This window comes from Hesperophylax consimilis, chromosome 20, assembly GCF_061612785.1.
Source record: "Hesperophylax consimilis isolate HC1 chromosome 20, BYU_Hcon_1.0, whole genome shotgun sequence".
Lineage (NCBI taxonomy): Eukaryota > Metazoa > Arthropoda > Insecta > Trichoptera > Limnephilidae > Hesperophylax > Hesperophylax consimilis.
The window spans coordinates 411,242-483,330 of NC_142855.1; the positions used below are offsets into that span (position 1 = coordinate 411,242).

At 35.0% G+C, this 72,089-nt stretch overlaps 3 protein-coding genes across 3 annotated transcripts; 1 reads left to right on the forward strand and 2 right to left on the reverse strand.

The window, feature by feature from the left end:
- The first annotated feature begins 28,624 nt into the window (after positions 1 to 28,624).
- On the forward strand, positions 28,625 to 31,659 carry LOC149413863 (uncharacterized). The gene is made up of 3 exons (XM_089643987.1): positions 28,625 to 29,162; positions 29,842 to 29,988; positions 30,098 to 31,659. The coding sequence occupies exons 1-3, from the start codon at positions 29,015 to 29,017 to the stop codon at positions 30,799 to 30,801; spliced, it is 999 nt and encodes a 332-aa protein (XP_089500113.1). The 5' UTR covers positions 28,625 to 29,014; the 3' UTR covers positions 30,802 to 31,659.
- A 174-nt stretch (positions 31,660 to 31,833) lies between these two features.
- On the reverse strand, positions 31,834 to 48,512 carry LOC149413864 (uncharacterized). The gene is made up of 5 exons (XM_089643895.1): positions 48,409 to 48,512; positions 47,636 to 47,793; positions 43,670 to 43,822; positions 43,367 to 43,561; positions 31,834 to 31,850 (listed from the first exon to the last, which is right to left on the reverse strand). The coding sequence occupies exons 2-5, from the start codon at positions 47,787 to 47,789 to the stop codon at positions 31,834 to 31,836; spliced, it is 519 nt and encodes a 172-aa protein (XP_089500021.1). The 5' UTR covers positions 47,790 to 47,793; positions 48,409 to 48,512.
- A 9,279-nt stretch (positions 48,513 to 57,791) lies between these two features.
- LOC149413865 (uncharacterized) lies at positions 57,792 to 63,825 on the reverse strand. Its single transcript, XM_089644065.1, has 4 exons — positions 63,741 to 63,825; positions 62,945 to 63,113; positions 58,757 to 58,909; positions 57,792 to 58,652 (listed from the first exon to the last, which is right to left on the reverse strand). Exons 1-4 carry the CDS (start codon positions 63,744 to 63,746, stop codon positions 57,955 to 57,957), a joined length of 1,026 nt encoding a protein of 341 aa, XP_089500191.1. The 5' UTR covers positions 63,747 to 63,825; the 3' UTR covers positions 57,792 to 57,954.
- Positions 63,826 to 72,089: the final 8,264 nt, after the last annotated feature.

The window sequence follows — 72,089 nt, forward strand, 5'->3', positions numbered from 1 at the left end:
AGTATATTATATGTTTCTAAGAATGATACCAATCTCGACATAGCTAATCTCTCTATTACTTTTGAAAGAGTTTTGAGTAAGAATATAGGTCTGTAATTATTAACATCTAGACGATCTCCATATTTAAAAAGGGGAATTACTTTAGCTTTCTTACAATGAGAAGGGAACATCCCACTCTCGAAGCTAATACAGTGTTTTCCAATAAGAGGTGTTATTTTGAATAGCCCGCTATTTCGGTAGATGTTACTTTTGAAGCTGTCATTTTTTGACATTTGACAAGTAGAAACAACGCCATTAATAAAATGGAACGATACACGCTTCAACAACGCATTGAACTTATTAAAATTCACTTGAGTGAATCAAATGCAAATCATTTTGAGTGATGAGGCCCATTTCCACCTCGGTGGCTTCGTCAACACGCAAAATCGTCGCATCTGAGGCTCGAAAAACCCAAGATTTATTGTTAAAAAGCCTCTTTACACTCAACGTGTGACTGTTTGGTGCGGTTTATGGTCCGGCGGAGTCATTGGACCTTACTTTTTTGAAAATGAGGCTGGAGCAACAGAATGGACAACAGTGAATGGACTGCGCTACTGAAAAAAATAATGATGTTTTATGGCCGGAATCGGATGGTATTAATCTGGACAACGTTTACTTTCAACAAGACGGCGCTACGTGCCACACAAGCAACGAAACCATTGATATTTTACGATTAAATATCAAAATTACACCTCTTATTGGAAAACTCCTGTATTTACAAGGTGAGATATGAGACAAGCTAATTCGGATACATGCATTTTATACACCATAACACTTAAAGAATCAATACCGCACGAGAAATACATTTTTAAATCATTTATCACATTTGTGACTTCAGAAATGCTAGTTGGTTTAAAATAAAAATTGTCCCCTGTAACGTGAAGTTCAGATTTAAAATCATTCACCAGACACATCTCAATAGTTTTATTAGCACTGCACAAATTACTAGCGAAGCTTGGACCAATGTCACTGAAGAAGTAATTTATATGATTAGTAATTATATTTGGACTCTCTTCTATTGAAGTAATAATACTATTAATTTTCAATTTTTAAGGTAGTTTGTTTCTTTAGTTGTTTAGTGACTAGATCTGAATAGCCAGGAACTTTCCAACCCTCCTTTTCCCTATTTCTAAAAATGTGGACTGCATACATTAGGAATATAAATGAAATTTCTTCTGAAGACACTTCAATGAAATAAAATGTTCCGTAACGCCGATCGCTTTTGACAGGCTGTGTACTAACCAATCGTATCGTCAGAATTTGAACTGTATAGTTTAAATTTCGCACATGTCAGCTGGATCCACGGAGGCCGTGGGCCGAGCTGTCGCACAAAAACCGTTCGTCCCGTCATAACAACATTGCCGGTTCCTTATCGAAATAATTATCTTACGTATTTTTTATCGCAATTTAATCTAAAATAACGAGTGCTACCAACCACGCTAAACGTTCCAGTGCTGACAGATGATGCTCACTATGCAGATTTCACCATCTCCTCCCGGTAAGTTGATTGTGAATTAACGTTATGCATTGTGTTCTCGCATCGCCTGTCACAAGCTATATAATTAATTTATACTTTATCTGTGTGGAATAGCCCTGTAAAGGGTGGCTATTCCAACCCCTGTTCGTTTTTCGAACATTTTTGGTGCCGAAACCAGGGAACTTTAAGATTATAATCTATCTATGCCAAAACGGATAATGCTGTGGAATGTTTCTTAAATATTGAATAATAATCAATTCGAACAGTAATTAGGTAGGTACCTAGCGCTTGAGTATTTACGACCTACCGCGCATATAATTATAATAGATTAAATTATTATTATTTATTTTCGTTTCGTTTTTGGGTACGTTTCCAATCGTGTTTATTCAACATGGCCCCAGCAATTCAAATATTGCGCCGGAAACGGACATTAGCGAATAATAGATTACTCAAGACACATGAAATAGCAAAAAGCGCTTTGCACGATGCAACTAAGTGCAACTTACTGTTAGCGCATTATACTACTCTGGAAAAGATAGTTCTTGAATTTGAAACGTCTCACGCGGAAATATTAGCTTTAGATGACACAAACGAAATTGATGAGGATAAAATTCGCGAAACCTTTGACGAGATGTATTATCAAATTGTCGAAATTTACCAGGAGTTAACCAGCCAGCCTCTCGATTGTAAGACCGCGAATGCGTGCACAAACGTTAAATTACCAAAAATAAACATTCCAATATTTTCTGGAAATGTCAAGCAATAGCCCGAATTTTACGACATGTTAAACGCTCTGATTCATGAAAACAAATCTTTATCCAACATCGAACGCATGCAGTATTTGTTCTCATGTTTATCTGGAGAAGCTTTAGGGTTAATTCGGACATTTCCAGTACAAGGAGCTCACTACGTTGAAGCATATCAAAGATTAATCGCGCGCTATCGTAACGCGCGTGAACTCGCATTTACGTGTTGGCGGGAAATGCTAAATTTAAATTTTCCGCCCAACGATCCTTTTGAATTCCGTCGCGTGTTCGATGTATTTAATGAGGATTTAACAATTTTAAAAGAATTGGATCTCCCAACAGATAATTGGGACTTCGTGCTTTGTTATTTAATTCTGTCGAAATTAGATTCACCTACAAGATGCGCATTCGAACAACTTCAGTCTCCTACCAAGCTGCCTTCATATTTGAAACTCAAAGAGTTTCTTTATAACAAATGCGAAGCTCTTGTACGAGACTTACATTTTTCAACTCGCGATAGCAGTACTATTGACAAACCTCTTGCACGGAACTTTAATCAGGCTGCCAAAAAACTCACTTCAGCGCTTCTTTGCGATCTTAAGAAAGGACAGCCTAAAACAAATAGGTCCTCGAACTCCACCACTTATCTGAAATGCTCCTGTTGCGGGGAAGACCACTCCATTTCCAAGTGCAAGGTGTTTGCACTCAAGTCAGTTCAGGATCGCGTACAGTTTGTTCAATCACACCGTTGGTGTTTCAATTGTCTTCATTCTTCTCATTATCTTAAAGATTGTAAATCTTTGTTTGCATGTCAAAAATGTCAGCAAAAACATCATACTTTGCTTCATCGAGACGAAAACGCTTCTTTGGAAGATCAGCATCAACACTCCACGACGTCTACGGACCAGGAGACGTCTTCCGACTCTAAAATTCAGGTCCTCACCAACTTAGGAGACAAGTCCATAGTACTATTGTCAACAGCCAATGTTGGCATTCGCGATTCATCCGGCCGTTTCCAAACCTTTCGCGCATTGATCGATTCGGGCAGTCAAGCTCACTTCATCACCGATCGTGCTGCGGAGCTCGTAGGCATCCCTCGTCAAGCCAGTTCTCAGAGAGTTAGCGGCTTAGGCCAATCTTCCGCAACCACGTCGGGAGTCATTCAATTAGAGATCGGTGTTAAGGGACGGGTTCTCTTCAACATCAAGGCACTTACGCTGCCTAGTATCTGCGGCAACATGCCAACTGTTCGTCTAGATAAGTCATCGTGGCATCAGTTGAGAAACTTGCCTCTTGCCGATCCTGACTGTCACAAACCGGGACCGATTGATGTTCTTCTGGGTGCTGAGGTTTTCTCTTCTCTTCTGAGACCTGGTAATGTGAATGGTGGTCCACGTCAGCCATCAGCTTTCAATTCTGCATTTGGTTGGCTTCTTCTAGGTTCAGTTAGTTCGAACACTGCTCACGAAACGAAATCTTTCATCGTTACTAACGAGGACCGGCTTCACGAAGAGGTCCAGCAACTGTGGGAGTTAGACACCGTTCCCCAATCTTCACACCTTACTCCTGAGGAACAACTTTGTGAACAAATGTACTGCACTGATCACTCACGGGACGGATCTTCGGGAAGATACATCGTATCCTTGCCTTTCCGAGAAAGGGGAAGGGATATCTCTTTCCCAGGGTCGCGTGAGATCGCTTTACGCAGATTCCATTCACTCGAGCGCAAACTCATAGCAAATCCAACCTTACGTGAACAACATTCTGCTTTCATGACTGATTATTTACACAGTGGTCACATGACTCGTGTTCCTGGAAAAGATTTGCACAAGGGAAAGTATCACACACCTCATCATTGCATTCTTCGTCCAGGCAGCGCTAGCACTTACCTAAGAATGGTTTTTGACGCCTCAGCGACGGATGTGAACGGATCCTCGTTAAATGATACCTTGCTTATCGGTCCAAAGCTTCAAAAGAACCTGCTGGAGCTTTTGCTAAAATTCCGTATACTATCGGTAGTGTTTACGGCTGATGTACGACAAATGTATCGCCAAATATTGGTTCAAGAACCAGATCGTGCTTTCCAAAGAATATTTTGGCGTTTTCATTCGTCGGAACCCATCCAAGAGTACCAACTAAATACTGTAACCTATGGTGTCTCCTCCGCCCCATTTTTAGCCTGTCGTACTGTCAAACAGTTGACCAAATATGAAGGTTATGATTTACCGCTAGCGCGTCGTGTGCTAACTTCGGATATTTACATAGATGACATCGTCACCGGTTGTAACAGCTTGGAACAAGCTCAACAAACGAAAACCGAAGTTATCGAGCTGTTCAAACGAGGTCAATTCGAATTGCGGAAGTGGGCTAGTAACAAACCAGAATTCCTCGCCGATCTGCCTCCGGAATACTGCCTCAATTACTTGCGAATCATGGATGTTGACGATAAAGTCCAAATATATTTGGTTTGCGCCAAGTCTCGAGTCGCCCCCACAAAAAAGATTTCATTGCCTCGCCTTGAACTGTGTGCGGCAGTTCTTCTAGCAGATCTATTAAAATTCGTCAAAGATTTATACGTACCATTGCTTCCGATCTCCAATACCTTTGCGTGGTCGGATTCAACCATCGTGCTCGCCTGGTTACGTTCTCTTTCGTGTCGCTGGAAGACTTTCGTGGCTAACCGTGTCAGTTACATTCAAGATGCCCTCGAAGGGACTTCCTGGCATCACGTGTCATCTGGAGATAATCCAGCGGATGTCGCTTATTGTGGTCAATCCTCAGCCGATCTGATCGATCACACGTTATGGTGGGCGGGGCCTTCGTGGCTGATCCAGTCATCCGATTCTTGGCCGTTGTTCGATGGCAATTTCGACGAAATTGAACTTCACTCTGAGGAACGAGTTCGATCTTTATTTGTCCAACAGGACGAAAATCTGGTGGACCTATTACTAGTTAAATTTTCTTCGATTCGGAAGATCCAACGCATTCTCGGTTACTGTCTTAGATTCATCTACAACCTACAGAATAAAGAATCTCGTCGTTTGTATCTTCCATTAAACCGTGCCGAAATTCACACTTCACTTTTGACAGTAGTTAAACGCACTCAACATGTACATTTTAATGATGATATCACGCGCTTGAAAGAGGGCAACCTTATGTCGAAACAAATGCGGAAGCTTAATCCCTTCATTGACGACCACGGTGTGCTCAGGGTGGGTGGCAGGTTATCTCGATCCGGGCTCGAATTCGAGTATAAACATCCTGCCCTACTTCCTCGCGAATCTAAGCTTACTTCTCTTGTGATAGACGCTCTACATCGAGGACATTGTCACTCAGGCCCCGACGGCGTTGTTCGTATCTCTATGGTTCGTACATCGAATGGTTCTCTTCTCACGAGACCATTAACCAAATTATGTCCATTGCCTAGTCAATGTGACTAATCATCTTCGCTTCCGCGGCGCATTCTTTCTTATCATTTTCATTATTATTATTAATATATATATTTTTTCTTTTCTTTTTCTTCTCTTTTTCACTGTTTCTTCGTTCACGCAACGTTCCACAGCATTGCCCGTTTCGTTTTCTAAATTTTCTTTAAAATACACGTTGTTGTATTTTGGTGGGCGGAATGTTCCGTAACGCCGATCGCTTTTGACAGGCTGTGTACTAACCAATCGTATCGTCAGAATTTGAACTGTATAGTTTAAATTTCGCACATGTCAGCTGGATCCACGGAGGCCGTGGGCCGAGCTGTCGCACAAAAACCGTTCGTCCCGTCATAACAACATTGCCGGTTCCTTATCGAAATAATTATCTTACGTATTTTTTATCGCAATTTAATCTAAAATAACGAGTGCTACCAACCACGCTAAACGTTCCAGTGCTGACAGATGATGCTCACTATGCAGATTTCACCATCTCCTCCCGGTAAGTTGATTGTGAATTAACGTTATGCATTGTGTTCTCGCATCGCCTGTCACAAGCTATATAATTAATTTATACTTTATCTGTGTGGAATAGCCCTGTAAAGGGTGGCTATTCCAACCCCTGTTCGTTTTTCGAACATAAAATGTTATTGATTTCTTCGAAACAATTCCTTTTTACTTGTTTTGGTTTTAGCTGAAACCAATTTTACTTTGTTTCTTTTCGCTATTATGCACTTTTCTAAATACTCAGGATTTCTAATAGGCATGCAGCGATTGTGTCGAGGATCAATTAATTCGGGTAGCATGCAAAAATTGTAAAAGCGTTTCTTGACATTATCAAGCTCGAAGTCATATTGGGTACGTAATTAGTGTCGCCAGTATCCCGTTTGCAAAAGTATGCCCGTTCCTTGCATAGTGAGTGGTCTCCAAATACATGTTTTGGACCATTCAATATATCCAAATAAAACTGTTTTATTTTTCCTAATTCAAAGTCTTCCGGTACGTTATTGCACAACGTACAGCCGTTCTCAGGCGTAAAATACGGCTTGACACAATCTTCCTCAATGCTAAGGGATACTTCTAACGGTGATTTAAGTTTTTTGCAATAATTTCGAAGTAAGTGATTTCGGCATTCGATCTTTTCGACTGAAACATTTTTATACGATGTGCTTCTTTTATTTTATTGTAAGTGCTGGAATATTTTATATACTTTTATATTTTAAAAACATCAAATTGTTTATTACTATATTTATTAGAAACCCGAAAAAAAGTTAACAATAAATTAATTCTTAATAATATGAAATTGTTTATTACCTAGAAACCCGAAAAAATGTTAACAATATATTAATTCTTAATAATATTAAATTGTTTATTACCTAGAAACCCAAAAAAATGTTAACAATAAATTGATTCTTAATAATACTATTTGACACTACACAGCTTCGACGGAAACGCACAGATGAAACATAAAAAAAGGCGACACACTATTATAGTCCCTACGCGCAACGCATAGAGTGGAATATTGTTGAAACGTCTCATGGAAGTGTAATAATTAGGCGGAATTTCGAACTTTGAAAAAATATTGACACGACGGACCGTAGAAAGCGTGCATTCACGGCCACCTCATAGAGCCGAATGAGTAGGAGAATTCTTCGATGTTCATTATATAGTATTTAACGAAAATAAATTGTTAGTAAAAACATATATCTCGACAGAAAAATGTATTTATGATAGCCTAGCGTGGCTACATTATCGATATTTTGACGATTAATAACTTAGATTGTCGTTTGAATCTGACAATTCATGATTCTTCATACAACGATTGAGATCGCTAGTAAGGAAGGCCCTTAAGACAAGATTTTTTTTTATGCATAGCACAAAGGGTAACAATTATTTTACAAGCAATAATTATTCGCCTGAAACACTCATCCACATTGAAAAATCTCCTAATAAAAGATACATGACGCCAACGGGACCGGTCCGGTCGACAGCTCTGACCACTGAGCTATGGCGGCTTATCTCTTATCCGCGAAATAATTCAATATATACTAGTGTTTCATTCAACAATTACTGCTTGTTACATTTTTTCACCTGAAAACAACCAACTTTATTTTATATGAGAAAGGCATTGTAAGTGCTAACTCTCTCACTACATGGCGTCGAGACAAATTGTCTACATTTTTAGGTGAAATCCTTTTTTTTTTTTTTAACATTATTTGTGGCTTTCACCCTTCAAGGGTGTTCTTGGCCATCATTTAAAATTATTGAGAAATGAAAGGTGAATTTAAATATTAATTTTATTTAAATGGGCAAATTTCAAAATTATAATGAAAATTGGAGTCGAGTTCAGACATAGAAGAGATGAGATGTTGAATGGAGGGGAGGCAATTTTAGATAAGGCTTGATAGAAGAGAGGATATTTGTTTAGAGAGGGACAACCAAAAAATATGTGATCTAAAGTTCCCACTTCTAGACCACAGAATGTACAATCTGAGGAGTCAACGACGTGAATTTTAAAAAGATGGGAAGGAACGGACCAATGTCCGATCCTCATTCGAATGAGTGAGGAAATTTCTTTTTTGGAAAAAATGAGGGAATTGCTGAAACCACGGTTTTGATGGAATAGTCCTTTGTATTGAGGCATAGCAGGCTCCCTTGGATTGACTAGCAATGTGCCAATACTCTGTCCAAACATTGCGGGATCTATCTTTGATGATGGAAAAATGTCAGATAGGGGAATGTGGTTTACGAGGGTAACAACAGGGTTGGACGCTCCTTGTTTTGCCAAGGCATCCTCAATATCATTACCCATGATACCAACATGTCCAGGAATCCAAATCAGAGTTACAGTTTTACCAGAGCTTTGAATGGATGCTATCATCTCTCGAATAAGGCATACAAAGTGATCATCAGGATGAAGAAGAGGACTGGATTTAAGTTTTTGGAGGGAACTGAGAGAGTCAGAGAGAACGAGGGAATGTTCGAAATTATTTTTGATTATATATTTGAGAGATTCTATTATTGCAATGCACTCGGCTGAAAATATAGAAAATTGATTTGAAATTGAATGAAATATTCTGTCATTAGTATTTTTGTGGTAAACGTTAATACCTATACCACAGTTAGGAGAGTCGGGAGATTTGGATCCATCAGTAAATAAAAGAGAAAAGTTGGGCCATTTAGATGAAATAATATCATTGAAAATATTATTGACAGTTCGGGCCGGGAGATTGGAATGACTTTTAAGGATTCCGATCCCTTCAAATATTGTTGGGGATAGGGTGACGTGACTATATTTTAATTTGTATAAGGGAAGTAGATCATTTTGGATGATGTGAAGCTCTGAGAGAGACTTAAAATTTTTACAGATGTCAGGAAGAGGTTTAGTTGAAGCTCTGATTGTAGATGAATGGGTTGAGTCAATGAACAACGAGACGCTGGGGATAACCTGATGACATTTAGAATTTAAACATTTAAGAACAAATTTGTCAGCAAATAGTTGACGCCTTAAATAAAGAGGAGGATCGGAACATTCTACTTGAAGGGAATTGATGGGTGACGATTGCATCGCTCCAGTTATAATTCGCAAAGATTTAGATTGAATTTTGTCTAATTTATCAAGTAAATTTTTTGAGGCAGTACTTAAAAGTGGGCAGGCATAATCGAGATGGCTTCGAATAAGTGCGTTGTAAAGCAACTTAATGCAAGTAGGGTGAGCTCCCCACCAAACGCCAGATAATGATCTGATGATATTTAAATTTTTTCACATTTAGTAACTAAATTATTAATATGGGAAGACCATTTAAGTTTCCTATCAAATGTTACTCCCAAAAATTTTACTTCAGAAGCGTTGGGGATTGGAAAATTTTTAAATAAAATTTGAACGGGGGGGTTTTTATGGCGGTTTGAGAAGGTGACACACTGAGTCTTTTGGATTGAAAGTTCAAAACCATTTAAGGTGAGCCATGTGCAAAGGGCATTCATGGCTTCGTTAAGATATTTGACGGCGAGAGGGATGATTTTGGATGATAAGAAGAAAGCTATGTCATCTGCGAACTCAATAACTTTTACTTGTGGGGGAATAGTGACATGCATATCATATGTGTATATATTATACAGTAAGGGGGACAATACATCGCCTTGTGGTAAACCCTTCCAAACAGACCTACTTTGAGGAGAAATATCTAGAAGTTCAATGAAAATTTTTCTATCTAGAAATAGATTAATAATAGATTGGACAAACATGGGGGGGAGGCCAAGGCCTAGAAGTTTTTTTTCAGGATTGGGATGGAAACATGTCAAAGGCGCCTTCTATATCTATAAAGACGGCAAGACAAACTTCCTGTTTAGAAATTGATAAATTAATATCAGTGCTGATGATGGCAAGGTTATCTTGAGTGGATTTTTTTTCCTAAATCCAAATTGAGATGGAGAGAGAAGCTGTTTACTCTCGACAAAAAATTCTAATCGGTTTTTAATTAATTTTTCATAAAGTTTACTGAGGGTGGATGAAAGAGCGATTGGCCTGTAGTTGGATCCAGAATTTGGTGATTTGTTTGTTTTTAAAATAGGGATGATTATTTGACAACTCCAGTCATCAGGCATTATACCAGTCTGGAAGATTTTGTTTAAGATGCTTAAGAAGTGGTTTAGAACATTATCATTACTATTTTTGATTATGCTGTAAGGTATACCATCTCTGCCTGGAGATGAGTCCTTGACTATTGATAAACAATTTTTAAGCTCAATTAAGGTGAATGAAGAGTCTAGCCAATGATTAGACATAGGAGTATTATAGATCGGCGTTATTTCATCTAAGTTAGGTACAGAAGGGGGGGCAATTTTGTCCAAGAATTCATCTATCCATTTAGAATGAGACGCTCGAGGAGATGGTGAACTGAAGGAGGATCGAAATCTTCGGATCATAGTCCAAAATTCCGAAATTGGAGTGTTCGGAGATACTGAACTGCAGAAGTTGTACCACCCAGATCTTTTTTTTGACCTCAATACCCTTTTGGCATTGGATTCAGCGTTTTTGTATATAAGATAGTTCTCCATAGTCATATTGTAACGATAGGAAAGAGATTTAGCTTTCCGAGTTCTTACTACTTTGGAACATTCCTCATCCCACCAGGGATGGAGTTGAGTTGGAGGGAGTTTTTTTAAAAGAGATTTAGTTTTAGGGGGAGGATTTGATTTATTTATTGCAGTTATGAGCATTGATTTGAAGTTATTATAGTCATCTTTGACAGAAAATATATTGGTGTCGGGTAAATTTAGTAGGAACTTGTCCATATGAGAGTTAAATTCATCCCGTTTGGTGTGTTTCGTTTTAATCTTTGTCGAAATATGAGACTTGTCCGATTGGAAAGAAGTTTGATAAGTAATGGTGATCGGGAAATGATCACTGGAGCAAGGGTCGGGGGACACCACCCACGAGGAGAGAGAGGCCAGACTAGTATAACATATCGAGAGATCCACTGCACTGGGGTTTGTGCTGGGGCGTGAGATCTTAGTAGGAGATCCGTCATTCAAAAGGAAAAGGTTGGATTGATCTAGGAAATCCATCACACTTTGACCATCTCGGTCGGAGAAAGCAGAACCCCAGGCGGGGGAATGGGCATTAATCGCCTAATATAAAGAAAGGAGGGCTTAGTTGACTTACAATTTGCAACCAAATTTGTTTATTGAAGTGGGCTGTTGGGGGAAGATAGACTGAAATAAAGGATGTGTCCTTTATTTTAGCTGCAACCATTTGGAAGTCAGCATTGGGGGGTTTGATATTATTTATTGGGGAAAATGATATGGATTTCTTAATAAAAAGGGCAGCACCGCCGCCCGAACCTTCCGGGCGGTCGTCGCGGAGACAGGAATACCCTCCCACATTAAAGTGGGTGGATGGAGTAAACCAAGTCTCCGAGATAGCAGCCAAAGAAATAAAGTTGGAATTTAATTGGTTAAGGAGATCAGATTTGTTAGAAATAGCACTTCGGCTAGTATTTTGAAGTATTGGCCACTGAAGTATTTTGACATCTTGAAGAGTCATTTTGAATAAATGATTTTAATGTGGAAATAATAGTAGCAGCGTTGGACGGTAGATTAGTTTGAGAAGAAATAAGGTCAATTAGAAGCATAATGAGAGTTTGGATAAATGAAGAATTGGGAGAGTTTTTCAGAAAGTTTTAGAGAGTTCATTGAGGACGGATTATAATTATTTGCACACCCATTTGTGGCATTTGAAAGAGGTGAACCATTGGGATTTAAGAGCAGTGAGTTGTGTTGTTGCTGATCGTATCCAGGAACCGGTTTAGAGATAGCGTTTTTGTATGTGAATTTAGTTTAACGAGAAGAAGTTGTTGTAGAAGAGGGAAGAGGGTTGGATGAGGAGTTGCTGGATAAAGCCTCAGCAAATGATTTTTTGACAGGCGGGAATAGTTTAGAAGCCTGCAGAAAAGACAAGTTCTGAGAGGCCATAGAAATTTTAATATTTTTTTGGCGAGATTGTTCTGGGCAAGAAGTGTTGATAGCTGTATGTGAGCCTGAGCAGTTAAAACATTTGGGTGAGGAGGAAGAAGGACATTGGTCAGCTGCGTGGTTTTCTCCACATTTAAAACATCTGGGTTGAGATCTGCATGCAGCTTTGGTATGACCAAAACGGCAGCAATTGAAACATTGAGTGGTGGGATAAGTATATATTTCAACTGGTAATGAGTTGAAGAATAAATATATATGGGAGGGAAGAGATTGACCTTCAAAGGTGATAACTACAGATTGGGAGGGCTTCCAGGAAATTATACCCTCTAAGGAGTCCTTGTAATTTAGCCTCCTGGCTTTTATGGGATTGCCAATGTGTTGGGGGGTTGAAAGTGAAGACAGAATTTCTTCGATGGACAGATCGGTCGAGATACCTCTGACCAGGCCCATGCGAGTGACATTGAAAGTAGGGATATATGCCTTGAACTTTGAATTAGATAAAATGAAGATATTTTTGATGAAACTGTTGGCAGCTGACCCTGAGAGGAATTCGACGGAGATTCGGAAGCGACCCTCGGCTTTTACACCTCCAGGCTTGAATGAAAGGTTCTTGCTATTTGATATGAATTTGCCAAATTCAAGAGGGTGGATGGTTTTTCCTTGCTCAGTTTTTTGGCCGTATACTATGAATGGGCCACGGGAATGAGGAGAATAAAAGTTTGTTGGAGGAAGTTGAGAAAGTGCTGGTGGGGACTGTGAAGTCGAAGGAGAGTCAAGTTTTATTGGGGAAGAAGGAGTAAATTTCCTTTTTTTGGTAGAAGTCAAAATGACAGAATCACTGTCAGAAATTTCTCCATTTTCCCCGTCTGGGGGGTCTGGAGAGAGATCTGGGGGCTTTGTGGGGAATCCAGGAGGAAAATCTTCCTCCATTATTCACAACAGTAAACAACTACAATAATAGTATGGAAAATGACAGACGTAAAAAAAGTTTATAAATATCTGGAAATCAGCAGCGAAAAGTGACTCCTGGATGATCAGGAGGGAGAAGAAACCTCAAGGCACAACACACTACACTTTTTTTTGCCAGAAAACAAAAAAGAATGGTAAAAAATTAATTTTAGATGGAGCAAAACAAAACAACGGATGACAGCCAAATGTTATTGTTGCAATGGAGGTGAAATACTTGAACTTGTCAAATATTAATTATTATTTTTTAACCATTTAAGGGGAGTACCTTTATTCCTACCTGAAGGAGTTTCTTCAAAAGTATGCGGTTAGAGACAGTATCAAAGGCTTTGGCTAGATCCAAGAAAACAGCAAGGGTTTATCAAGGTTATCAGAGACTACTTTTGTAAAATTTGCAATTGCATCTGCGGCACTACGACCTTTGCGGAAGCCATATTGATTTCCTGACAGAATGTCATTGTCTTCAAGAAATTTGTATAGCCTTCGTTTTACCGTTTTTTCAATTATTTTTGATATCTGACTCAGCAAGGATATTGGTCTATAGTTATTCAATGATGATCTATCCCCTGATTTATAGATAGGAATAATTGTTGAGTGTTTTAAAGAATTTGGGAAGAGGCCAGTTTGAAAGATAGATTAATTACATGTTCAAGGGGCTTAGTGATGATTGGTTTGAGGTGTTTGATCAATTTAGTGGATATATTGTCGATTCCAGTTGAATGTGTGTTTTTGAGTGATGAAATAATTACAGTGATTTCTTGTTCTGTGGTAGGAGTGAGATTAAATGGATCATAACAAAGATTATCAATCAATATATTATTTGCAAATTTATATTCTGTCTTTCCGTTTTTTCCGTTCGGACTGTGGAGAAGAATTTATTGAAATGATTTGTGATTTTTTATGAATGATTTGTTGTATCTAGTGTTTGGTCTGCAGCGGTTATTTTATTTATAAGTGCGGTAGTTTTGTTGGTATAGCAAATCTCTTTGACAATATTCCAGATTTGTTTATTGTCATTGGCAGCTTCCTTGATCTGTTTCCTATAATATTCGTCTCTAGCTCTGCAGATTATTTTTTTACAAGCATTTCTGTATCGTTTGTAAGATATGAGAGATTCGTGATTATTGGGGTTGTTTTTACAAAATTTGTGAAGTTTATTACGCTTGTGAATACAGTGTAGGATGCCATTTGTTATCCAAGGCTTAAGTTTAATTTTGCGACTAATTTGTTTGTCGTTAGTGTTGGATGTGGAACTTTTCAAATGTTTATGTATGGTGTCGATAAGAAATTCGCACGCGATGTTTGGGTCGGTGAGTTTATAGAAATTGGACCAGTTTTCCTTGGAAACCAGTTTTAATAGAGTGTCATAGCAAATTTTCTTCGTCGGTATTTTCGATGCAGGTAATTTTTCAATAACTTGTGAAAGGGAGGTGATGATAATATGGACTCCTTGCACGTGTTTTCAGCATCTGCCGATGTTTTTTTCATGTTTTCAGCAATTAAATTACAATTATTATCACTAATGATGTAAAATATAATAAACATAAGCGATTAGCTATGAATATTCATATTTTTCCGATATTAAATCGCTTATTTTGAGATGTGTATTGACTACACAGCACCGGAACGTGTGGACTTTTTTAGCACAGGTTTTAGGAAAGGTTGAAATCACCCACCAGTCTCCCCTTAGTATTTCGTATCTGATGTCCCTTCATTTTTATAAAAGTTCATAGACTGGAGTGACTTCAGTATATGATTTATCCTGTCCCCAGAAGATAATCCAGAAAAGTAATATAAACCATTTATCTTTACTTAAGTTAAAAGAAGTTATACATTTCACTTTCTTAACATAAGTACATATGACATTAAATCAGTAGTTTTCTAATATTTTTCTAATAACTTAACACTAAAAAGTTTTTTTAAAATACATTTATACTCTCCGTTTTGAGTTTATCTGGAAGGAGATTGTATATTTGTACACCCTCGTGGCCAATGCCTCTTTTGCCACTTTCAGTCCTTACAGCATGTGTGTACAATTTGTTATGTTGCCTAGTATAATGTTCGTGTACTTGTGACGTTTGTTTAAATGTTGTGTTTGTGTGTATAAGTCAATTTTGGATTTTGTAGATTAGGAGGCATATGTTGTATTCGTACAATTTTCTTATTTTCAAAAGTTTCATTTCCTGATACAGTTTTTTTGTGGGAGTGTCCGGGTTATAATTGAAGAGTTTTTTAATAACTTTGTTCTGTATTGTTTGTAAATCATTTAGGTATGTAATGTATGTGTTTCCCCATATTTCTATTAAATAATTTAGATGGGACTAGATTAAACTAAAGTATAAGCCCCTCTTTACCTCTGTTGGTAGGAGATGGGCAATTCTACCAAATACACCAATTAGTGGGATGATTTTTGCTTTTAATTTTTCTACGTGTTGTTTAAATGTCAGATGTTTATCAATATGTAAGCCAAGGTATTTTTCGCTGTCTAGAATAAGCAAGTCCCTTTCTTCTATTTGTAAAGGTTTATGCGACGGTATTATTAACAGCACAAAGCACTCTTTTTATGGTGAATAGTCTTATACAAAAAATAATAATCTTACATTAAAGCAGCACTTTATTAAATTAAATTTTCAATTAGACAAATGTAATTATTATTTGTTTTTATTATTATTTATTAAAGGAAAAATTACATATAAGTAATAAGGTTTACTAATATAATGAAAATATTTAATACTACTCTTCCAGAGAAGCATTAGCTTGTGGTTGGAAGAGGAGTGTACATAATATTATTGAACTTACATTATGTATTTTACGCTGAATGAGAGAAGTATAAAAAAATAGATATAATGTATATATATTTAAACATGATGTAATTAGTTTCTGGAATAAAGACAGTTATTATTATTTGTAATAATATTTATACACTATATTTGAAGAAGTTGCTTCTTAAGTAAAATATTTATTATTCGTTTTTTGATAATTAATCTTTAAAATATATTTTTTTAAATGCTCAAAGCTTTGCTTTTGTCGTTTATGATTCTAATTTACTCAGGGAGTTGATTAAAAAATGTTCTTCCTTGGTATGAATAGTAATTTTGTGCAAAGGAAGTGTTTAATTTTGGACATAAGTTTAAGTACAATTATATTTCTCCCTTATTCCATTTTTATAGAAATTATTAGGGGAAACAGTTTAAAAAGCGAAAAAAATATAGCAGGAACATAGAAACAAAGACACAACTAGGGGAGTTGTTATTTATACTTAAACATTTGACTGAAGATAATATCAACAACTCTACAAAATATATGAAACACAAACAGAATATAAAAAGGTAGCAAGTGGAATTCAAACCTGGCTCGTCTCTGTTCTTACCGGGATTATATTATCACATACTTAATTATAATGATTACAATTCACATTTTTAGGAAAAAACTTATAATATTACATAAATAAAAAATGTTTTAATAATAAAAGTATAATATAACTCGGTTAGCAATATAACCTCGAATCGTACAAGCAAATTATTCGACCCTTGTCATTTAAAACAAACTACAATAAATTGTAATTGATAAGCCAAAAGTTTTCGGAACAAAAGTAATAATATTAAAATGGTAACAATAAAGAAAAATCAAATACAATTACGACAATGTTTTCAAACTACTTAAGTCTAATGAAGTATCATTGATTATTATAACTATGAATTTTCACCACCACTTCATTAAGCCAAATCGAAATCAGAACAAAGTCTTTGCTTTATACCTAATACTTATAGCTTTGTTTGAGAGCTGTGGGGAACACGCTTTAAGTTATAGACAAATTGACTATGTTTGTTAGAGGTCAATAAATTCTTTACAGGGATATTTTACTGCACTGGACGTGATTTAAGATCGCATCCGAAGATACATTTGAGTTTAGAGAAGTAAATGTGGTTTTAAATTGATAAACTGTAAATTGTTTAAACTCAAACTTCTTTCATTGCTCAGGAGGTCCATCGATTAGTATTGCTTCATCACATTGCTTAGCTTGCTTTACTATATAGGATCACATATTTTTGAGAAAAAAAAACATTGAAGTATTAAAGATTTTTTTAAGGTCATTGTTTATACACAGTTGGTCAATTGATGAAACTACAGCAGATAGAGAACTGGTTAACTAAATAATTATTCGCCAAATTTTTCGTGAATTTTGTAAACACAATTCATCGATTTTTTTCTCATAGCATGTTTCGTTTGTATCTGTAATAACTTTATGCAAATGTTTCCATATATTTAATACTTTCTTAAGACGAGTATATCGTATGGATTTCTTAACATAACAACAATCCGTGTGATCCATGGATTAAGGTGAACAATTTTATGTGTGATTTTCTTTACAATTTTTATGGAATTCGAAAAAACGTTATGCAGGATGAGATCTATGATATAATGCCAAGATTCATTTCTTTAGTGCCTACCGGCAGTTTTTTCCAATTGGTATATTGTAGATGATGTTTAGTGGCATTCCAGTTCCAGTGGCGACCTCAGATCTAAGATTCATAATCGCTAGTTTTGAGCAAGGATTTCTGTGATGAGTCCGAATGTGTCTTATTATGGTACACTTTAGTGAAGATAAAAACTTACACACTAAACGAAAATGATTTTTCTCTACTGTGCGTCAGCATATGTATATTCATATTTCCCTTAACAGAACATGTGTAGTTGCAGTCGGAACATGAAAAAGGTTTTTTATCCCTGTGAGTCAGCATATGTCTCGTTAAATGTGCCTTTAGAGAACATGAATAACGGCAGTCGGAACATGAATAAGGTTTTACTCCACTGTGAGTCAGCATGTGTCTCATTAAACTTTCCTTTCGTGAACATGAAAATTCACAATCGAAACATGAAAATGGTTTTTCTCCACTGTGAGTCAGCATGTGTCTGGCCAATATTCCCTTTTGAAAACATGAATAGTTGCAGTCCGAACATGAAAAAGGTTTTTTTCTACTGTGAATCATCATGTGTATCATCAAAGATCTCTTTTGAGAACAAGAATAAATGCAGTCGGAGCATGAAAAAGGTTTTTCTCCACCGTGAGTCAGCATGTGTCTAGCCAAACTTTCCTTTCGCGAACATGAATAGTTACAGTCGAAACAAGAAAAGGGTTTTTGTGAACTATGAGTCAGCATGTGTTGCGTCAAATTACTCTTTACAGAACTTGAATAATTACAGTCAGAGCATGAAAAAGGTTTTTCTCCACTGTGCCTCATTATGTGTCTCATAAAATCTCCCCTTCGAGAAGATGTATAACGGCAGTCGGAACATGAAAAAGATTTTTGTCCACTGTGAGTCTGCATGTGTTTCAAATATTTCTTTTGAGAACATGTATAACCGCAGTCGGGACATGAAATTGTGTTTTCTCTACTGTGAGTCAGCATATGTCTTTTCAAATTTCCCTTTAGAGAACAAGAAAAGTTGCAGTCGGAACATGAAAAGGGTTTTACTCCACCGTGCGTCAGCATGTGCGTCGTCAAATGCGACTTTTGTGAACATATATAAATACAGAAGGAACATGAAAAAGGTTTTTCTCTACTGTGAATCATCATGTGTCTCGCCAAACGTCCCTTTTGAAAACATGAATAGTTGCAGTCGGAACATGAAAAAGGTGTTCTTCTAGTATGGGTGCGCCAGTGAAGTTGTCCTGGTTCCTCCTTGTTGGAAACTGTTTCCACGTTAATGCTACCTGTAAAACACCACAGCAAAATGTATATAAAATAGATTCCTAAATTTTACGCCCGTAGGGGTTTTATATAAAAAAAGGTAGAATAATTTTAACTTGGGATTTAATTTTGAACACGACAAAGAAATAAAAAATAAAAATTACAAGAGAGAAAAATATACACATAGTTCGGGTTGAATCTTGCAATCATACATAAAGATAGCTGCCAGTAAAAATGTGCGGATCGAAAAACGAAGACCATGTTGGTAGATCTTATTCGAAGTATGATACTGTTAAATATGAGGTAGGGTCCAATTAGCTCAGTTGGTAGAGCGGTACCCCGGCAAGGCAAGGGTTCTGGGGTCGACCGTGACCGTTTCATTTTCTGTTTCAGATGTTCTTTTAGGAATGGCTAATTTTGTCGTCAATAATTAAATATCACAATTTGATGTTTTACTAATAAGGTTAATTGAAAAAATATAACAAAATCTTTGTCTACATCACTTAATTTATACAAAAACAATCAACATTTTTCGTGGGCGATGTCCTCTTCTACAGGAGTTAACAAATAATACTGTAATAATAAATGCAAAGATAGATTTGTGAGTAAAGTGAAAAGATTGCTATAGTTTGGCAGTTTCCTGTAAAGATACATTTAGGTAAATATCAAAGTCACTCATGTAAGCAGCATAATGTCGTGTCTGCCCAGGAATTCAAAGCAGACATGGATTCCGAACATAAATAATGTAGGTACAGTAAGACGGGACGTTATGAACAAGTATATTATGTCCTGTCTGCGCAATATTTCATAACGCACAAGAATTCCGAACAACAGAATTTAACAACCTATATAATATCATAAATAATTTGCAACGCAACTTACTGGCTGTCGGAGCACTCTCCGCATTCTGCGAAAATTCCTTTTTTACGTCTGGGAGGTCGAAATCCATATCCGTATGCGCCATTTCACCTCCATTGTCTTCCCGGGGCACTGGTTCCGTCTTGATGGATACATTCTCTGGATTAAGTTGATCCATGGCTCTGTTGTGCACAAAACATATATCTGAAACTTACTAAAAGAGAACATGGTTTTAACGGAACTCCAATTTGTATGAGCTATGAATATTGTTCTTAGGTTTTAATATTTTGGCAAGCGATGGAGTCTACTGTAAAAATATTTTCAAATCAGGATATACTAGTGACATTGAAAATAAGACGATTGAAATCGGTTGAGAGAATCGTCGTCAATCGTCGGAATATAGTAATCTAACCCTCTCTTCCACTATATCGCTATATTATTTTTTTAATTTTTTTAATTACATTACATAAGATACATGTAGATAGCAAAAATGATAACATAATAATATTGCAATAACTGCATAAGTATATTAAAAATAAGTACAAGTGTTATTATGAATTGTAGGTCGATATTAGTTCTAAGCCAGGCAGATTGCCCGTTCTAAGGAAAAAATATAAAACGGTATAACTGCTTATTGCACCATGAACCTGGAATTTTTTAGAATTAATGACAATTTCAATCAATGCCTTCGTAACACAATTCTTAAAAAGGAGACGTCAAATTGACAGTTCAAACGTTCCTCAAACATAACGTCAAAAGTTAACTTAGGTCGCACCCAACGTTTTGAACCGCCGACTGAATTATTATTATTCCGACAACGGTGTATGGCTACCTTTACACTTGTAAGTTTTTTCCTGTAAGTTGCTCACGTAAGCGACTTACGACAAATTTACCAATGTAAACGACACCATAAGTCACTTACCGTAATTTATACCAAGTTACGGAAGTTTTTTTTACGTAAGTTTTTGACAGGTCTAATCGCTCACGCGGGAATTTACAGCTCTCTCACAGCTTATCAAAACAGATTGATAAGTTGAGACGCTTACAGTAAGTTTTGACGTCACTGTCGGGATGGTAAAACAGAAATCTGCAACACTGACAGGTCTTTCTGCCGTTGCTCCTCGGGACTTGTTTATTTGTCGCCATGAACAGCTTTATGAAATAATACACTGCAATAATCTATGGAGACTAACATAACATTATTTATCATTAACACAATGTCATCTTTAAAAAATGCCTGCGTAAATGTGTGATAATGATTCTAGTATTCGACTTCACGAACTGACGGATCAGCTATCAAACTTCACAACAAATTAATATCTCCAATGAATGCATACAAAAATGCAATACAAGAATACATAGAAAACATTACCTGACGCCAAAAATTAGTAAGATTCAATATTAGTAATTTTTATGCCTCTGCCTATGAACATTTAAGCAACCAACTAACCATCACGCCGTTTCCCCGCAGGGGTAGGCTGAGAGGACGGACCGCCAAACAACTCGGTCTTGGCACACACTTCTTGCCTCATTCACATTCATACATCGTCTAATACATAGGTACTCTTCTATTATTCTGACTCTTGACATGGCCCGACTCGAGTATCTGATTCACTTGGTCGTGCCATGTCTTCCTCGGGCGTCCCCGACTTCTGCTACCATTCACATTTGCATCGTATATTCTCCTTACACTCCTTTCTTTGCTCATTCGCTCTACATGCCCAAACCATCTAAGCGTCCCTTTCTTGATCTTACTCATTACGCTTACATCAGCCTTGTACTCTTTGCTGATCTCCGCATTTCTCACACGATCGTACATGGTGTTACACACATACGCCTCAGGAATCTCATTAATTTTTCAGCTGGTGAAATAGCATTCCGAAAACGAGTATCATTCTTTTTAATTAGCGGTCCAACCATTTCCAATATGTATTAGAAGTCAGTTTCTCTAATTTGGATAAAATTAAAGAATTTTCGTTGTTCCTCAATTATTAATTCTGCCGTTAAACGAACGAAATCCCCATCAGTACTTTTTCTTTGAAGCCAACTCCTAATCCAACGCACTCTGCGGGCCCTTACGTTTTTGTTTGACAAAATTGTGCATATTATCGCAGCGGCAATCCGTTGTGTGCGGAAATGGGTATTATATGGGGATCCATGATCTAACCGTACATAAACAAATTTAATCCCTTATCAAATATTACTAACTGACAGCTGTCAAAGTCGGCGGCAACGCGTTGTTGCATGTTGTCAGGAAGCCATCTTACGAAAAATAGAATTACTGGTGTAGCGGTCTCTGTGAGAAGTTCGTAAGTTAAACTTCCAAACAACTTCCGTGAGCATTATTTACGATAAGTTGGATGCATATGTAATCGCTCCTGTGAGTAACTTATCAAAAATTTACGAAAGTCGTAAATTTTACTTACAAGTGTAAACCCAGCCTAAGGCAGCCCAGCTGGGTTTACACTTGTAAGTAAAATTTACGACTTTCGTAAATTTTTGATAAGTTACTCACAGGAGCGATTACATATGCATCCAACTTATCGTAAATAATGCTCACGGAAGTTGTTTGGAAGTTTAACTTACGAACTTCTCACAGAGACCGCTACATCAGTAATTCTATTTTTCGTAAGATGGCTTCCTGACAACATGCAACAACGCGTTGCCGCCGACTTTGACAGCTGTCAGTTAGTAATATTTGATAAGGGATTAAATTTGTTTATGTACGGTTAGATCATGGATCCCCATATAATACCCATTTCCGCACACAACGGATTGCCGCTGCGATAATATGCACAATTTTGTCAAACAAAAACGTAAGGGCCCGCAGAGTGCGTTGGATTAGGAGTTGGATTCAAAGAAAAAGTACTGATGGGGATTTCGTTCGTTTAACGGCAGAATTAATAATTGAGGAACAACGAAAATTCTTTAATTTTATCCAAATTAGAGAAACTGACTTCTAATACATATTGGAAATGGTTGGACCGCTAATTAAAAAGAATGATACTCGTTTTCGGAATGCTATTTCACCAGCTGAAAAATTAATGAGATTCCTGAGGCGTATGTGTGTAACACCATGTACGATCGTGTGAGAAATGCGGAGATCAGCAAAGAGTACAAGGCTGATGTAAGCGTAATGAGTAAGATCAAGAAAGGGACGCTTAGATGGTTTGGGCATGTAGAGCGAATGAGCAAAGAAAGGAGTGTAAGGAGAATATACGATGCAAATGTGAATGGTAGCAGAAGTCGGGGACGCCCGAGGAAGACATGGCACGACCAAGTGAATCAGATACTCGAGTCGGGCCATGTCAAGAGACAGAATAATAGAAGAGTACCTATGTATTAGACGATGTATGAATGTGAATGAGGCAAGAAGTGTGTGCCAAGACCGAGTTGTTTGGCGGTCCGTCCTCTCAGCCTACCCCTGCGGGGAAACGGCGTGATGGTTAGTTAGTTAGAAAAAATAATGGTGACTCTTCGATTTTTGGCGTCAGGTAATGTTTTCTATGTATTCTTGTATTGCATTTTTGTATGCATTCATTGGAGATATTAATTTGTTGTGAAGTTTGATAGCTGATCCGTCAGTTCGTGAAGTCGAATACTACGATCATTATCACACATTTACGCAGGCATTTTTTAAAGATGGCATTGTGTTAATGATAAATAATGTTATGTTAGTCTCCATAGATTATTGCAGTGTATTATTTCATAAAGCTGTTCATGGCGACAAATAAACAAGTCCCGAGGAGCAACGGCAGAAAGACCTGTCAGTGTTGCAGATTTCTGTTTTACCATCCCGACAGTGACGTCAAAACTTACTGTAAGCGTCTCAACTTATCAATCTGTTTTGATAAGCTGTGAGAGAGCCGTAAATTCCCGCGTGAGCGATTAGACCTGTCAAAAACTTACGTAAAAAAAACTTCCGTAACTTGGTATAAATTACGGTAAGTGACTTATGGTGTCGTTTACATTGGTAAATTTGTCGTAAGTCGCTTACGTGAGCAACTTACAGGAAAAAACTTACAAGTGTAAAGGTAGCCTATTAATAAGTCGGTAGGCGGTTTTGCCTATAAATAATCCGGGTTCGTCGCGGGCCTGACCCCGCGCGTATACACAACCTGTGTAGTTACACTTAGTTGTGGGAAAGGAAAAAACCAACTGCAAACGGCGGTTCGCGTGTTCGCATTGGTTCAGGTTCACATGTATACGCGCCAATGGACATATCACAGTTTTGCATTTGTAGAAAATATCAGCATTAGAACTTACCAATAACTAACACAAGGGATGATACATTTAACTGCGTTAAGAAAGCAGTGCAAGGAATATTATACAGAATTAGAGTTTAAAAACAGGATGCAACGATTGGAAACGACAAGAGCATACGTCCGCGATAATTTTTAGGTTATACGGATTATTCATAGACAAAATTAAATTCATAGACTATAAACTGACATATTTTATCCCGTTTTATTTTATTTTTTTAGCGCTTAAGCATATAATATGCAAGGTTTGGTAACACGGGGTAATTTTGACGATGCTACTTTGCCCACGTGTTTAACATGTTCTATTGTTATACTGTTTCCGAACTAACTCTCTGGGAGAGCGACCCTGTAACTTAATAAAGTGGATGAAAAATAAACTATTTATCGAAGCCTACAAAGAGTTTACAAGCTTTTTGGCATGACACTGACCAAGAATATAAAAGGGAAGTTTATTCGATTATTGATCTACTCAACACAGCCAGGTTAGCGAGGACACACGAGAGTACATGGGCTTATTCATCTATATTTCAAAGCAATAAATTAGATAAACAATTAAATCTGAGGCTATCTCAAAAGATGATTATTCTAATAGTTTATTTCTTAGTTTCGACGTTTTTCGTGTTGCATTTTTCTAATGATAATAGTGTAAATTGCTTGTAATGCATGAAGCCTCGAGAAAAATGGTATTTCAATTTGATAAGCCAATATGATAATTTCTTAAATATTCAGTATCATTATTATTAAAGAATGACAAATAATGTAATTTGTGTAGTAATGGAGATATTTTATCATTTGAAATATGTTATCACACTGAATAAAGTATGTACCGGCATAGGCACTCAAAAAACACGCGTCTGTTCGTCTTTTCTTTGTTCATCGTCAATCTGACATTTTCGAATGAATCAGACATTTGAAAACGATTGTCTCAGACTGTATTTTCGAAAGAATTTTGACATCATGATGTACGAGAAGTGATTGTTCAATCGAGCTAAGAGAACGAGAGAATCAATTTGTATATATGACAATGTATTTGTGACAATTGTAAACGGCAGATACTTTGCCGTATTTAATGCCAAAATAACATAAGAAGTGCCTTATGGGTCTGTTTGCCCAATTTGGACCTTTATTTCCATACAAAACCTTGTTTCACCATGATTACGAAATTCAAATGGGAAGACGATATACAAATACAGGCAAGTGCAAGAGAAAAAGACCGCGTGCTAAATTCTATAGAACTAAAAGGTACTAAGTTAGAGGCACATTTGTTTTATTTAAATTAATATAAATGACTCCTCTAGTTTAGCTCCAACTTACCCATTTCAATAAAGACTTCCAAACACACTAAACAAGACATAAAGAAAACACGAGACAAAAATAAATGAACAAAACATAAACACAGAATTATCGTTAAAGACGTAATCTTCGTTAGGTTCCAAATGCAATGCACCTAGATTAAGTACTATTTCCTCTACAACGTGGAACAACACATTTATTAAGTACTCATTAACGTCGAATACATTTCTGTGCAGTAAGATTGCTGATGTTTAAAAATAATGCTTTAAATTTATAAGTTTACGTAAGTTACAAATCACGCTTGTGGAACTGTGTTAATTTCCATAGAAGTGACGGCCGTAATGTAAGAATTTAACATTAATTTCCATTCGCTAAGCATTAGACAGTCAACAATTCGACAATCAATTTCGTCACAATTGTCAACAAATTGTCACAATTTGACAGTCGCTGGAGGCGTACACTGCGATCAGGATTAATTGACTGAACACGCTAAATGTCACCTTATATTTCATCGGAAGGTTGTTAAAATACTTTATTCCTAAATAGATATAATTGTTTTGCATTAGTTTGGTGTTTTGATGTTATATTGATATCTTTTTGATAGGTGGGTTTTAAATTTTTTGATGTATTATCTTTGTAACTTTGAATTGTTGCATTTTCCTTATTGCAAGATATTTGTTGCTGCCAGTAATTGTTTCAAGCTGACGATAAATTCTGGCAAATGTTCCGTGTAAACGTTAAAAAAAATGTTCGAAGAACGGGTGTTTCGTAAATTTTTCACTGTTTTTTTTGTCGTGAAATAACATAGATGGCCAAATAAAAAAATAATGTTAATGATTCTGTCGGTATTCTAGATTTTTTTTACCGTTCCACATTTAGCATTACGTCAAATTTAAAATATTTTTTTTCACAGTGATTTGAAAAATTCTGGAAATATTATTACAGAATTTTATCTCAATTAAATGTTATTGAAAAAAAACTATTCTTAAAAAGATATGAGACGTAATTCATCGGTCAACACGAACTAGGAAAGTAGGTTGCAACAAATGACTAAATAAACTATTAACATTTTTTATTCTCCCGTGTATAAGTTACACGTTGAGCGTTGTCTAATGGAGATCTCGAATGTAAAAAATACAAATTATATTAAATAGATATATTGAAGAACTACGAAAATATTCTTGAGTATTATTAAATTATCCTGCTAAATAAACAATACATGAGACTTTCCTGCAAATAAATATATTTAAAACGTTTCATTTTCATCTTTTGAACATCATCGTAATAAAGTTGTAAGTAGGTACCGTCATTGGCTCAATTAAAATAAAACTTGTGTGTCGTCTATTGTCTATGGTTATGTCAGTCTGACGTTTCACTTTCTTCCTCGCCGTAATATTTTTTTTCCACGGCTTTTATTGCAATGTTGATAAACAGAAATTACGCAATTCTGGTGTTATTCTAAACTAACTAAACTAAGCTGGGGTATGACTCACCTTTACCGAGATTGTGCCGTAATTTTAACGAGACGTATAAAAGTCATTCCATGAATTGACAATGTCATCATTGGCCACTTTCAAATCATCTGTTACATAAAGCTCGCTATCGTGTTGTTCTAAAAACTTATTACTCTTATGTAATGTATATGTAAGTGTATGTATGAATTTAATGCATATGTGAGTGTGTATGTCATCAATGTTGTGTTTGTCTGTAATTAGTGATAGTATCAACCATATTAAATGTAATTGTATTTGCGAGAGCTTTGGTATGAATCACTGTTGACACTCTTAAAAAAAATGTTTGAGGTTATTTCAATAAACAAAATCTCTTTAATTTTTTTTTACCAGCGTTTCTTTAACACATTTGGTAAGTACGTTAAACTGACTATATTAGATCTTAGCTCCTTTTTGGTGCCAGTTTGTTATCAGAATATGTCAACTTACAACTTACACTTTTCAAACCGTCAGCTTCTACAAAAATCGCAATGTTATATATAGATTTACCAACAATTGTCTGTTGATTGTAGGTAATGTAGATTTTCTTAGAGTTATTCCATCAATCCGGTTTCTACCTAAATTTCCCTCTCCCTTGGTTTTATTCCATTACTTTATCTTCGAAAAAGGCAAGCAAGAAGGTTTAAAAAAATAGAAGGCCAAAGCAAATTTCGTCGTTGTCACATAGTTGCATATTTGTCGCCCCCTCGTAATAAACATTATAAATTATTACCCCCAATCATCATACATTGAATAAAAATTGTCGAAAGTGATAAAAAAACCGTTAATGTTTTGAAACAATAAATATTTGTGATAAAAAAAACCGTCCGTGTTGTGAAACAATACTAGATTTACATCTATAAACTATAGTGCCCACAGAACTGTCACCACTAACATAATAACTTCCCAGTGTCCACAGAACAGTCACCACCAACATCAGAACTTCCCAGTGTCCACAGAACAGTCACCACCAACATCAGAACTTCCTAGTGCCCACAGAACGGTCACAACCAACATCAGAACTTCCTATTCCTACTTTCCCACTCCTACTTTTTCTTGTAATAAACACGATAGTTTAATCATAGATTTTTGTTAAAAATTACAGTGCATTCATAGATTCCGTACGCAACAGCCTGTGTCACTTATTAAATCAGTTAATTCCATTAGTATAATATAATTTGTCTTGCGTGTACTCAATTTCAATATTGGATACCAAAAGGTAGTACTATTTTTCACAACTTGTTCGACCCACGCAAAGTACTTCGAATTAAATTTGAGATTTCTGCACTTTTTTAAAGTTGCTCTTAATATGAATCCTAACAAATTTAATGTTTTGAATTATTCATAACCTCGAGAATAACTCCCATTGAAAGGGTTCCACTGTCGATAATTTTGGTCGCTCATCTGCCACTTTATTATGGAAAGTTACCGTCAAATATTTTATTTTACAATTTTTTTCTTGATAAACTAACGAGTTCAAAAAATTGTCAAGATTTTTAATACTATATTCCAACTGCGTTCAAAACAATGCTTCTCTTAAAGCGTAGTTGATTGATTGAAACAATAAATATTGTTTTCCAATTCGTTACATTTTGTTCTGTGTTTTTTTGTCTCATTTTTTTTTTAGATTTATCTTCTCAATGATTAATTCTACATGGATGGGTTTACCTTTCAAAAGTTATTTTAATTGAATTGACTTATTATTTTTCCTGTTACTACATACTAAGGTTTCCGATAACATTCTATTGTTATTCCCATATTTAAATTCATAATTTTTCGCTTACAGATAATGTTACTTTATTTTTATTTATTTTTTATTGTATCTAAATTTTGAAGCACTATTTTTTGCCTACAAAACTTTCTAGTCATCTCAACGCGCTAGTCATCCCATCGGAAGTAAAAGAGCCCAAGCGCCGGTTGCGCTGTTCAATGGCAAACTTTAATGAAACCGATTCATGAATCTGACAGGGCAGCTTAAATGCGATCCACGCAAATATCTACTTTACTGCAGAATTAAGGAAAACATGCGTCAAATTCGCAGATGGTTAAATTTTAATTACGGCAATTCGGTGAAATTACACAGAATTATTATGAAGAGACGCTTTTTTGTATGCTGAATAAAATATTTATCTCCTTTAAAAAGACTTAATTAATTGTTAAAAAAAATATGCTCACTATATAAAGCTCTTTTACGGGAAATGGCATAAAAGACAAATTTATTAATTGTTGCAGTACTTATGTATTTCAAACTGAAACCAATTATCATAACATAACAAATCGCTAGACAGAAGCCCATGGATTTTCCCAACCCAGAGAGTGCTTCCATCAAGGTGGAACCAGGGTCCCAGGAAGAGGGGGGAGGTGAGATGCAGTATACGGGTATAGATTTCGACCTCCAGGATGTAAAGAAGGAATGCTTGCGGTATTCTGTAAAAGGCAAATGTAAGAAATTGTTAAATTGGTTTCAAATTATTTGGAATGTTTCGAATTGAATTAGTTATTTTCAGTATTTACTTTAACCGTCATCGTGCCTTCAAATGTATTCAAACAATGTATTTAAAGCACGCATCTATAATCTTAACTTCGTATAAGTAACTGAAAATGATTATTGTTTTGCTACGTCATACGCGAAACGAATTATCGTTGAACAGCTGATAAAACATTTCTCAATATCAACCAACATGATCCAAGCGGTAACGAGAGGTACTTACATCTGTTTGTGTTTGAATTTTATATCTGATTATTTGATATATACGTTGATTTAATATGTATGTATGTATCAACTTATTTAATCTTAATGCAATCTTACCGTGTTATTTTACTTTTAGACTTCGAAAATAAAGGTCAATAATAATTATAAAAATATTAAACACGAAACAACGTCACTAGATGCAAATCTCTAAGAGAAACGTTTTCTTTTCTGTTATGAGCTCTTCGTTCTGAAGTTGCTCGATCGTAAATAGTTTTCCTGTTTTTATCAAAATTCCCGTTTCTACGCGGTTTTTAAGTATAATTTTTTATTCGTAATTTTTTTATTTTATCGTTTTTTTTAAAACATTTTTCTTTCTAATAGAACTTTTTTGGAGAAGCACAACCTTAATTTTGAATGCTTTTTTTTCAGGTAGTATTATTTTGGAGACTGTTACCATCAAGGTAGAACCTGGACCCCAGGATGAAAATGGAGGGAAAGATCCTTATACGGATATTGACATACACCTTCCGGATGTTAAAAAGGAATGTCTTGAGCGCTCTGAAAGAATTACAGCAGGTAAAACCGATTTTGTTTTGTCAAAGTTTATATTATTCGTGCCGTCCGAATATTCACGTTTTATTAATTTACTGTAATTACGCTTACTAATTTTTATTCGATTTTTTAGACTTAATGACAAACGCGAAGACGCCTCCAATGGAAAAAGAATTATCTTGTCCTCATTGCCACTACTCCTGTCCAGGCAAATCATCGTTCGAACTGCACGTGCGCATACACACTGTAGAAAGAAAAACATCATGTTCCGACTGCAACTATGCTAGTTCGCGAAAGAGAGATTTGGGGAGACATATGCTAACTCACAGTGGGGAAAAATCTTTTGTATGTTCCGACTGCAACTATTCATGTGGTCTTAAGGGAAATTTGATGAGACACATGATGAGTCATAGTGGAGAAAAACCTTTTTCATGTTCCGACTGCAACTATTCATGTGCTCTTAAAGGAAATTTGACGAGACACATGATGACCCACAGTGGAGATAAACCTTTTTCGTGTTCCAAATGTAGCTATTCAAGTTCCCAATGGGGACCTTTAAAGGCACACGTGCTGATTCACAGTGGAGAAAAACGTTTTGCATGTTCTGACTGCAGTTATTCAAGCTTTCGAAAGGGAGATTTGAAGAAGCACACGCATACTCATACCAGAGAAAAACCTTTTTCATGTTCCGACTGTAATTATTCGTGTACCCAAAAGAGAGATTTGACGAGACATATTTTGACTCACACTAGAGAAAAATCTTTTTCGTGTTCTAACTGCAACTTTACATGTTCTCTAATGAGAGATTTGAAGAAGCACACGCCTATTCATACTTGAGAAAAATCTTATCATGTTCGTAGGCCTTTCATATTATCGAAAGAGATCTTTAAAGAGACATGTGCTCCCGGTGAAAAAATCACATTTTATTATTCATAGGGCAGCTTATCATGTTCCCAAAGGAAAGATTTAAAGAAACGTATCGGCGTCTGTTTCAGAGATGATTTGAGTTTGTTTTGTTTTTGGGTTGAGTCAGCTCTCACTCAGATGTTATGAATCTTAGGTCTGACAGCCACAGAGTTCCAGTATTCGAATTAACATAATTTAAGTTGTAAAAATGCGTAAGTTTTTCGTTTGTCTAAGAATTTTTCCTTTTTTTATCACATGGTAAACGTTTTGATTTGTTTAATTTTAATTCTAAAAAAACGATTTTTCAATATTCTTGCGTCTCATTTCTAATACGTATATATGTATTTTTATAATAATACAACTTTGTACATCTGAATTTATTGATTGTTCAAGTGAGTTTATGCGATGAAACCTAGGTTGGTAGTTTGTAAATTATGCGTTGGAAAAAAATACTACCAGAATGGGAACATTTATTTTTAATTAACATATCCCAACAACTTTTCAAAAGTATCATTGAAATCCATGTAAAAGTACGGGGTTTTTCAGAGAATTTGAACAATTCATCAAATTTCAAAGCTTATTTTCAAGATCTTTCATTATTTTAGGTTTGGGAAACAACTGGTCAGTAATGATATAAAAACAGAACTTGAATGGAACATTTGCAGAGCTTGAAAATCAATACTGAAATTTGATGAATTGTTCTAATTCTTTGATACATTTCATCTTTAATTTTCTAGTTCTGTTATTATTTCAGTTCTGTTAAGTAACTGTCCTATAATGATATTATAACAGAACTTGAAAGGGACTTTCACAGAACCCGAAAATGAATGTTGAAATTGGATGAGTTTTCCAAATTCTATGAAACCACCCATCCCAAGTGTATGTTATAAGTTTTTATGATTCCTTTTATAAATGTTATTAAAATATGTTTCTTTCCAAGATAGGTAGTAAAGGAAACAGTGTTTAATCTAAGTAGTCGCCTGTATGTAAAATAGTTTAAATGAATAAATTAATCATAACCAAAACATGCTCTTGGATTATACGATGCGTTAACTATAAGTTATTATTCTACAAAGTGGGGCAAAAGTAATTTCATTATGTAAATGTTCATTCCAATTCACATTACTTTTGCGCACGCCAATCGTAGGTATGGTTCGTAATGGTGCTGCTGTGTTCGCCTGCCACTTCAGCCCCCTCCGAGAATTCAAATCTGCTTTTTTTAGCTTTGGCACATGGTGATAAGAAATTACTTCGGAATGTCGCGGTGCCTTAGACATAAAGTCACTGTCCGCTATTCGACTTGACTTAGGTACTTGTGATTTCCAAACAGTGGGATGTATTTTTAAATAAAAAAATTATAAACAATATTTACAGTACTTACTTTTCATTTAAACTTACAAGAATTATGCAATACTGATAAAATGCCTGAAAACGGCATATATGCTAAAAAAAATAAAAATAAATTAATAAAGTTGATAAATAGCGTAAAATACAGCTAAAATTGTAAAAAAACACGATTTAACAGATTGCTAAAAGATGGTTAAAATTTTATATTTCAGTAACAAGTGATCAAACACGTTATGTCCAAATGTACAAATGAAGGACCAAATTAGTGTTCAAACAGACGAAATACTTGTCCAAATGGACAAAATGACTGTCCGAACTGATCAAACACAAGTCCAATTATATAATGCTTTTTATTGATTTACAAAATTTTACCATGATTACATGTTTAGTGTGAATTTGTTTTCCTGTTTTTCTTTCACGTTTTATATGATTTTACCATAACTATATAATACCTTTACCAAGTTTTACCCTAATTATAATATTCTTTTACAAAGTTTTAGCGAGTTTTAGTGTCGTTTACCAAGTTCACAATTTCTTGATTGGTTTTACCAAGTTTTTTTTTTTTTTTTATGCTTCCGATTTTGTTGTCCGGGTTAAATCTTCCCCATAGGAAAAACTAAACCCTTCCACTCACTTTTCCACAAATGATCAGCTACTCAATCAACACTATGCAAGTGCATTATATAAGTAAAATAAATACAAAACAATACAAGAACAACATCACGTCAACTCACCAGATATCAAATGGGAAAAAAAATTCACCGTCTCCAGATATTTTCATATCAGAGGGTTCGGCTCGGTAGAACTTCTAACAGGGCCTATAAATCCTACTGATCCCTCAACATAAATATTTAAAAAATCTTTTGTTAACCTACATGTATTCAAAATGACCGACTTTTGCATCTTTATATATAAATTTTTTGATAGATCTAATACGCCTAAATTTTTAATTAGAGAGCTAGGTATAATGCCAGTAGCCGAAAAAACGAATGGTAATATTTTTATAGTCTGAGAATGCCAAATTCTTTTTATTTCATTTCCTAAATCTGTGTATTTTCTTATTTTTTCGCTAACAGATTTTTGAATATTAGAGGAATTTGGAATAGCGACATTAATGATATAAGTAATTTTTTTTAAATTTTGTCTAGTAAAACTATATCGGGTCTATTATGACTAATCGCTCGGTCTGTTAGTATAGTTTTATCATAATATATTTTATAAAATTCGTTTTCTATAAATGAATTTGGTTCGTATTCATAATATGGTACTATATTACGGCAGTCAATCAAGTTATGTTTAGTTACCAAATTTTGGTGAATTATTTTTAAAACTTGAATGTGCCTAAATGTATACTCGGACGGTGCTAATATAGAACATCCCGATATAATATGTTCTATTGTTTCCGGAAAAGCCAAACATTTTCTACACAAATCATCAATTTGATTTGTATCTTTGATTATATGCTTTCTATAATTTTTAGTATTAATGACTCTATCCTGAATGGCAAGCATAAATCGTTCTATTTCTGCGCTCAACTCTCCAATACTCAACCATTTGTTTGACGAAAATTTGTCAACATACGTTTGGTTGAGATAATTGAAGTGTTTTGCGTGTAAAATTTTATTTTACCAGGAATCTAATAATTCCTGGTTGGGATTTATAAAAATTTTGGCATTCTCATCGTATAAATTTAAAGGTGTAATATTTCTATCTGCCTTGCAAATTATTTTGTGCATTTCTGAGCTATGAGCTTTCCTATGGAAAAAAGTTCTTAGCATTTCTACCTGATTATGTTTCACAGAAGTTATTTTGACTATACCTCTACCTCCTAAATTTCTAGGTAAATTAACTCTTTCCATAGCTGAATTTGGATGATGGCAATTAAACTTTGTTAGCGTAGTTCTAATTAATCTTTCTAAGTTATCTAAATCTGTATTAGACCATTTAGTTATGCCAAATGAGTACGTTAATAGAGGTATTGCCCAAGTATTTATTGCTTTTACTAAATTTTTAGCAGATAGATTGCATTTTAAAATTTTCCTGATCCTAGTTTGAAATTTAATCCAAATATCATTTTTAATACTAGTATGGTCTAATCTATTTGATTGTGGGTATCCTAAATACTTATAAACCTCATCCCTTTTCATCCTAGTAATTTGAAAATTTCTAAATATACTCTCGTCCCCATCTACAATTTTTCCTTTCTCTATATGGATCGTTCTACATTTATCTAAACCAAAAGTCATTTTGATATCATCTGAAAAGTTTTTAACTACCTCGATCATTTTCTCTAAATTTTGTTCAGAATTCGAAAATAATTTTATGTCATCCATATATAATAAATGCGAAATTGTACTACTCTCCCTTGTATTACCCTTAACTTTTATTCCAAACTTGCTTTTAATTAACATTTTAGATAGAGGATTCAATGCTAAACAAAACCAAAGAGGACTCAATGAGTCTCATTGAAAAATTCCTCTTTTAATTGAAATGCCCGGTATTACTATTTTCTTACCTTTTAAATTGATAAGTAAATTGGTATTCCAAAAGGACATAATATTTTCCAAAAAGCTAATAATAATGGGGTTAATTTTATATATATTTAATACTTTGATCAGCCACGAGTGCGGGACACTATCGAAAGCCTTTTGGTAGTCTATATAGCAAGTATGTAAATTACGTTTGCGAGTTTGAATCTGTTTTAGAATTACAGAATCAATAACTAATTGTTCTTTACATCCCATATGTTTTCTGCGACAACCTTTTTGTTGTTCAGATAAAATATTTTTTTCATCTAAATGAGTATATATTAAATCTGTCAAGCAAGAGGTTAATATTTTGTATATTGTCGGTAAACATGTAATGGGTCTGTACTGAGAGGGATTATTAATATTTTCGCTTTTGGGCAACATATTATAAGTAATGCCCTTAGTTAGAAAATTTGGAAAATTTTGTGGTTGACTCACAAATTTTGAAAGATTTTTTGCCAAAAGAGGATGTAAAGTAGTTAGACGTTTGTACCAAAAATTATGTATCCAATCGTAACCCGTGGCTTTCCAATTATGAGTATTTTTAATAATTTTGGTTAACAATTCAACCGATATATTAGAAAAACTCATTTGTTCAATGCCTGAAAAATTGAGTTCTTCATTTTCTATCCAGGGACTTGATTCGTTATGTTTTATATCGTTACTCCAAATTTTAGTCCAAAAATCGCGCATATCTGATTCAGATGGCAACGGAATATTATTATTCGAAATAATATTTTGTTTATCGTCAAGTTTGGAATAAAATATTTTTTCATTTTTCTGGAATAATCTGTTATTATTTTTTTTATTATACGTATAATTATATCTTTTTAATCTACTAGCTTTTACGCCTAATTTTTGTTTTAATAAATCCAATAAATCATTGATTATATTTTCATTATTATGACTATCTATGTTATAACCAAATTTTCTCCCTATTTCATCTACATGTCTCAAAATTTTCCTACTTCTATTACCATTTTTATATTCTATTACTCTAGCTATGTTACTTCTTAAAAATACTACATCATTTTCTAATCTGATCTGCCATTCTTGTTTACTATAACTATATGATCTATCATCAGAGGATGATAATTTGATTCCTAATTTATTACAAACAGTAACAGCACTAGCATATACTATTGTATGAAGATCTAAAAAACTAATTTCGTCAAAAATGATTTTTTGGTAAATTTATGTTATTTAATTAAAAAATGAATTTAGATAATTTCTTTGACGTATGCAATTTTGGTCTAACTGTTGGTTCTACATCTATATATATCTGTTCATATTATTATGAAGTAAGTTAGCTAATTCTATTATATTATCATCAACAAAGTTTAAATTTGCAATTTTGATTTCCCTAAGATTATAAATAACGTCTAAGTTATTTGAATCTACTGTAATATCATTGGACATTTCGACTAGAATATTATCCAAACTATCTACATTCAATGTATCTGATATGACATTACTTATCTATCTGCTACTTCTCTTTTAATCTGTTCTCATGTTACTACAGGAATTAAATTATTTTTGAAAATTGCTCGCTTTTAGTCTGCTAATCTTTGTTCGTTTACTTGGGCAATCGGATAATTTTGTGAGAAAAGTGAATGTAGTTTTTTCCTATATAACAACATATCTGTTTCTAGTTTGGTTACATAGAGTGGAAGATACTACCAGTATCGCCCTGGTGTAAGACCACCATTCAGAATTGAAACGTTGCTCCAAATGGCTTTAGCCGTGTTTAGTGACTAGATCTGAATAGCCAGGTACTTCCTCACCTTCCCCTTTCCCTTCCCCACTTACCTTCAGCCTCGCAACATCCCCCAATCGGGAATGCTATAGTCTCACTGGCTCCAGACGGGAGCAGTTGGGACTCTTGTGAGGTATTCACTATAAAAATAAAAAAATAAAAAAAATATGAACGAAAAATGAACATATTGACATCGTTCGTCCATTTCATACGCTGTCTAGGAATACCTGCTTTTGTTTTTTGGGGTCTTAGACTATCCATGTTCATCTGTACAGATGACATAATAATCCCCTGTTCATCTACGTTGGTTGCAAATGACATTGTTGTCATTTTGCAAAACAACTAGGAGATGATTGTATCGTTACTGCTACATTCCAGTAACCAAATTAACAAATAATTTTCAATATGACCAAATTAAATATTCTAATCAAACTACCTTTCGACATAACAAATCTATAATTTCCAATTAAACTACCTTTCAACATTACCAATCTATGATATATTATTATATGAAGACGGTAATGCTCAATAAAATTGAAACAGAGCTGCAAGAAATAAAAAACTTCACGAACTTCATCAATGACAAATATGATGACATTATACAAAAACTTCAACAAATCATGGACATTCCAAACACCGTCAACAAAATCAAGGAGGAACTAGCGGATAAAGAAATCAGATTATCTACGGTAGAAATCCACCTGGCGGATATAGAACAAGCAGCCCTGCTGAACTCCATAGAGATAAACGGCCTAAAATTACAGGACAACATATCCCCAGTCCACGCTGTTACACGGATCGCTGAACTCGCAGGAGTTACGATGTCCCCAGAGGATACATACAAAGTCACAACAAACAAAACAAATGATCAAACAAAAATAACTATTAATTTTAAGGATACCACAAAAGCACAAACCATGTTAGCATCCAAACACAGTGACCCGATAAAAAAATTCAACGGAGAAGGAGCCAAATATGTTTATCTTATTGCGGCATTAACCCAATATTACAAAAATCTGCACTGGAACACCAGAAAAAGAGCCCAAGAAAAAGACTACAAATATGTTTGGGTAAAATCAGGAAAAATTCTCGTCAGAAAATCCAAAGACTCAAAGGTTATGGAAATAAAAAACACCTAAACGATATATCTAATAAACTGACATAAACACGACTGTACATCTAACACAACCTCACATCACATACTTACACAAATACACACCAACATGGCAGATTACATGGAATATATAGATTCGGACAATCAACACTACTGTGAAAGTACAAATGATATTAACCTCTGGACCAAATTCACAAAAGAAAAACATAGAATCAATATAGTACACCAAAACATTAGATCGATCAATAAAAATTTTGATGAATTTTTTATATACCTCCAGCAGCTTGAAAATAATTTTGATGTCATTGTGCTGACAGAATGTTGGTTGAATGACAACTACATACCAAAAACAATCAAAAACTATAATACACACCATACAAAAATACACAAAAACCAAAATGATGGTATAGTTATATACGTCAGTGATAAAAATAACACAACCATTCAAGAAATAAACATCATCGACTCCAACTGCATACAAATTACATATGAAAAAGAAACATGTATCCTAGCTATGTACAGATCTCCATCCAAAAACAACATCACAAATTTCTTAACTGATCTTAACAATACATTAAATGATCTCAAGAAATACAAAAATATCATCATCATAGGAGATCTTAATATAAACACTCTACATAACGGACACCCACAAAACATAGAATACCTAGCAATACTAGCCCAACACGGACTGGAGCCAATAATAAATGTCCCAATACGGGTCACACAAAACACTAAAAGCTGCATAGACCATATAATGATCAAGACAAAACTAAAAACCAAAACAGTAGTACTTGAAAGCACAATCACTGATCACTACATGAATATGATAGCAATAGACACCGAAAACACTACTTCGAAACAACATAAAATATTTACAAAAAAAATAATTGACTACTCAAACTTAAAAGAAAATCTCCAAAAAATAAACTGGAATACATTATACCAAATAGATAATTTCGAGGAAGCCTGGAATACATTTACAAATACGCTAACGCAAGAAATAAATAATTACAGTACAATAAAACATATAAAACTTACACACAAAGCAAAAAAATAAACTATGGATAACACAAGGAATATTAAACTGTATTCGTAAACGAGACAAAATTCACAAACAAATTAAACAAACACCGTATGACATGGAACAACTTAATTACTATAAAAAGATATAGAAACATATGCACGAAAATTATTAGAGTAGCTAAGGAGATGTACTACAAAGAAAAACTTAAAAAAGCAAACAATTACCCAAAGGAAATATGGAGAATATTAAAGAAGTTACATACACACAAAAATACAAACAAAAAAATACTATCGAACATCTAAATATTAACTCGAAAAAAATAGATGCCAAAACAAATATAGAAATGATGGCAAACCACGCAAATAACTTTTTTGCAACTATAGGGAAAGTTTTAGCGAATCGTAAAAAACACAGCACAAACACACTAACACAAACAAACAGATCAAACATCGATACCCAACCAACACAACACAGATTTATATTAAAAACAAGTTCGGAAATGGAAATTAACAAAATAATAAATACATTAAAAAACCGGATTGCTCCTAGATTAGATGAGATAACAACGGATTGCATTCAAATAGTAAAAAATGAAATATTAAAACCTATAACACACCTAATCAACCTTAGCATAACACATGCCTGCTTTCCTAATACTCTTAAAAAGGACTGGTAATCCCTATGTATAAATCCGGAGATAAAATGGAAATAACTAACTATAGACCAATCACTTCGTTAAACTCTCTATCAAAGATTTTCGAAAGACTATTAAAAAACCAAATAATAAAATACCTGGAAGAAAACAAATTAATCTCGGACAAACAATATGGATTTAGAGAAAAAAGAAGCACAAAAGAAGCTTTAGCAAGTACAATAGATTATATACATAGCAACTTAGATCAAGGGTTTAAATGCATAGCGATATATTTAGATTTGGATAAAGCCTTTGATTCAATATGCCACAAAACACTTTTTAAAAAATTAGAAAATATGGGTATCAAAGACAAAGAACTACAACTATTAAAAAGTTACATGAGCGACAGAACACAACAAGTCAAAATTAATAACTATACTAGCAAACCACTGCCGATTACACACGGAGTTCCACAAGGAAGCATACTAGGGCCCGTTCTTTTCATAATTTACATAAATGAACTTTGTAGCATGGAAATAGATGGAGAAATAATTAGTTACGCAGACGACACAGTTTTACTATTTAAATCTAAGGATTGGAATAAGGTTTATAACATAGCGAATCTAGGAATCACGCAAGTGAAAAAATGGTTGGACTCAAATACACTCACACTAAACATATCGAAAACAAAATTCACAACGTACAGCATAACTAACACAGGACAGCCAAAAAACAATACAAACAGCATAAAAATACACGAATGCATAAACACCAACATCTGCGATTGCCCCCCTCTAGAAAAAACAGAACAAATAAAGTTTCTAGGAATCGTAATTGACCATAATCTTAGATGGACACATCACATCAAACAAATCACAAATAGACTCCTCAGAACAATACACATTTTCCTAAACATAAGAAACATATATAAAATAAAACAATTGAAAACAATATATTATGCACTATGCCAATCAATAATAGAATATGGAATAATTGCTTGGGGAGGAGCAACAAACGCAGCTATCGCTCAAATAGAAATCGCACAGAAAACGATATTAAAGGTAATACTCAAAAAACATAAACTAACCGACACAGACCAAATATTTAAAAGCTGTGACGTACTTGATATACGCCAATTATATGTTAAAACACTACTAAACTACATTTTCGACCAAAAAAACAAACCCAACAAACACAAAATATCACTAATAGACCGGTCAGACAAGCGTACAAAGAAAACATAAAAACTCCGACGGTAAACACTACCTTTGGACAAAGACACCATAAATACCACGCTATTAAAGCATTCAACAGTCTTCCACTTGAAACAAAAATTGAGGAAAATAAAAATAAATTCAAACACAAAATAAAAAAATGGATTAAAGAACAAAAAAGACAATATTACCAAAATTCTATAACATAAAAGATTAAAACATATACACTCAACACAAAAAAATATATAAAACACGCAACACACACAAACACATAAATCATTATAAATGCCGATTTCCATTCTCTTTTAATATTTTTCTTTTAGTGTGATAATTATATTTTAATTTGTAATCTTTATTTTTAGTTTAAATTTATCTTTATTTTAATGTTGTTTTATTTTTAAATGTATAAATTCTTATATTATAAAATGGGGGCCTCAGCACGGGTAAACAACCCAGTGAGGCCAACATTACTGAATTAGAATATAAATATTGTAAAATAATGTAGCAACAATAAAAAAAAAAAAAAAAAATTATGTTCCAGAAAAACGTCAACATAAAAATATACCTTTAAAATGTTTTTTTTTTTTCAAATGAATGTCAAATATTGTTGTTTACCTTGGTTACTGGGGTCCTCAAATAATTTTTTTTTAAAATCCTATTTATTTACCTAAATATTCTATGGCTTACTGGCAGTTTATTTATTGCGTTATCTGATAATATCAGATATACTCTTCTTTAAATATTTTTATGTTTTGGGATCAAAGCTAATTCTTTTTTATATGATATTACAAAAATTAATCAGAGAGAAAATGTAAAGCATATGCCTTAACTAGCGTTGCTAAGCAACACATTATATTGAACATTGTATTAACGTCTTTTACCTCATATTATCATTTTTTTCAATGTTTCATACCATTTTCGAACGTTCTTCCATGTTTGACCTGTCGACCGCCTCAATAACAATCTCCAGTACTTTCTAAACAGTGGGATTTAAATCAAAATAATACCTTAACAATTACAGTACCAACTGAGCCTTGAGTTCATTTTCTCAGGCTAGCGCTTTGTCATATTGAACATTATTATTCTTAGGAAACGTTTATACATCTGCATTCAATTTTTATTTATAAAATATCATTTTTTTGGGCTGATGAATGAACGGTGTTGTTTGAGTGCAATTATAATTTCTATGGTCGCACTTTTTTATATGAGCTTGAGTTTTTTCTATCCTCGTCTATGGTCAACCATAGGACATAGGTTGATGATAAACTTTCCTCATTCAAAAAGCCCGAAGACTCGCGAGTGGTATATGTATGGTACTGACTCACCACACACACTTCTTGCCTCATTCACATTCATACATCGTCTCATACATACGCAATCTTATAAATATATTATATTCGTATTAGAACGTTAGTTAGTGTACTAACGTTTTAAAATAATCGTTTTTCAGTTTAAAAGGGAAAAAAATTAAGTATTATACCATACAATAAAAAAACAACAACAAAATTCTAGAGAAACAAAAGTTAATCCATTAGAAATACTGAAGATGCAATTCTAATTTGTTAATAATTAGTGTTTTGTAATTGGCTTTTAATTAGTATTAACAGTTTTTAATATTCTCCTGATGAAGGAAGGGCTCTTCCGAAACCGGTAGAGTTAATAAAATTAAAGTGGTCAATAGCAAATGTATGTCTTTTTTAAAATGAATTAGTGAATTCTCCGGCTATTATTAAATTAAGAATTTACCAGCGAGGTACGAATTTACCATTTAGGAAAGCGAGTGAATAGATTGAAAATAATCTGATAACACTCAACATCTAAAAGATAAAAGACACGTGTTTTTCCTTCGACGATTGAGGACAACGGACTCCAAATCTTCGACACACATTCAAGATTGCACCCAAGGCTTTTTCTCTGTTCTGTGGTTATCTTAGTGTACAAAATAAAAGTCTCGTTTAATTCAGATGCAGCGTTTATTTACGAATTAAGAATCGTTTCACAATCACAATATCGTCGATTCAATATTCATAATCGCTAGTTTCGAACAATACTATTCTGTGATTGGGTCCGAATGCGTCTTGGTAAAGTTTAGTGAGGACGTATGAAACACGTCTATTAAAATTTCCATTTGGAGAACGAATTCTTTCTATTTCAATTTAAATAATGAATAGTTGCACTCGGTACTTGAAAAAGAATTTTCACAACTGTGAGTAAGCATGTATGCCATCAACCGTCCTTTTTGAGAACATGAATAATTGCGTTTGGAACATGAAAACGGTTTTCTCAACTGTGAGTCAGCATGTGTCTCGTTAAATGTTCCTTTCGAGAACATGTATAGTTACAGCCGGAACATGAAAATGGTTTTTCTTCACTGTGAGTAAGCATATGTCTCGTCAAATGTCCCTTTCGATAGCATGAATAATTGCAGGCGGAACATGAAAAAGGTTTTTCTCCACTGTGAGTCAACTTATGTACGGTCAACAATGCCTTTTGAGAACATGCATAACTACAGTCGGGACATGAAAAAGGTTTTTCTCCACTGTGGGTCAGCATGTGAACCGTCAATGATCCCTTTTGATAACATGAATAACTACACTCGGAACACGAAAAAGGTTTTCCTCCCCTGTGAGTCAGAATGTGTTTTGTCAAATTTCTCTTTAGAGAACATGAATAATTGCAGTCGGAACATAAAAATGGTTTTTCTCCACCGTGTGTCATTATGTGCCTCGTAAAATTTGCCACTTGAGTACAAGAATAGTTGCAGTCGGAACATGAAAAAGGTTTTTCAACACTGTGAGTCAGCATGTGTATCTTCAAATTTCCCTTTCGTGCACAAGTATAGTTGCACTCGAAACATAAAAAAGGTTTTTCTCCACTGTGAGTAAGCATGTGTATCTTCAAATTTCCCTTTTTAGAACATAAATAACTGCAGTAGGAACATGAAAAAGGTTTTTCTCCAGTATGGGTGCGCAAGTGAACGTTTAACTTTGACTTAAAAAAACAGGAGTAGTTACAATGGGGGCAGGAGAATCGTTTTTCCACAGAAAGCGTCTTCAGATCTGTCAATAAGTCTGAAAAAGATTAGGAATGAAACGTATTAAGTGTAAGCACAGTTAATTTATAGAAGTTAAAATTAGAAAGCAAGAATTCTTAATTCTAACGGAGAAAATCGGTTTCACCTGTTGTGTGGGTAATTACTTCAAAGCGTACCGAGCATTCCTTTTTAATATACGGCAGGTCTTTGTCAATTTCCCTATAAGGAATTATCCTTCCATATTCTTCTCGGGGTCCTGGTTCAACCTTGATGGAAACAGTCTCCACTTTAATGCTACCTGAAAAGAAAAAAACAAAATGTACGCAAATGTACAGACTTTGACAGAAATAAGGGTAAGATAATTTTAACTAGAGAAATAAATTTGGACAACAGAAAGAAATAATAAAAATAAAAATGCAATAGACAAAAACTTGTGATCAGACAGATTTGAAAGAGACAACCAAAAGTTCAAGAGTCGGGTAGGAATAGGTTTTTAATATTATCCACAAAATTCAACAAGCCAACATAAAACATGTCAATATTGGGTTACCACAGTGTAAAAACGCTGTGTTGGAGAATGGATAATGTACTTGCGCTTATACATACTGCAATATAATAATTGCCGAGTAAGAGTATTGTGCCGTGTTGTTCTTGTGGGTATGTAAGAAAGTTGAAGGAGTTCGGAGCAGTCTAATTTGGAGGTTAGCATTTTAAATGAGAAAGGCAAAGCAGTTATTCTGTAATATAAGTTAGTATTTAATATGAAAGGATAATTTATGTATTCTAGCTAAATATTTTATTTAAAATATATGAATGGTAAAATTATATTCGCTCAATGTTATTAATATGAATTACGTAAGAGGGAGACCAAACAACTATTCTCACTAGAAACAGTTTTTTATGACTTTTTGGTCGTTTTTAATATGAAGACAATTTGGTAGATGTTTCTAGCAAAGCTTAGTTTTTCATCCAAAATGATACTAAGATCTATCATTTCTGTGACTCTTTCAAATGCCGCGTTGTTAATGGAATATTCGAATTCAATAGGAGAATTATTTTTATAGAATTCAAAGTTTTGCACTTTTCAGCAATTAAGAATAGATTTGTTTGTACGCCCCAATCTTAGTAATATTTCAATGTAGTTGTTTAATATTCAAACAGTTTTATTATCTCCACATTCCAGTTTATCACCAAATTGCCTTTTCCTTTGTTTTGTTCCATTCCTATAGGTCTTATTACATTGGGAGAAAGCGAACTAGAAGAAGATTTGAAAAAGAAGCCCACAACAAGTGTTTTTTTGTTTTATGTTCGTATACTCGTCGTTGTTGATAGTTGCACATTATTTCGTTCCTCGTCACAATTAATCACAGTTCAAAATGCGAAAAGTCCGTAAAAGAGTGTAAATTATTATACCCAATTTTAAAAGATTAAATATTGTTAAATGGTGATAGCAAAACAGTTCCTGTCGTGGAAACAACGGCGCTAGACGTATATCTATGAACTAATAATAGTGCCCACGAAATATTCCAGAAACCACCTGAACTTACAAATGTAACAAATATTAATATTATTATTATTTAATATCGGCGAGTGATTTCAAGTCACTTGAATGTTTGAAAACATTGTACACTACTTTAGTAAGAAGCTAGGTAGAGTATAATTCGCATTTTTTTTTTTTTTGTTATATATTCAATAATATTAGATTTATAAAAACAGTTTATTTTTAAACAAGTTCTGCTGTGTAATTATTACTAGGCGTGACAGCTGTTTCGCCCTCTGAAGGCAGTATCAAACTGTGGGTAGTCCACTTACAGACGACACATTTATGTTATTTCTAGATAGGTATTTTAATTTCAATTACTGATTTCCTAATTGATTTCTGAGGAAAATGTTAGAAATTATTAATGGTTATTACCCCAGTAAAGTTTCCCCAATTACTGTAATGTTTAAATTTGACTGAAGGTCTTTATGTTAGTTATTCCCGAACGATGACTCATAGGGTTATTTTAATAGCATAATTAAGTACTTCATAATGCACTCATATTTGCACTAGGTTTGAAGATATCTAGTAGGGGTGAACGAATTATATTTGTTTGTTTATTTATCAAAATAGCTTTCGGATTATTAGAATTTTTGTTAATTTCTAACTTCTCTAAAACTCTTTATTTTGTATGTGTAACGGAGTTGGTTTATTATTATCACTGAGTGAGTGATTTTTATCTAGGAGATGTTTGGCAAATGAAAAAAAGTGATTTTTTTTTTTTTTTTAAAGATCTTATATGTTCTTTGAACCTAGTATTAAAGGACCGGCCAGTTTATCCAACATAAACAGCGTTGCAGTCGTCACACTGGAGTTTATAAATGTCGCTATTTTGTAATTTGAGTACTTTACTTTTTGAGTTTTTCAGAGATGATCCTAAGTTGTTATTTGTGCGGAAGGCAATATCTAAGCCACACTTTTTGAGGACTTTAGCAATTTTATGAGATGTCGGTCCGATGAATTCTAAACACCCAAATTTATTATTAGTCTTATTATTAGTCGCTGGGTAAATTAATTTAAGGTTATTTTTGTGTTTGTAAATATTAATTATTTTTCAATGTCTCTACCCTTGAAGCTGTTATTTAAAGCAATAGTTAGAATTGTATTTTTTTCCTTCTCGTATGCTTTCTTGTCGAGCGGGATGTTAGTGGGCCTATGTATCATTGACTGATTAGGCAGATAATTTATGTGACCATGGGTGTAAAGATTAATAATTAATGGTCGTGTCTGTAAATGTAGGCTTACGAAAAATTTCAAACGTATGTTTATTATTTTCTCTACCGATTGTTGAGTCTAAAAAATTAATTTTCTTATTACACTATCTTTCAACCGTAAAGCAGATTTTACGGTTGATGGAGTTAGCTAATGTGACAAAAAGATCTAATTGTCTGTTGGTACCTTTCCAACAGACCAGAATGTCATCAACATAACGAACATAGTGAATTATGTATTTGCTAAAGACTGAATTTATAATTTGTATTTCAATGTAATCCATGAATATTTCTGGAAGTTATAGTATAGCTGCAGGAAGATTTACCATATTCAATCTACATACTGAGAGCTTATGCCAATCAAATTGTATGTAAACTACTTTTAAGCCTTGTAATTGCAAAAGTTATCAACATTATCATTGATTCGAGCCAAATTCCTGAAGAACTAAAATGAAACATTGTAAGACCTATTTTTAAAAACGGAGATCACTCTATAATAAATAATTACAAACCAAATTTCAAACTTCTTGGATTAGATTTCTCATGAAATATGGATCAATAAATTGTAAATAATTACAGACCAATTTTCAAACTTCCTGGATTAGATTTCTAAGGAAATATGAATCAATAAATTGTAAATAATTGCAGACCAAATTTCAAACTTTCTGGATTAGATTTCTTATGAAATATGGATCAATAAATTGAGAAAAATATTTAGGTAAAATAAATGTTACCGATGAATGCCATAATAGCTTCAAAACAAAGTTGTGATTAACTACTCGAAAACTTTACCTATTTTATAAAATGTTCTACTTAACCATCAAAAAGACAAGATCTTTTTATTGATTACTGAAGAGCCTTTCATACTATTGAACTTAATTAACTACTAGTGAACTTCTTTTATATACTCGGTCATAAACAAATATTCAAGTCACTTGAAACCATCTGAATCCGTTGTGAACGTATTTTATACACTCGGTCATAAACAAATAATCAAGTCACTTGAAACCATCTGAATCTGTTGTAAACTTTTTTATAAAAACAGAAAATTCAAGTAATTCATATATAAAATAAATTATTTAGATGACTAAATCGAAAAAAGTCAGAATTACTGCTAGGGTCAATTTCGAGCCCAAAATTATTATTCTAACTGATTTTGGGCCAGTTTTGTGAGCAGTGTAAGTTAAAAGATTGCTGTACAGTGGCGGTTTTCATGTAAAGATACATTTTAAAGTAAATATCAAAGGCACTCTTGTAAGTAGCATTATGTCCTGTCTGCGCAAATAATTCAAACGCACAAGGATTCTGAATATCAAATTTAACATAACACATTTTTAACATAATGATCAACGCAACTTACTGGCTGTCAGAGAACTCTCCGCATTCTGCAAATGTTCCTTCTTTACTTCTGGGAGGTCGAATTCCATATCGGTAGAAGGCATTCCACCTCCGCCTTCTTCCTGGGGCCCTGGTTCCGTCTTGATGGAAACAGTCTCTGGATGAAGAGGATCCATGGCTCTGTTGTGGCAGGTAAATGGTTCAAGCACAAAAAATATGAAAATTTCTGAAACAAAATATCTTTTTCAGGTTGGAATATTATATTAAACAATGAATTCTATTACACAAATATTTTAAAATAATAATGTACTAGTGTCCTTGGAGGTAAGGCAATTGAGAGAATCGTCGTCAATCATCGCATTACATTAATCTAACGGTGACTTCCATTGTCTCTATTTAAAACAGTATTACATCATGGTTACGCCATTCCGATTTCAACAAACTGTCGGTGAACCAAATTCTTAGAATTCTTTTGAAATACATTTCTTAAAAAGTTAGACGTCAAACTGACAGTTCAAACGTTCTTCAAACAAAACGTCATTTGGTAGGTCGCTTTAACGGCCTTCGACTTACAGAATCACCGACCCAACTATTATTATTTCGATTTCCCGACAACGGTGTATTAATAATTCGGTCGGCGGTTTTGCCAACACACCATCCGGGTTCAGTAAGTCAGATCGTGCGGCGAACCTGTGTTCCCGCACGAAAGGTACAAACCAACTGCAAATGGCGGTTTACGTGTTCACACAGGTTCAGGTTCACATGCATAGGCGTCAATAGAACATTAGAACTTACCAATAACTAACACCAGGGATGATTAATTTAACTGCGTGGGTTAAACAGTGTGAGGGATAGTATGTTCAATTAGAGGTTAGAAACAGGATGAAACGACAAAATCATGCGTCAGTAATAACTCTTAGGTTGTACTCAGTGTTGGTATGTCTATAAAATAAATCTCCCTATTTTTCCCCAAAACTTCCCAGATTTCATAAAACTCCCTTGATTCAAAAAAATCGATACTTAACCTTAAAAAATGAAACGGGGATAAAGCAGGCGCAACAGCTATTGGAGATTATGTTTTATTTCGTAATATTTTAGCTTCCTTCTCATGATAAATAAAAACTGTTATGTAAAAGGAACAAAGTAAATGAATGACAGTCGGTAAAGATAGATTTTCTTCAAATCGTTTCACTACGTTTACTTTTCTTGGCATGGCTCTTATCAGAGAAAAATTAAACCTTTCCTTATATGTGGTGTGTCTTTACTACACATTGCTTCTAAATACTTTAATAACACTATAAATATAATAAATTCTGGGTTCAGATTTTAGGTATTCCTCTGTTATACATTTTTCCACTGAATTAAAAAATAATATTTTACAAAGTTTTCAAATTTAATTAAAATCAGAGAATTTTTTTAAAAATCGGGAACAAATACACCAATACAATCAACCGTGTGATACTGCTACGCAAATAGTGTGCGAGGAAATGACACGCTATTGATGTCCCGCTTTAGTTCGCTATGCGGGAACATGAGAAATCCACACGTCCGCAATTGTATTTAGACCATCGATACCTACGACCGCATAGCTGTGTGTGTGCGTCCAGTACCCATCCAGCACCTGGTCGCGGGCCGTCGTTAGATACGGACTCCTCACACGTTTGTTTAGCATCTGCCGATAGTTTTTTTTATGTTTTCAGCAATTAATTCACAATTATTATCATTTTTGATACAAAATATAATAAACATAAGCGATTAACTATGAATATTCATATTTTTCCGATATTAAATAGCTTATTTTGAGATTTGTTTTGACTACACAGCACCGGAACGCGTAGATTTTTTTAGCATAGTAATGGAAATGTTAACATACAAAATAGACAACAAACGTAAATATATCTCTCGCTTAGCTTAAAATACAACTGATATACCAGCCCGCTGTTAATATGATATAGTGTATAGAAACATGGGACATCCAACGTGTAATATTTCATAAGCACAATCCATTACAAACTACGTTTCTTTACATCAACTTTTTACACATCACTCACAGACAGCCACTAAACAAAATGCATGATTACACGAAATTAAGCAGATTTCGTGCTCTTTTCAAAAAAACTCCTTTTCTCCCTTTAAAATTCATAATCCCCCAGTTCTGAGGACTTTTTCCCAGATATGCCACCATTGGTGTACCGATTATTCATAGACAATATTAAAGTCATAGATTATTAAAAGCACCGAACACAAAAATTACTTGAATTTCTTTAAGTTTCTGACTTATCTATAATACTGAGATTACGGCATTCATTTTGTATGTAATACGAAGTTGGCTAATTTATATTAAAATTGCGTGAGTAATTTTCATCTTTGAGAAGTTCCAGAAATTCCAATGTGTAAAATGGTTTCACCACAGTTTTATAATGCCTCCAGAAGTCGAAACAGCTGTCACGCATAATAATAATTACGCGGCAGAAGCTACTAATAAATTAACCGCTTTATTGAATTGAAATATTAAATACGTAGAAAAAAACTTGATAAATGTTGCAATATTTGGTGAGTGGTGACTAGAACTTAATAACCACACGTTCTTCCCAAATTCTTCCCATCTTCTTCCATTTCTAATTCATTATGCACTTCATCATTCCTCAAATCATATTATTTTAAGTATGGTGTGTTTTTGTTCAACATTCCTATGCATTTAGTGTTGTAATTATTACCAGCTTGCAGTACTGCAGCAATATTAAATCTTACTGTTTTATTCATTGTGTTTTATATTGTGCACAGTGGTTAGAACATCGTTCATGTAAAAATGAACCTTAGTATCAAAAGTTATATAGACTACATAGATATTAGTAATTACTTAAAAAAAATAAAAACAAGTTTTATGAAACATAGATTTACAAAGTAGTACTTCATAAAAACTCTGATCTTCTGTCATTTTACGACGCACAGTCATGCCGCAACAGCAATGTTGTCAGGTTACAATTTGATGTAATTTTTATTTATTTCATTGTCTTAAAATTACATATAATTACAGTAATGACGTATTGCCCATCTCACTAGGTGTGTAACGCCTGTGTTGAATTGGCAGTTTATATATTGCTTGTTAGCTTCGTTTTTGTGTACACAATATTATAAAAATAAAAGATAAAATAAAATCAATATTTTTTATTTAAGGCGATGCCATACGTAGTAATGCAAAATCATTTGTTTTGGGTTTGAAAATTTGTCGCCAAGAAATGTTTCAGATGCTTTAATTAAATACTGCGAGTAGAATACATCTTGGCCTTTGAAATAATCGAGTATTTTTTAAGTCTTTTATAAGCCCACAAAAAAATAATGTAAAGGCCTTTGAAAACTGCTTTAGTTAAAAATCTCCTACTTACGAACCCATTTTCGGTTATGATTTTTTTGTATAATGTGGCAAATTAAGTTATTTATAAAATGATCGAAAAAAAATTAAATATTTATGCCTGAACATCCACAAAATAAAATAAAAGGCACTTTTTGGCCATGGTTTTTTCTTGCATAAATCAAAACAGGGGGATGGGTTATGCGGGAATTTAAACCTTATCGCCATCTGCGTAAGGGTTGTTATTGATAGCGGCTCAATTTAAAATATTACATGACGTAGTGCATCGCCTTAACTATAAAATTCAAGTATGAATGTAAAAAATGGGGACGAGGCGAGCATAATTTTTGATATACCTAATTAAATTTCAGTTTGAGAAAAAGGCATGGTGAAAAATGATAACAAAAAAGCGGGTAAAACTACATCAAATGTACATGCTAGTAGTACATAGTGTATATATATACAAATAATTAAAACCAAATAGAGTAATCACACAAAAAAGCGTGCACAACGAAACATTAGTTCATTTGATGATTTTAGTGTGACGCACACAGTTTAATTTACACTAATCACCATTTCTTTAGATTTAACATTAAACAAAGCAAGTCTTTTATAATGCAATTCTGAACAATTTCCTGAGAAATAAAAGCGACATGATATTCAATATGAAATCGTATGACCGTGCCTATTCTGCGAATAATTCAACATGTGTTTCGTCAAATTTTCGTTTTCTGAACATGAATAGTTACATTCAGAGTATGAAATTTTTTTTTTTACTCAGCAGAGTCAGCACGTGATGCCTAAAAGATGATTTATGTGAACAAGCTTAGTTAATGTCGGTACAAAAAGAACTATATTTCAAATGTGAGTCAGCATAAGTATAATCAAAGAACCCTTCTAAGAACATGAATAGCTGCATGAGGAACACGAAAAAGGTTTTGTACCGCTTTGAGTCTGCATGTGTATCGTCAAATTTCCCCTTTGAATGCATGAATATATACAGGCAGAACATGAAAACGGTTTTTCTCCGCTGTGAGTCAGCATGTGGCTCATCAAAGCACCCTTTTGAGAACATGAATGGCTGCACATGGAACATGAAAAAGGTTTTACTCCACTGTGAGTCATCACGTGTGCCGTCAAATGCCCCTTTCGTGAGCATGCATAGTTACAGTTGGAACACGAAAAAGTTTTTTTTTCACTGTGAGTCAGAATGTGTCTCTGAAAGAGAATGTATCTCTTCAAATGTCGCTTTTGAGAACATGAATAAGTGCAGTTGGAACAAGAGAAAGGTTTTTTACCACTGTGAGTTAGCATGTGTATCGTCAAATTTCCCTTCTGAGAACTTGAATAGCTACAGGCAAAACATGAAAAAGGTTTTTCTCTGCTGTGAGTCAGCATATAACTCTTCAGAGCACTCTTTTGAGAACATGAATGGCTGCACATGGAACATGAAAAAGGTGTTTTCCTAGTGTGAGTCAGCTCATGTCTCGTCAAATCTCCCTTTTCAGAACATGAATAGCAGCAGTCGGAACATGAAAACCGTTTTACTCCGCTGTGAGTCAGCATGTGACTCTTCAAAATACCTTTTTGAGAACATGAATAGCTACAGACGGAACATTTGAAATGATTGAAACAAATGATTTTTCTCCACCGTTAGTCAGCACGTGTCTTGTCAAATATCTCCTTCGAGAACATGAATAACTGCAATCGGAACAGGAAAAAGGTTTTACTCCACCGTGAATCAGCATGTGATTCATTAAATCTCTCTTTTGAGAACATGAATAACCGCAGTTGGAGCAAGTAAAACGTTTTTCTCCGCGGTGATTCTTCAGCAGGTGTCTCATCAAGTATCCACTTCGAGAACATGAATAACTGCATTTGGAACATACAAAAGGCTTTTCTCCACCGTGAGTCAGCAATTGATTCGTAAAATCACTCTTTTGAGAACATGAAAAAGGATTTAATCCACTGTGAGTCAGCATGTGTGTCGTCAAATATCCCCTTTGTGAACATGAGTAATTACAGTCAGAACATGAAAAAGGTTTTTCTCCACTATGAGTCACCACATATTTCGTCAAATCTCCCATTTGAGAACATGAATAACTGCAGTCGGAACACGAAAAAGGTTTTTCTCCTTATGGGTGCGCAAGTGCAGTTCGAACTTCGACTTATAAAGGTAAGCAGGAGTAGTTACAGAACAGCGAAACGAAATTGAGAGCACTTTATTTAAAAAATAACATAAACGTCATGTTAGGGATAGAAAATGGTTTCTGACATGAATTAAATTTGGTGCTTGTGATATCTTTTTGAGAGAGATAGTATTACAATATCAAAAGGTACCGAAAGTATCAAAATCATTTACATACAAACACATATCAAATTGTGTAGAATCCAATTATGAACTGGCTCATTTAGGAAAATATATTGTAGGTGAATTAAAGAAGATGCCAGAATATGACATGATTATGTACCAGGAACGAATACACGCTGTGGTGAGGAATTGTTGTCGTAAGCTGCTGTTGGGATCATCTCATTACTTGGTGTCAACCAAGCCGAGCGGCAGTAGGCCTCTAGTTTAAATTCACCATCTCACCGCTCACCTACGCAGTATGATGATGACCATGTCAACTGTTTGTCACAGCAAGGAACACTTACAAGAAATTCTTGTTGATTCCGATGATTCTTGTCAAGATTGATCGGCTGCACGAGAAAATTCAAATAATGATGGGGATATTTTATCCATACCATGGAATAAAAAATTGCATTAACCTAAGCAAAACGTTCTTCTAATTTATATTAATATTTAAATATTGTATTGTTGCTAAATTGTTACAACATACGCAGAAAAATATAAATTGAAAGTATTATTTACAAACCTCAAGGATTGAGGACAAACATTGAGCATTCATTCGGTAGAGAACTTTTATGTACTTCACAGTTTCAATATTTGTTGAAAACTGTTCTCCAAGTTCTCCACGACGCAATCAAACTTTACACTCACAGTGATGGTAGCACTAGGAAATTTGTTTCTAAAAGGGAATGCTCAGAAGGGACAAACTAGTGAGGGGGGGTTCCTGAACTTGTAAAGAAAATATTATGTGAATAAACGCAAACGCATTGTCGGGGGCGAAAATTAAATTAAGCCATCACGCCATAGACTAAATACAACTAGACAAGCCGTGTAACCATTGGAAAATAACCTCGACACAATTTTGGTTTGGTTCACGTGCGCATTTATGAAAAGGCGCACGCATTGTGTCGCAATGCGAAATGGGCACTGTGCATTGCGTTTTACCTTTTGTTGGTCTAGAGTTAAGCTATTTTGCTTGTCAGCTATGCTGGGCAAGTTCATTTTTTCAATCACAAAAATAACCCAGTTCCAAATATTTTAGATTGTACCTATGGCGGACTTTATTTTAAAAAATGTAATCAGCTATCTGAATAAAAAAAAATATAAGTACCTTACCGATAGATTTAAGGCAACGCATTAACAAATATCAGAAATTAATAGAATTTCACTAACGAAAAGTACATTTTCTGACATCATCTTTCAAACTAGTCACAATCATGACGTCATGCAGTGTGTTATACGCTTTTAACGAATACATATAAACAATAGTACATGATACGAGCTTGCCACATGATAATTATTGACGTGTTGGTTAAAACCACGCGATTTTACTTGATGCGCGCAAAAAACTTTAGAAGTATTGGTTATTTTTTAGTCTTGTCTCTTTCAGGGTTGTATTAAGTCCACAATTATTTGCATGTTAAATTATATGAAAAAATCGGGTCGTTGAGTAATTTATTTTGTGTTCTTCGTTCATTATTTGCATGTTCATTGAAAAAATACATATTACAAAGTATTTATATATGTATATTACACTTATCTTTTTTATTATAACTATTGCTGTAGAGGTGATGAAGGTGGTGGAAGATATGTTACATGAAAAGGAACGTTCATGTAGGCTTAAAATGTTAGGTACAGGAATAAATATTTTCTATATACATTCCGATAATTATTCTTAAAATGTCTTATTTTCGCTTAGGTTTCCCCACAAACCAAGAAAAAATTGAAAAATGGATATAAGCAATCCGGATTCAATTTTGTGAAAATAACTAGGTAATATTTATTAAATATAACATTTATTATATAATAAATTCCTCGTATATGTGCACAATCTAATACAAAATTTTACAGCTTTGCCATTTTTGGTAATAACCTAAAGAAATATCGATATGAAGTAATGCGTACGATCGATTATTAATAGAGTATGGAATGTATCGGGAGCATCTCCTATCCTCTTCCTATTTTCCTCTTCCTCTCCCCTTCCTTTAACACCAAATTAATTTTAAGATATTAAAACTTCATTTCTAATGAACATTAACATGAGAAACTTCTGTGGCTTGACTTCAGTTAACTTGTATATTTATATCTATCATTGTATATTATATAAAAGCTGTTTGTTTCTTACAAAATAAGTAAATAAATATTTAAAAAAGAGTGTTTGCTTATTTATTTAAAAAAAAGCGGATTGCAGGCCTTTAACGAACGAATGAACAGGTTTCTGGTTGAACTTTTAGTAAATTTCGAATACATTCATTATCACGATGTCGGAATAGAGTTTTTCTAATTTATTTAAAAAAGGGATTGCAGGCCTTTAACGAATGGAAAAACAGGTTTCCTGTCAAATTGTTAGTAAATTTCGAATACATTAATTATCACGATATCGCAACACGTTGACCGTACCATCATCAAGAAGCCATTTGTGCTCAAATTATTTTCATCCCAAACGTTTAGACTGCAATTTCCTTCAGGTCCTTTATAATCTTTGAGCATTATGTGTGGAGGAGAGAATGTAATATACCCACAAATTAGGTATCGTTGCTTAATCTGAGAAAGGTTATTTTAATTACTGGTTGTTATTGTCTAGCTTTGATTAAGCACCATCTATATATTTCACAAAAATGGTACTACAAAAATAAACCGAATAGGCATTTCTCTGAAATCGTATGACATTACAGCAGTTAATATACAAAATAAATGTCGGTCCGATCGGCATGCATTTGGAAAGGTTGTTGGCGCGGTTCACTCCAATCCTTGGGAAGATACAATCATAATTTTTTCGTAGATATGTAAAGTTGTGCCTATATTAAAAAAAGGAGACAAACACAATGTAAAAATGTAAAAGCTTATTTAATGGGCATAAATAAATTGATATTATTACCATGTAACCCCCACCCTCCCTTGTACAACCCCACCACATCCTCTCTGAAGCTCTGTCCTCGTCTAATATGATTTCTCTCGCTTTATTTTGATATTATATTTTATACATTATTAATAAGTACCTATACTAGTTTTTTATAATGCTGTCATATAAACCTAACGAAGCGGTTAAAAACAAAATAACTTTTCATTTGATTAAAGTGTCAAGCCACAAAGTAAACTCTTTCTTTGATAATTATATACTATTTTATTAAAATAATTTTGTAAATTCATAAAACTTCTACTCAATAGTAAATATGTGTACGTTTCCCGTTTTGGTTCAATATGTAGTATACAGAATCCAAAACTTAAAATGTGAAAATAAAAATCATTTTGTGTTATTTATTAGTCCTTTACCTGATTCAGACCTGGTTAAGCAAAAAAATGTTATTTTGGTGACGGTTTTGTATTCAAATTACAACAACAACTCGGTAACAAAATGAACGCTGTTCCTTGGTTTCGCTTACGAGTTTGAACGTTTGTACAAGGAGTTTAAACAGAGTTGGGTTGTTAAGTTCATCTCCATATTTGTGACGTACGCTATGTGGTGTCATTTTTAAAATGGATTTAAATAGACAAGGCTAATCTAGTATAATACATCAATGCATCACGCCCTTTCTCCGCAGGGGTAGGCGGATGGGATAGACAACATACAACTCTGTCTCGGCACACACTCCACTATACATCGTCTCGTACACAATACTCTCGATCAGACTCTAGTACTTGATGGTTTTCTCGTGTTATCTTTTTATAAAATAAATTTAATAAAAAAATTCCGGTTAGATATTTCAGTACACTTTAAAAATGTCTGTAGGTTAGCAGCGAAAATTTGTTTTAGCTAAAATCAGGAAAAAAATATTAAAAAATAAAAAGCGTAAAAGATTTTTAGTTTATTTTGGTAGTGCTGTCGGAACACTAAAATTTTTTTCTTCACTGTGAGTCAGCATGTGTCTCGTCAAATCTTCCTTATGAGAACATGACCAACTACAGTCGGAACATAAGAATTGAGGTTTTTCTTCACTGTGAGTCAGCATGTGTCTAGTCAAATCTTCATTATGAGAACATGACCAACTACAGTCGGAACATAAGAATTGAGGTATTTCTTCACTGTGAGTCAGCATGTGTCTCGTCAAATCTTCCTTATGAGAACATGACCAACTACAGTCGGAACATAAGAATTGAGATTTTTCTTCACTGTGAGTCAGCATGTGTCTAGTCAAATCTTCCTTATGAGAACATGACCAACTACAGTCGGAACATAAGAATTGAGGTATTTCTTCACTGTGAGTCAGCATGTGTCTCGTCAAATCTTCCATGAGAACATGACATGACAAAAATCAGAAAAAGATACGGTCACACCTAGGACTTGAACCCAGGACAATTGCCTAACCGGGCAAGGCTTGCCTAACGGTAAACCTAGATGCGACCGTATATTTTTCTGTTTCATATTTTTGTTTAGGAATCGCTAATATTGTCTTCAATAATTAGATATTACAATTTTAGGTTAAACTAATTTATATTACAAAAAAAAAATTAAAAATTAAAACGATGTTTCTCCATTTGTTAATCAACATGAGTCTCTCCAAATTTCCTTTGAAGAGCATGAATAAGGACAGTCGGATTATGAAGAAGGTTATTCTCCGCTGTGAGTCAGGATGTGTTTCATCAAATCGCCCGTTTGAGAATATGTATAGCTGCATTCAGAACATGAAAAGGTTATTTCTCAACGGTGAGTCAGCATGTGTCTCGTCAAATGTCCTTTTCGAGAACATAAATAACTGCAGTCAGAACAAGAAAAAGGTTTTTCTCTACTATGAGTCATCATGTGTCTCTTGAAATCTCCCTTTTGAGAAAAAGAATGGCTGCATTCGGAACATGGAAAAGGTTTTTCTCCATTGTGAGTCAGCATGTGCATTGTCAAAGATCCCTTTCGAGAACATGAATAACTGCAGTCGGTACATGAAAACGGTTTTTCTCCACGATGAGTCAGAATGTGACTCTTCAAAGATCCCTTTAAAGAACATGAATAGCTGCACTCGGAACATGAAAAAGGTTTTTCGCCACTGTGAGTAAGCATGTGTCTCGTCAAATCTGTCTTTCTAGAACATGAATGATTGCAGCTCGGACATGAAAAAGGTTTTTCTCCACTGTGCGTCATCATGTGTGTCGTCAAATTACTTTTTTGAGAACCCGTGAAGTTGCAGATTGAACATGAAAAACGTTTTTCCCCACTGTGCGTCAGCATGTGTCTATTCATTGTTCCCTTTCTTGAACATGAATAACTGCAGTCGGAACATGAAAAGGGTTTTTCTCCTGTTTGGGTGCTTAAGTGAAGTCCAACCTTTGATTTATGAGAGGAGTTGTAATGGGTATAAGGTAATCGTTTTTTCACAGGATGTGTCTTCAGATTTGTCAATAAGTCTGCAAAATATAACGTTTAAAACTTAATAAGTGTACAGTTTTTTTCATATAACGTTAAAATGAGATCAGGAATTCTTAATTCTAATAGACAAATTCGGTTTTACCTGCTGTTGGGATAATTCTTTTAAAGCGTTCTAAGCAATCTTTTTGAAAATGCGGGAGGTCTAGGTGAATTTCCGTATATGGAATTGTCCCTCCGTCTTTGCCTTGGGATTCTGGTTCTGTATCAATGGTAACAGTCTCCACAACAATTCTTCCTAGAAAAAAAATTCTGTGTTTTACATTCAAAATTTCAGCCTCCCCGAGAGTATTATAAGGAAGCAAAATATCTGCATTAAAAAGTTAAAATTATAATACGAACGATTAGAGATAGGACTGATAATGTAGTGATTTGTTTTTGGGGTATTATGGCGTGTTGCGCTACCTGCTACTTTAGCCAACGCTTCGGACAGCATTGCATCTGCCCTGATGATAGATACTGCAATGCTGTCCGAAACGTTGGCTAAAGTAGCAGGTAGCGCAACACGGCATCATACCCCAAAAAAATCACTACATTATCAGTGCTATCTCTAATCGTTCATATTATAATTTAAACATTTTAATGCAGATATACATTTTCGTTTATTTCGTAAGCTCCCGGTTTCTAAGGTTTATAACAGTGAAATAGTTTGCAAATCGAAGACATTTTGTTGTTGAGGTGCTGTATTCTTCACGGGCTATCGCCCGGGGTGTTTGTCTTCCCGGTACTCAACCGGGAAATGCACAAAAAGTGTTTTTTATGAAAAATTTGACATTAAGTGTACCTAGGATATTATGAACTGAAAAACTGAATATTATGAAGTTTTTATCGATTCGTACAAAAGTTAATTCTAAACTAATTTTAATGTGGATTTCAAACAATGAAATCAGTGTTTTATTTGTGAAATTATAACAGTTAAATTTTACTATTAACAAATATCAACTACATACAAATATCATCTACTAGTTACCGCTACTCGTCAATAGATGGCAATAAGTGCTAATTTCTAAAACAGAATACTTTCTATAGCTACTAGTCACCAGATGGCAATTAAGTGCAAAAATTAAAAAAAAAGTTAAATAAAAATCATATAAATAAAATGAACCATTATTAAATAATTTACGTGAGTTAACAAAACAAAAAATTCTAAATTAATGCATCCGTCAAAAGAACATCCGCTGGACAAAACGATGTTTCTTAATACTGAGGAACATGGAGGAAAGTGTGTACAAATTGAGGATGGAGAAGAGGACATATTATCTGGTACGTCATCCCATTGCTCGGACAGCAATGAAACAAAGTTTCCAAGCGCCTCTGGAGTGGATGTGCTCAACGAAGCTCAAGCTCATCTGACAGCTCTTCAGGAAGTTTTAGCAGAGAAATAGTCGAAGGTCTCGAAGGAACAGCAGTTGAAGATCTCCAGGAATGTCTCCAAAGTTTTCAGAACAATTTCCCAGCTTTTGATGGAGCGCGAGACGATGCGTGGGGATTTAGCCAGTGACTGCCCAACTAAAAATGTCGGAATTCAAAAATCGCCACGAAAAAGAAGAAAAAACGCACTTAAAACAGAAAATTACTAAACTGGAGTCTGACCTCGGACCTGTCGTGCGAGGAGTGGCTGTAGCAACGGAGACCAGCCTTTCATTTGCTGACATTGTCCGAAAGCAGTCAAATGACATGTTTCCCACCAACCCCCGCCAATCACACAATCTGGACAGCACCAACGCCCGCCATCTGCATCTTCCCAAAAGACGCAGATGCCAGCAAGGACAGCGAAGAAATAAAGAAAATAATACAGAACCTTATTCGGCCATATAAATTAGGAGTACGAATTACAGGGATTAGAAAGATTCGGAATAAAGGTATCCTGCTTATTACAGAAAGAACAGCTGATCAGGATACATTGTTAAAAGCACCGTGTTTTGACAATTCGGGTTCCCTTAAAGCTCGACTTCCCATAAAACGACTCCCGAGATTAATATTTTTTAATGTGCCGCGGGAATTGACGGACGATGAATTCTTGAGGATTGCCCTGACGGGTGTTCCTAATGTACAAGACATCGAGGGATCTATATTGACCTGCAAGCTAAGTCACCTGGCTGGCGCTCGCACTGGAACTAGCTGTCATCGTGTTAACGAGATGCCCGCAACATTAAGGAAAATGCTGATGGAACAAGAGAAAGTCTTCGTAAACTGGACTGTGTGCCGCGGCAGGGATTTTATTGGACTTACTGTCTGTACTAAGTGCCACATGATAGGGCACTCTTACAAATATTGTAAAGATACGAAATCTACATGTGGTCACTGTGCTCAACAAAACCACACCCGTGAGTCTTGCCCAAATGCCACCGTAAAACCAGTTTGCGCGACATGCAGTAAATTTGGTAGACCTCCTGAACACTCAACTGCTGACAGGGATAACTGCCCGGCGTACATAGCGGCCCTCAAGTGGGGTGTAATATACATGAACGAATCGAAAATGAAATGCAAAATATTATTGACTTAGACTCACTTCATTTTCTCGACGCCTCAAAAGTATCCACGCATTTTAAAGGCAAATTACTGCTTAAAAATACTTAATCAAAATATCAGAAGTGTTACCAAAAATATTGATAATTTATTCGTTGCCTTAGAACAAATAAAAAAAAAAATTTGATGTAATCATCCTTACCGAATGCTGGATTAATGACGACTTCATTGCGCCCAGAAAACAAGGCTACGATGTTTTCTCATCAAAAAACCACAAAAACCGTAGTGATAGTTTACACAAAAAATTCTATTTTTGGTTCAATGATTCTCACTACTATACTAGAAGCAAACAGTGTGTTCATACAATATCTTGATTCTGTTGTCATCATCGCTATCTATCGATCTCCTTCATATAATAACATATCGAAATTCCTTATCTCTCTAAACGAAAACCTTCAAAAGAATAAAAAATTCACTAACTGCATCATATATTAGTGGTAATATATAATATAATAATTAAATACCGCCTATGGACAAAGACATTTTCATAATCTGGCCCCAAAAATTTTCAATTTAATGGAAAAAGATATCAAAGACCTGGCAACAAGTGTAAATATAAGACACAAAATCCACACATTTATAGTTGACAAAGGCATTGTATACTGCGGACAGATAACATCTAAAATACTATAAATTATAGCACACTCCACGCCTGAATTTTTCCATTTTGTTCTCATTCATTTATTTGTATTTTCATTATTTCTGATGTTTTAAAAAAAAATTTTGTCCAACTAATTATTAATCTTTTTTATTTCAATGTTTCAAAGACCCAATCCTGTCTGATTACGTCTAAAAGGGATCCAAATCATAATCTAGTCTCCTTCAACGGAAGCAATCTTCCAAACAGGCCTTCCATTGATATGCTTGGTATAACTATAAATGACCAGCTCAGGTACGGGGGCTCCATCGAAGCCAGAGTAAAGTTGGCCTCTCAGAAGCTGGGCGTACTGTACAGGGCCCGCAAATACTTTAATAGTACACAACTGCTGACCCTGTACAAATCGCAAGTGCGCCCTACTGTCGAATTTGGCAGCCATCTCTGGTCCGGAGCCCCTAAATACCTGAAAAAAACCCTTGACTCTGTGCAAAAACGGGCGGTCCGTTTGATAGATTCCCCAATCTTAACAAACGGACTGCAATCTTTAGAGCACAGGCGTCAGGTAGGTATGCTGTCCTTGTTCTATCGGTATTACAATGGAAGATGCTCTGAGGAACTAGCGTCATTGATCCCTTCGGCACCGGTGCGTAGTCGGGATACACGCCAAACGCGCTCCCAACATTGACACTTGTCACATGAGAACGGGTCGCTTCTACGATTCGTTCTTAAGTTCAACAGCTCGGCTGTGGAACGAACTGCCGGCCTCTGTGTTTCCTCCCTCCTACAACATGGGATTCTTCAAGACCCATGTTCACTCCTTCCTCTCCACAAAAAGACCCTCCACACAGCATCCCCAAAGATGACATAGGCCCTGATGGAAATTATTTTCTTCAGGGCCTCCTGTGTGGAGTTAATATAAAAAAATTTAAAAAAAATTATCTTTTCTATTTTATCTTTTTATTTATATGTTTGATTCTGTGCATATTCGCATTATCTAAAATTTGATCAAACTCCCACCACCTCGGAACAGGCTCAGCCTAGTGAGGTGGATTATACAAAAAAAGTATTATAATTTATTTGTTAATAAATAATAAAAAAATCTAAAATCAACCTTTGGCATTTTATTACTTTTGAAATGCAACTTACTGACTGATGGAGTCATCTCGGCATACTGCTTCTTAACATCCTTGAACTCGATATCTATACCCGGATACGGCATCTCACCTCCATTCTCTTCCTGGGACCCTGGTTCCACCTTGATGGAAGCACTCTCTGGGTTAGGAAGATCCATCATGTGTCCTTCTGTGACAGCGTTCTGTTACACGATAATAAATGGTCCCAGTTCAAAATACATAACTGTTACAATTCTTGAATCAGTACTATTTGCTAGTGGCTATAAAAGAGGTTTGCATAGTTAGCATCAGTTTACTTTATTTACGTTTTATCAGTTTTCCGAGATGTTTTCACACTGCAGTAAGGTAGATATTTAGATGTATAGCGTGCCTGTTATTAAATAGCGTTATGGGCTTCGATTGAATTCTGATGAGATAACGCGATAAAGGAAAAAATGCGTTTTATCCACTACCGCGTTGAGTTGAGTTGAAAGTTTTGTAAGCAAAAAATTGTGAATAAAAAATTAGGTTTACGGGATGAGAGAAGTATAAGTTGTCATATTTTGATAATAAACTGGCACGTAAAAAGAGCCAAGATCTTATTTAGTCAGTTTAACATATTTACGTAAAACGAAGCGCGGCGGCAGTTCAAACTTATTGAACGTTTATTAAAATAACCTAAAACTACTTAAAAATAACACCAGACTCGTACAGTTTTTGCTTTATATCACATAACTACCTAACGCCGTGCCCCCGAAATCGAAATAACCTAAACTACATGAAAAAATAAACTAAATCGTATATTTTATGCTTTATATAACGCAACTTACCAACATTACGCCGTCTCAAGGGTAGGCCAAGAGGATTGACCGCCCAGATAATAATAACATTCCTTCAAAAAAGCCGTGGAACAATAAAATTGTGATGCGTTAGCGAGCGAAACGTCAGATTAATATAACCATAGACAAAAGACAAACATACCTTGCTTTTTAAGGTGAGCCTATGACGGTACCTAATCACAGCAGCATATATTTATTTTATCGATAGTGACTTTTTAACTATACCAGTATATGTTTTTACTGTTAAAGTATGTGTTTCTGCAAAGTTGATGACGTTAAAGAATGTGTTTCCAAGTGCAAACTGAGTCATATGGCTGAAGCTCAAACCGGACCGTCTTGCCACAAAAAATTGTTATTTTTATTTATTAATCTTAAGTTAGCTCACATCTTCGTGTGTGCTAATAGTTTTATAAACATATAAACATGTTAACTTGAAGAACTAGAACACATTGAAGTATTTGGCGGGTTGGAAATAAGCCGACGTGGCTCAGTGGTTCAGAGCGTCTGACCGGACATCAGAAGGCGCTTGTTCAATAATTCCCGCCGGCGGCATTTATTTTTACTCCGGAGATGTTTTCATTTTGTATAAATACTGCAGGCGACTAATTATCGCTTATAATTACTATAAGCAATATCCTTTATGCCATGCATAAAAAACATGTGTTATAAACATTAACTTTATCATAAAAAAATAATAATATAATTTTACACTTAATTTCACTCAATAGCCTATGAAACTATTTGTAATAAGCGAAATCATTTTTCAAACTCTTAGTCAAAAGAAAAAACACAATAATAGCTATTTTTGCCGGTTATTATGAACAAAATATATCAAAAGTTTTTACCCCCGTTTTTCGCTGACGTTGCGTTAATGCACAAACACTTAAATAAACTATGTAAAATGAGTACCTCCGGAAAAAATATATTTTTTTAATGTACATATTTTTAAATAGGAATCGATTCTGTATTAAAAAAGGCAAAAATATATTAAGAATTTTGGTCATATGTATAATAATTATTTAAAAATTGCTTATCTGAGCGTCGTATTTCGTCCGACTTTGGGGACGTCTACTTAGTCGCTGAAGCAAATATGTTTCTATATGTTGAATTCTAACGGTAAAGTCAAACTTTTTCTATAAGTAACTGAAAGAATAATGGTGAATCCGTATTAAGTTCTCAAAATATGACCCAGCAACCAAACTGTTGCGTTTTCGCAACGTCAGATATGGGTTAAGGAGATGGACAAAACACTGTTTGCAAGCTAGGCGCAAGATTCAAGGACTTTATGGATCAATTAGAATCTATTTTAAAGTCAGTGAAATTTTTTTTTCACAAATTTAAACTTTAAACATCAAGACGTTGATTTTGATTCTCTGGAATGCGACGTTATTCATTTGAAGGAAGTTATAAATAACGTAAATATGAAGATGAATCAACGAGAACAATTCGATAGACACTGTAATGTTGAAAATTACGGAGTTCCAATGTCAAGCAGTGAAAACCTTCCGGATATTATAGTGAATTTATCCCAGAAAGTTGGGTACCAACTACAGAAAGTTGGGTACCAACTACAAAAAGGGGACATTGACTTCATTCTATGAATGCGACCTGAAGAGTGTGGCCAACGGCAGCTCCTAAAATCACATCCACACACACATCTACATCATATATAATCATTCTTCTTCTTCGGCGAGATTGCAAGGACGCTTTCTTGGCAGCTGCTCGTCGGCACCGGACCATGACTTCAGCAAATATCGGCCTTGCAAGAGTAGCAAGCCTTAAGCAGTGGCGTAGCTAGGTAACCAAGGGCCCTGGGGCAAATTAAAAAATGGGGCCCCACTGCTATGTAAACTGATTAGGTTTTATCAAATAAAAATATGAAATATACAAACACTTTAAAAATGAGCTACTTAAGTTTTTTTCTGTGCACTGCAGACTGCAGGGCAGGTAATACAAATATTAGGTAAACAGTATAAACATAAATTACAATTAATACTTGGTGTAGGTTTGGCTAATAAAACGAAATAGAGAAGATTCAAGGGTTTATTATATAAAGGTCGGGCCTACCAACTGACTAAATAACAATTATAGGTATTTACAATTTTTTCCTAGCTTTAGTTCTCGCAAAAGTATCAATGACTTCGTTTAAATCCAGGCTTGATGCGGTTTTGTTTTCAATTGCTATTAGCGATAAATGTCGGAGTCGAGTTTGGCCCATCTTATTTCTTAAATATTTTTTATTATTTTTAATTTGCTAAATGTCCTTTCAGCTGCTGCAGAAGTGACAGGAATTGTAAAGAATAATAAAATTCCATATTTGCTCATTATTTCCTTACATAATTGGTGAACAGTCCATGCTTGAGTTAGTTGAGGTAAAACTAGATGGTAAATATTAATAAATTGAAGTGAAAAACTAGGGTCTATTATATCTGAATATTTTCTTTGGAATTCGTCACACTTTTGTAATAAAGTTGCTGGAGTAGCAAAATATCGATATTTCTGTCAGTGAGTCCCATAGCCGCTGTGCCCACATGATGCACAGATGGGGCCTTAAAGAGTCGGCGATGTGTGAATGTGGTGCGGTGCAGACTACCGAACATGTGGTCAACGAATGCCCGCTCCATTCATTCCCCGGCCGGATTGATGAGGTTCACATGGCGACGCCTGAGGCCCTAAAATGGCTCGCAGATCTAGATGTCCCCCTCTGACCCCCCACCATACGAAAGAAGAAGAATAAAGTTGCTTCATCAACATGTAATAAAAATGTTGGTGTTGGAAAATCGAATATATGACAGACTGCACTCATACCAATAAAACGTGTATCTAATTGAGATATTACTGTGTCTAGTACATTATTGAAAATCTCAATTTTAAATGTTTTTTCTCGGTTTGGAAATCGGTGATCAGGAGCTAATTCATCAAAATGTTTTAAAACTTTTCTTTGCCTTTTTTTTTTGAAAATGGGTATCGATTCCATATTTTTTTGCAGTTTCACTGGCTTTGCACTTGAATAATTCGAAATCATTTCTATAAATTTGCAACTTTGCTTTGGTCTTTGCTAAAACTTTACTCGCCTCACCCAAATTGATGTTGCATTTTTGTAAAGTTTTGGATGCATAATTGATGTCGTTCAATACACTGTGCATGAATTCGCAAAGCAACATGAACTCACTGCGCTCATCTTTATTAGGACTCTTTAGAACTATTTCTGATAATAACTAACTAACTAACTAACCATCACGCCGTTTCCCCGCAGGGGTAGGCAGAGAGGACGGACCGCCAAACAACTCGGTCTCGGCACACACTCCTTGCCTCATTCACATTCATACATCGTCTCATACATACTCTTCTATTATTCTGACTCTTGACATGGCCCGACTCGAGTATCTGATTCACTTGATCGTGCCATGTCTTCCTCGGGCGTCCCCGACTTCTGCTACCATTCACATTTGCATCATATATCCTCCTTACACTCCTATCTTCGCTCATTCGCTCTACATGCCCAAACCATCTAAGCGTCCCTTTCTTAATCTTACTCATTACGCTTACATCAGCCTTGCACTCTTTGCGGATCTCCACATTCCTCACACGATCAAACATGGTTTTACCACACATACGCCTCAGGGATCTCATTTCAACAGCATTTAATCTACTTTCATCCTTTCTTTGCCAGTTCCATGCCTCACTTCCATACATCAAGGTAGGTACCAGCACTCCGTTGTGGACTGCTAACTTCGCTTCTTTGGACAATTTTTTGTTAGCGCCTACGGCGTTTAGTCCTCCATTAACGGAATTACCTGCATTTACCCTTCTTTCGATATCTCTGTCAGCCTTCCCATCTCTCGTAAACATACTTCCTAAATACACAAACTCATCCACCTGCTCCAAGTATTCCCCATTCACAATTATATTGCACACTGTTTTCGTACTCTCTCTTTCAAACACCATTACTTTAGACTTACTTACATTCATCATTAACTCATTCTTCATGCATACTTCGTTCATCCTAGACACGAGAGACTGTAGATCATCTATACTATTAGCAATCAGCACCGCATCATCAGCATACAACAGGCAACATACTTTCAAATTATTCAAATTCGCGCCCAATCCCACCTCTTTCAATTCTTGCATACAATTATCCATGTATAGATTGAATAACCACGGTGACATTACGCAGCCTTGTTTAACACCTTTTGTGATATCAAACCACCCCGTAAAACCACCGTTTACCCTAACACATGCAACGCTTCCCTCATACAGAGACGCAATTGCCTGAATCAGATTCGTATTCACTCCATACTTGGACAACACCTTCCATAGCTTTTTCCTGTCGACTCGGTCGTATGCTTTTTGTAAATCTACAAAGGCACAGAAAAGTTTCTGGTTTTTTGCCAGAAACTTCTCAGTGAGCATACGCAATGAGAAGATCTGGTCCATGCACCCCCTTCCACTCATGAAAGCACCTTGCACATCCCATATTTTATCCTTTGTTTCCTTTCTTACTCTTTCAATCAAAATTCTACCATACAGCTTGCCAACTGAACTAAGCAGGCTAATAGCCCTATGATTCCCACATTCCATACGTGACCCTTTACCTTTGTATAATGGCATGATCACAGCCCTTCTCCAATCTAAAGGCGTGTAACCTTCCTTTAAACATTGGTTAAAAAGATTGCACAACCATGTGAGAATTACACGGCTACCTCCTTTAAAATATTCAGCAGCAATATTGTCAAACCCAACAGCCTTACCATTCTTCATACATTTAATCGAGCTTTCTATCTCATCCATGCTAATTTCGGTAACATTCACTCCATCGTCATTCATAACTGATTCGCCACTGGAATCACTGTCATTCACTTCGCTTTCGAAGACTTCCTCGAAATAATTCATCCATCTCTCTTTTATTTTTTCCTCATTCGTCAACATTTTTCCATCTTTTGATTTTATCACTTTCATGCTTCCGTTTTCTGGGCCACTCCGGGACCTTTTGACTTCTTTCCAAAACAACTTAATGTTTTCTTGGAAATGGTTTGTCATTTTCATTCCTTCTTCCTCTTCCAGGCGTTTCTTTCGTTCTTTCACTCCAACTCTTACTTTTTTCTTACATTCCTTATATACTTCTTTCGCTCGATACTTCTCTTCGCTGGAAGCACTGCCAGCCGCAATCAGACACAACCATGCTTTCTTCTTTTCTGAGACCAGTGCTTTAATCTCATCATCCCACCATGCATCACCTTTCTTCCTACCTTGCGTACTTATTCCACAAACCTCCCTAGCAGATTCACAAAGACACACTTTTATGTGGTTCCATGTTTCGTCTATGCTTAGACCATCCATTTCCTTCGCATTCAATCTTATCTCTGCACAATTCACATACTTACTTCTCACATTATCGTTTTGCAGTTTTTCTATTTTGACTCTTGTCGGAGCTGGTACCGTTTTCACTTTAGAGCGCCAACCGCGAAAGAGGTTTACTCTCGACACTACAAGAAAGTGGTCAGTTTCGACCTCAGCCCCTCTGAAAACTCTTGTGTCCTCGGTAACAGCTCTCAACCTAGAGTCAATTACTACAAAATCAATAATTGACCTCTCATTTCCTCTTTCCCACGTATATTGGTGGATACCTTTATGATCGAAGAAAGTATTCGACACAAACAGGTTCCACTCTAAACATACTTCAAGCATTCTGTTCCCGTTGTCATTCGTTCTTTTATCCCCAAACATACCTAAGACCGAATCAAATCCGTCACGTCTAATTCCCACCCACCCATTCAAATCGCCTGCCATTATAATCCTTTCGTTCATATTTTTTAGTCTCATTACAACATTCACACCAGTCCAAAAATCATCTTTCACTTCATCGCTTTCAGAATTAACAGGGGCGTAGCAAATAACAAGAAACACCCTTGTCAAACCGATTTTAAATCTGATCCACATTATTCTCGGACTTACACATTCATACTGCAACATACATTCAATCATTCTGGGAGACAGTAGCGCTGCAACACCTTGACAAGCCCTCTCCGTATCTGGTCTCCCAGACCAAATGACGAGCCTATCATTATGCTGCATTGTACCGCTACCTTTTTTCATACTCTCTGTTATACAAAGTACGTCCAAACATTTGCTCACCATAGTATCACACAGTTCGTTCATCTTTCTTTCCATTCCTCCTCTAATGTTCCATGTACCAATTCGACATTGATCACGTTCCGTCCTCCTCTTTGCGCCACCGAAGGGTTGGCGATGTGATGGATAGCGAACCTCATCGACATCTTTGTCGGCCATTCCCTTCCAAGTACTACTTAAACATCTTAATTATACAACTTATCATATCGTTACACACATAAAACAAATAATACATATTTATACGCTTAATATAACATTTAACTTAACAAATAAACTACCACTAAAAATAGTTATTTTATCACTATATAATTGTTTTAAAACACTCCATGTAGACAGCAAACCAAAGAGCGCGGGTTCATTCCGATTTCATCCTTCATTTCCGATGTCATTATTCCACGCGCGGAAGGGCACGAGCGGTGGGGAGCGGAGGTTGCGGCAGGGGTTGCATGAGTCGCCAAATGACTCTTTTCTTGTGCGGGTTCAGGGTAGATTCCGAGAAACGATGATTCTGTGGCCTAAGCAATGTCATATGGCCCACATTCTATAACGGCACTGAATAAGCACTGTATGCGTCGGACAGCGGGGTTTGCAGTATTGGTGCGGGTGGACGAGGGGCAAGGGGCAAGGGCCGAAGGGATGATCACATCTGGTGAATATTCAAAGCACTGATCTCGTATTATAGGCACAGGAATTCACACATCTTAGGATTAACAAAATTATTTGTCACCTTTTCTTAAAGTCGTTATACGTCCACACTGGTCACAGTAAAATTAGTTTTTAGTACACTTAAGCAACTTAAATACAGTAAGGAACATTTATTGACACTTTTAAGGGCGGAATATATGAAATTTCACTTGTAATTGTCGAAGAAAGACGAGACCGACCAAAACGCGTCAGGCTGCTCCGAGAGCCCCATGTTATAAATTATGTTATAAATTATGCCCCATGTTCTGATAATGCTTTGATAATATCAAAATAACGAAGTTTTATTGCAGATATCGTATTGACCCAAGGGAGTTCAACAGGTTGGTAACGATTTTAAATAAATAAAATAGGTCAAAACAAATTCTTCTTTCTTTTAATGTATCGAGTCCCAATAATTGTAACAGAGAGGGGTAATTAATGTTTTCGATGAATATTCCCAATTTAAAATTAATATAACGTAAAAATTTATGTTGGACTCGCTCAAGGGAATTCTCATGTACACTGTAGTAAGGACTCCAAATGGTGGTGTTAAATTCTAGTTGGCTTCTAACAAGTGAAGTGTAAAGTAATTCGACAGTTTTTAAATTTTTAAAATCCTTTGAAATCCGTAAGACAAATCCTAACATTTGCATTGCTTTACTGGTTATATTATTAATATGTTTAATGAATGTTAATTTAGTGTCAAAGGTTATACCAAGGTCTCTTATTTCATCAACAGATAATAAGGTGTGATTATTGAGAAAGTAGGTGAACAACAATGGGTTTTTTTTCTGTGGAATCTCATGAGTTGACATTTTTTTACATTAAGTGTTAATTTGTTTTTATGAAACCAATCGTTAAAGCTAATAATATTAGATTGAAGTGTTAGACAGTCCTCTATATTGTCAATAATTCTATATATCTTCATATCATCAGCGAACATTAGAATGAGAACACGGGTGAATATATTTGTTACGTCGTATTAAAAAGTATAGGACCAAGATGCGAACCCTGGGGTACGCCACTGGTAGCTTCGAACATGTAGGATAAGTGATCATTAATACAGACAGTTAACTGACGCCTAAGTAAGTAACTCTTAAACCAAGATAAAAGGTTTCCATTAATTCCGAGTTTCAAAAGTTTATTAATGAGGATTTTATGACAGACCTTATCAAACGCCTTACTGAAGTCGGTATATATAGAATCAACTTGTTGTTTGTTGGCAAGTGCATTGGAAATAAAATTTTCATATAATGTTAGGTTAGTCAAAGTTGATCTGCCGGAGATAAAGCCGTGTTGACAAGTTGCGATACAAGAGTTTACAAAGAAGCTGATTTTCTTAAGAATCAATTTCTCAAAAAGTTTAGGTATAGACGATTGAATACAGATAGGCCGATAATTTTCAACAAAGGATTTATCACCACTTTTAAATACAGGAGTTAGGTAGCTAAGTTTCCATATTTGTGGAAAGTGTCCTGTGGAGAGTGACTTATTAAACAGTATATTAAGCGGAACAGATAA

Excerpts from the sequence above, each read along its gene's own strand:
- LOC149413863 (XM_089643987.1), top strand. The coding sequence starts at position 29,015 with ATGGATTTTCCCAACCCAGAGAGTGCTTCCATCAAGGTGGAACCAGGG. Across the intron at positions 29,163-29,841 it reads GTATTCTGTAAAAGGCAAAT|GTAGTATTATTTTGGAGACT; the intron begins GTAAGAAATTGT and ends CTTTTTTTTCAG. Across the intron at positions 29,989-30,097 it reads CTCTGAAAGAATTACAGCAG|ACTTAATGACAAACGCGAAG; the intron begins GTAAAACCGATT and ends TCGATTTTTTAG.
- LOC149413864 (XM_089643895.1), bottom strand. The coding sequence starts at position 47,789 with ATGGATCCTCTTCATCCAGAGACTGTTTCCATCAAGACGGAACCAGGG. Across the intron at positions 43,823-47,635 it reads GGAGAGTTCTCTGACAGCCA|GTAGCATTAAAGTGGAGACT; the intron begins GTAAGTTGCGTT and ends TTTTCTTTTCAG. Across the intron at positions 43,562-43,669 it reads AGTAATTACCCACACAACAG|ACTTATTGACAGATCTGAAG; the intron begins GTGAAACCGATT and ends AATCTTTTTCAG.
- LOC149413865 (XM_089644065.1), bottom strand. Across the intron at positions 58,910-62,944 it reads CGAGATGACTCCATCAGTCA|GAAGAATTGTTGTGGAGACT; the intron begins GTAAGTTGCATT and ends TTTTTTTTCTAG. Across the intron at positions 58,653-58,756 it reads AAGAATTATCCCAACAGCAG|ACTTATTGACAAATCTGAAG; the intron begins GTAAAACCGAAT and ends TATATTTTGCAG.